Source organism: Oncorhynchus nerka, linkage group LG27 (assembly GCF_034236695.1).
Source record: "Oncorhynchus nerka isolate Pitt River linkage group LG27, Oner_Uvic_2.0, whole genome shotgun sequence".
In the NCBI taxonomy this organism is placed as follows: domain Eukaryota; kingdom Metazoa; phylum Chordata; class Actinopteri; order Salmoniformes; family Salmonidae; genus Oncorhynchus; species Oncorhynchus nerka.
The window spans coordinates 62,995,624-63,067,712 of record NC_088422.1 but is presented as its reverse complement, the minus strand read 5'-3'; positions in this window follow the sequence as shown (position 1 = coordinate 63,067,712).

Genomic DNA, 72,089 nt, shown 5'->3' with positions numbered 1-72,089 from the left:
CGGCAAAATTAAGGCAGTTATGCAATTTTAAAAACATTACAATACATTCATAACAGATTTCACAACACACTAAGTGCGTGCCATCAGGCCCCTACTCCACTACCACATATCTACAACACAAAATCCATGTCTATGTGTGTGTGTATAGTGTGTCTGTGCCTATGTTTGTGTTGCTTCACAGTCCAAGCTGTTCCATAAGGTGTATTTTTATCTGTTTTTTAAATCTGATTCTACTGCTTGCATCAGTGACCTGATGCGGAATAGAGTTCCATGTAGTCATGGTTCCATGTAGTACTGTGCGCCTCCCATAGTCTGTTCAGGACTTGGTGAGAGTGACGAGACCTCTGGTGGCATGTCTTGTGGGGTATGCATGGGTGTCTGTTCAGGAGTCTTATGGCTTGGTGGTAGAAGCTGTTTATAAGCCTCTTGGACCTAGACTTCGCGCTCCGGTACCACTTGCCGTGCGGTAGCAGAGAGAACAGTCTATGACAAGTCTTGCTGGAGTCTTTGACAATATTTAGGGCCTTCCTCAGACACCGCCTGGTATAGAGGTCCTGGATGGCAGGAAGCTTGACCCCGGTGATGTACTGGGCCATACGCACTACTCTCTGTAGTGCTTTGCGGTCGGAGGCCGAGCAGTTGCCATACCAGGCAGTTTTGCTTTCCATCAGGATGCTCTCGATGGTACAGCTGTATAACCTTTTGAGGATCTGAGGACCCATGCCAAATCTTTTCAGTCTCCTGAGGGAGAATAGGTTATGTCGTGCCCTCTTCACAACTGTCTTGGTGTGCTTGGACCATGTTAGTTTGTTGGTGATGTGGATGCCAAGGCACTTGAAGCTCTCAACCTGCTCCACTGCAGCCCCGTCAATGAGAATGGGGGTGTGCTTGGTCCTCCTTTTCCTGTAGTCCACAATCATCTCCTTTGACGTGATCACGTTGAGGGAGAGGTTGTTGTATTTGCACCACGCGGTCAGGACTCTGACTTCCTCCCTATTGGCTGTCTCATCGTTGTCGGTGATCAGGCCTGCCACTGTTGTGTCATCAGCAAACTTAATGATGGTGTTGGAGTTGTGCCTGGCCATGCAGTCATGAGTGAGGGGGCTGAGCACGCACCCCTGAGGGTCCCCCATGTTGAGGATCAGCGTGGCGGATGTGTTGTTACCTCCCCTTACCACCTGGAGTTGGCCTGTCAGGGAGTCTAGGATCCAGTGCACTCAATGCAGAGGGAGGTGTTTAGTCCCAGGGTCCTTAGCTTAGTGATGAGCTTTAAGGGCACTATGGTGTTGAACGCTGAGCTGTAGTCAATGAATAGGATTCTCACATAGATGTTCATTTTGTCCAGGTGGGAAAGGGCAGTGTGGTGTGCAATAGAGATTGCATCATCTGTGGATCTGTTGGGGTGGTATGCAAATTGGAGTGGGTCTAGGGTTTCTGTGATAATGGTGCTAATGAGCAGCCTTTCAAAGCATTTCATGGCTACAGACATTAGTGCTACGAGTCAGTAGTCATTTAGGCAGGTTACCTTAGTTTTCTTGGGCACAGGGACTATGGTGGTATGTTTGAAACATGTTGGTATTACAGACTCAGACAGGGAGAGGTTGAAAATGTCAGAGTACATGCTCAGAGTACATGTCCTGGTAATCCGTCTGGCCCAGTGGCCTTGTGAATGTTGACCTGTTTAAGGGTCTTACACACATCGGCTTCGGAGAGCGTGCTCACACAGTCATCCGGAACAGCTGATGTTCATGTTTCAGTGTTACTTGCCTCAAAGCGAGCAAAGAAGTTATTTAGCTCGTCTGGTAGGCTCGTGTTACTGGGCAGCACTCAGCTGTGCTTTCCTTTTCTAGTCTGTAATAGTTGCAAGCCCTGCCACATCCAACGAGCATCGGAGCCTCTGTAGTATGATTTGATCTTAGTCCTGTATTGAAGCTTTGCCTGTTTGATGGTTTGTCGGAGGGCATAGCGGGATTTCTTAGAATCTTAGACATGTAACTCTTTATCCACAATATAGCAGGGGAATTAAAGCCATAACACATGTGTTTTTCCAGCAGCAGACTATGATCGATAATGTCAAAGGCCGCACTGAAGTCTAAAAAAACAGCCCCCACAATCTTTTTATCATCAATTTCTCTCAGCAAATCATCAGTCATTTGTGTAAGTGCTGTGCCTGTTGAACGTTCTTCCCTATAAGAGTGCTGAAAGTCTGCTGTCAATTTGTATCTGGTCAAACACAACTTTTCAAACACTTTACCAAGGCTTGGTAAAAGGCTGATTGGTCAGCTATTTGAGCCAGGAAAGAGGGCTTTACTATTCTTAGGTAGCGAAATGACTTTTGCTTCCCTCCAGGCTTAAATTGAAGATATGGCAAATAGGAGTGGCATTATCGTACACTACAATCCTCAGTTATTTTCCATCCAAGTTGTCAGACCCCGGTGGCTTGTCATTGTTGATAGACAACAATACATTTTTCACCTCTTCCACACTCACTGTACAGAATTCAAAATTACAATCCTTGTCTTTCAAAATTGGATCAGATATACTAGGATGTGTAGTGTTAGTGTTGGTTGCTTGCATGTTATGCCTAAGTTTTGTAATCTTGTGAATGAAAAAATCATTAATGGTAATATCAGACGGTTTGTGATGAATGATCCATTCAATGAATAATGGAGCTGAGTTTGACCTTTTCCCCAAAATGTTATTGAAGGTGCTCCAAAGCCTTTAGCTATCAATCTTTGTCATTTATCTTTGTTTCATAGTGTAGTTTTTCCAACATTTTATTCAGTTTAGTCACATGATTTCTCAATTTGCAGTACGTTTGCCATTCCTTTTGTCTCATGCCTCTCAACCATACACTTTTTTCAATTCCTCATCATCCACAAGGTTTCAACAGTCTTTACAGTAATTTTCTTAATGGTGCATGGTGTTAGTAACTGGGCTAAGCAATTTCTTAAATGTGTCAAGTGCAACATCGGTTTGCTCCTCATTACACACCACGGACCAACAAATGTTCTTTACATCAACAACATAGGAATCACTACAAAACATATTGTATGACCTCTTATACACTATATTAGTCCCAGCCTTTGGAACGTGGCCTTTCTTAGATATGGCTACTGATCACTACATCCGATGGATCTGGATACTGCTTTCAAGCACATTTCTGCAGCATTAAAAAAGATGTGATCAATACATGTTGATGATTTCATTCCTGTGCTGTTTGTAACTACCCTGGTAGGTTGACTGATAACCTGAAACAGGTTTCAGGCACTGGTTACATTTTTGGACTCAGTGAAGGAGCAACCCTGAGCTCGGTGAAAGGAGGCAAGTTGTGTAGCAGATGTCGGTTCTGGGACACGATGGATTGCTTCCACATTTGACTGCAGCGGCAAGAGCCCTCAGGCTGACATGCGGAACCCAACAAAGTTGATCTCTAGCACTGAGAACAGGCACTTCTCAGTGTTGAGTGTGAGGTTGTGTTGACTGAGCGCTGCGAAGGCTGCTTGTAGATGTTCATCATGGACGGTAGTGTTGGACGATGTCTGCTTGGACGATGTTGTCCAAGAAGACAGTCCCTCCAGAGACCCCGGAAAAATGATGGCAAACATTATCTTCTGGAAACGGCTGGGGACCAAACTGATACCAAAAGGCATTATGGTGTAGCGGAACACCCAGATATGAGTGACGAAGGTTGTCAGGTTCCTACTCTCTGGGTGTAGGGGAACTTGGAGGGAGCTCTTGCGAATGTCCAGCTTTGTGAAGACCGTCAACCCGTAGAGGTGAGTGGACAGTTCCTCCATGGTCGGCAGTGGGTACCGGCCTTGTTGGCCGATCTTAGATCCAAGCAGACCCTTAGCTTTCCAGAGTTCTTTTTAGCGATGACCAAGTTAGATACCCATGTGGAGGCGTCCACTGGCTTGATGAATCCATCCTCCAGCTGCTTATATAGATCCTTAGTGACCTCCTAGCGTAAAGCCAGTGGAATACGGTGTAGCGGTTGAATGACTGGAGTCACCGTAGGGTCAAACAGAGGTTTATGTGTGAACACTGTCAGGGCACCTATGCCATTGAAGAGGCTGGACCATTGCTCTTGCCAAGGGGAGGAGACATGCAGGATAGTTTCGCCAACTGAGAGAACCCCATGCTGGTGAACACGTCTAGACCTAAGTTATTAGTGCCCTGCTGTGTGATGTGGAAGGGGAACTGAGTGAGGGCCTTGTTGAAATCCTGCACAGCTGAGTGTATAAAGCCAACAACGTTAATCACTGAGCGCCCATATCCGTACAGGCTAAGGTTGGGCGGCTGGAGAGGCAGGTGGGACTGGTCATAGAACTGGTCATAGATAGCCATGTTGAGGTGCGACACCTTTGTTCCTGTGTCTGGCACAAGAGGAATGCAGGCGTCACCCAGTTTTACAGCACAAGTGGAAAACCTTACCGGGTTTGAGCGAACAGTGACTGAGTGACTGACAGCGGAGGGTGTGTCCATGGGGCGTGAGCGTTGGTGCACGGGGGCCTCGGCTGGAGCTTACCTACACTACTTTGCAAAATGGTTTCGTTTCTGACATCGTCTACATGTCTGTCCACGAGCGGGGCAGTCAGGGGCACGTGAATTGTGTCTATTGGAACCACAGTTGGCACACCATTGACGCTCCTGGGTTCTCATCAACTGCACTGAGGCATTCACATCACTGTCTGAGTGACAGCTACAGTCTGGACATTGAGACTGCTGCACAGATTGAACAGCACTAGAAGCATGTGTCTGTGTGTCAGAGATCTTAGTTGCACAGTGAGCTGCTGATTCCACTTGGGAAGTTATGGCTACAGCTTTTGCTAAAGTCTGTGAGCTTGAGGTTCTTTCAATTAACTGGTCCCTGATAATTTAATCTCTAACCAAACCGACATGACTGCACTAGCCCTGTAACATCACTGACATACTGTGTCACTGACTCACCCAAGTGCTGTGCACGCTGCCCGGAAAAGCAGCTTCTTCAGAAGCACACTCTGCTTCTTTCTTAAATGTCTATCCAAAAGTTCAACAGCAGCATCATATCTGTACTCTTTTCCGAGCGTTTGGGAGATGTGCAGGCACTCTGTTTTGAGACAGTAGAGAAGTGTAGCCCTTTTCCTCTCAGGGCTAACCACATCCAGTCCGGTAGCTAGCATGTATGTACATCTCAAACGACAACTTTCATCTGTCCCATTGGATTGTCGGTTCGCCAGCGGGAGACAAGGACTGCTCCGGTGTAGAAATACTTACAGCCATCCTTGTTCACCAAATGTTATTAACCCCCCCCAAAAGACACTTGTTCTCAGTTGAAGCTAATGTTCATTTATTTAAAAAGAAACGTTTAACTCAACAAGTAGAATTTCAAAAATCGAACGGAAATAGAACCACCAAATCACCTAGTCATTTCCGATAAAATAAAACATATAAACAAAATAGACTGTCCAATCGATGATACGAATCATGGATGCTATACTAGACAATCAGTGATGAACACAAGACAACAATATCAGCCATGACCACCGATTTGACCTATAATCCCTAAGTCAAATAAATGACCAGATAAATTCAAATAGAAAAACAACAAGAAAGTTGGATAAACACATTTAGATTGGAGAGACTGCACAAAGTCAAATATCTGTTATGATTATAAAAATGATGTGTGATGAAGTAGTCCTTACCTTATAGTGAAGGCTTGAGGGTTACTAGATAATAGACAATTCTAAATAACTACGTAACTACAGAAAACCATTAGACACAATGTAGCTACAACTCTCAAACTGTTTCCATCAAACAGAAAAACAACAAAACATGTAGATAAACACATTTAGATTGTAGATTCTGCCCTTTTCCTTTGCATAACCCATGTAGTTGTTTAGGTAATACAAAGGCAGAGTGCCATATCTGCCATATATGTATCATAGGTCAAATCAGTGGTCATGGTTGATATGCACAAACATTACTTCATAATAAGATGATACATCAGTGCATTCGGAATGTATTCAGACCCCTAGACTTTTTCCACGTTACAGCCTTATTTTAAAATGGATTCAATAGTTTTCCCCCCTCATCAATCTAAACACAATACACCATAATGACAAAGCAAAAAACTGGTTTATAGACATTTTTGCAAATGTATTAAAATAAAAAACTGAAATATCACATTTACAAAAGTATTCAGACCCTTTACTCAGTACTTTGTTGAAGCAACTTTGGCAGCGGTTACAGCCTCGAGTCTTCTTGGGTATGACTCTACAAGCTTGGCACACTTGTATTTGGGGAGTTTCTCCCATTCTTCCCTGTAGATCCTCTCATGCTCTGTCAGGTTGGATGAGGAGTGTTGCTGCACAGCTATTTTCAGGTCTCTCGAACGTGTTCAAGTCCAGGCTCTGTCTGGGCCACTCAAGGACATTCAGAGACTTTTCCCATAGCCACTCCTGCGTTGTCTTGGCTGTGTGCTCAGGTTCGTTGTCCTGCTGGAAGGTGAACCTTCGCCCCAGTCTGAGGTCCTGAGAGCTCTGGAGCAGGTTTTCATCAAGGATCTCTCTGTACTTTGCTGCATTCATCTTTCCCGAGGGCTAGTCTCCCAGTCCTTGCTGCTGAAAAACATCCCCACAGCATGATGCTGCTTCACCTTAGGGATGATGCTCGGTTTCCTCCAGTCATGACGCTTGGCATTATGGCAAAGAGTTCAATCTTGGTTTCATCAGACCAGAAAATCATGTTTTTCATGGTCTGAGAGTCCTTTAGGTGCCTTTTGGGAAACTCCAAGAGGGCTGTCATGTGCTTTTTACTGTGGAGTGGCTTCCTTCTGGCAACTCTACCATAAAGGCCTGATTGGTGCAGTGCTGAAAATATGGTTGGTTGCCCTTCTGGAATGTTCTCCCATCTCCACTGAGGAACTATGGAGCTCTGTCAGTGACCTTCGGATTCTTGGTCACCTCCCTGACCAAGGCCCTTCTCCCCCGTTTACTCATTTTGGCCAGACGGGCAGCACTAGGAAGATTCTTGGTGGTTCCAAACTTCTTCCATTTAAGATTGATGGAGGCCACTGTATTCTTGGGGACCTTCAATGCTGCATACATTTTTTGATACCCTTCCCCAGATCTGTGCCTCGACACAATCCTGTCTCGGAGCTCTACGGACAATTTCTTTGACCTCATGGCTTGGTTTTTGCGCTGATATGCACTGTGAACTGTGGAACCTTATATAGACAGGTGTGTGCCTTTTCAAATCATGTCCAATCAATTGAAGTTACCACATGTGCACCCTAATCAAGTTGTAGAAACATCTCAAGGATGATCAATAGAAACAGGATGCACCTGAGCTCAATTTCGAGTCTCATAGCAAAGGGTCTGAATACTTATGTAAAGGTCTTTCATTTTTTGTTTTATACATTTGCTAACATTTCTAAAAACCTTTTTTTGCTTTGTCATTATGGGGTATTTATGAGGAAAAAAACATAATTTAATACATTTTAGAATAAGGCTGTAACCAGGGTTGTTGTGTACAGATTACATGTAATCCATTACATGTAAGGGATTACAAAAAACAGTAACTAATCTGTTATGATACCGGCAAAAATAATGTAATCAGATTTCAGATACTTTTGAAAAACTAAATGATTACTTTGAGGATTACTTTTAAATTCAGAAATGATGTTTGCCCCAAAAAATCTTTGACACTTCTCTGTTTTCTCAATGACATTCAAATCAGCATTGAAAAAAGGCGCAAGTTTAGGTTTGTTCTACCTGAGCGAGTCTGATGACAAGTCAGAGACCAGTATGATGACACACCAAATGTGTTTGATGGATCGCAGGAAAGGAGCAGGAATAGGCTTTTGTTGGCAGCAGTCCAGGCTATGTCTTCCAATGGTGTGACTGCTGTCGGTATCCAATTTGAATAAACGCTTGGAGGTAAGGATGACAGCAGTGGTGTAGTCTACTGCGATACGGATATCACTTATTATTGATATCTACATTGCGCATTGACGTGTATCACACTGCTGCTCTCATTGAGCTATTTACACCTTATGGATTGTGGTCGTTGTGGATGGCTGCTAATAAATCTAAATGTGTATTTGAACCCAATAATGGTTGAATTCAAGAAGTTTAAGCTGCCTATCAATCACTGGTTTTGAAACCAGTGGACACCAGTGAAAAAAGCGCTCTTGTAACAGCTGCATAGTGCAGATCCAAGCCTATGAAATATAAGTGGGACTTTTATTGCTCAATCTAATTCATGCTGATAAAAACAAAAATTCCATAGGCCTAATGAACACATGCTTAAACTTGCACACTTTTGATAGACTTAAAGGGGCAATCTGTAGTTACTACATCAATTTTTGGGCTTATATACACTGCTAAAAAAATAAAGGGAACACTAAAATAACACATCCTAGATCTGAATGAATGAAATATTCTTATTAAATACTTTTTTCTTTACATAGTTGAATGTGCTGACAACAAAATCACACAAAAATGATCAATGGAAATCAAATTTATCAACCCGTGGTCTGGATTTGGAGTCACACTTAAAATTAAAGTGGAAAACCACACTACAGGCTGATCCAACTTTGATGTAATGTCCTTAAAACAAGTCAAAATTAGGCTCAGTAGTGTGTGTGGCCTCCACGTGCCTGTATGACCTCCCTACAACGCCTGGGCATGCTCCTGATGAGGTGGCGGATGGTCTCCTGAGGGATCTCCTCCCAGACCTGGACTGGGGAACGGGCGGGCCAGTCCATAGCATCAATGCCTTCCTCTTGCAGGAACACTCCAGTCACATGAGGTCTAGCATTGTCTTGCATTAGGAGGAACCCAGGGCCAACCGCATCAGCATATGGTCTCAGAAGGGGTCTGAGGATCTCATCTCGGTACCTAATGGCAGTCAGGCTACCTCTGGTGAGCACATGGAGGGCTGTGCGGCCCCCCAAAGAAATGCCACCCCACACCATGACTGACCCACCGCCAAACCGGTCATGCTGGAGGATGTTGCAGGCAGCAGAACGTTCTCTACGGCGTCTCCAGACTCTGTCACGTCTGTCACATGGGCTCAGTGTGAACCTGCTTTCATCTTTGAAGAGCACAGGGCGCCAGTGCCGAATTTGCCAATCAAAACGTCCTGCACGGTGTTGGGCTGTAAGCACAACCCCCACCTGTGGACATCGGGCCCTCATACCACCCTCATGGAGTCTGTTTCTGACCGTTTGAGCAGACACATGCACATTTGTGGCCTGCTGGAGGTCATTTTGCAGGGCTCTGGCAGTGCTCCTCTTTGCACAAAGGCGGAGGTAGCGGTCCTGCTGCTGGGTCCATGCTCTGGACACTACGCTGACAGACACAGCAAACCTTCTTGCCACAGCTCGCATTGATGTGCCATCCTGGATGAGCTGCACTACCTGAGCCAGTTGTGTGGGTTGTAGACTCCGTCTCATGCTACCACTAGAGTGAAAGCACCGCCAACATTCAAAAGTGACCAAAACATCAGCCAGGAAGCATAGGAACTGAGAAGTGGTCTGTGGTCCCCACCTGCAGAACCACTCCTTTATTGGGGGTGTCTTGCTAATTGCCTATAATTTCCACCTGTTGTCTATTCCATTTGCACAAGAGCATGTGAAATTGATTGTCAATCAGTGTTGCTTCCTAAGTGGACAGTTTGATTTCACAGAAGTGTGATTGACTCGGAGTTACATTGTGTTGTTTAAGTGTTCCCTTTATTTTTTGGAGCAGTATATATACGTATATATACATTGATTCTTGAAGAATATAACTTATTAATGCCCCTTGAGCTTAGTTCAATTGTCACACTCCATGAGAACTCAAAATATAAGCTTGTTTTACTCCAACGTTTGTAAACATGGTAAATGTAAACAAACACTGTATGGGCTCATAAAATGGTTAAAACAATTTGTATGTCATGGATGGTTAGTCCTTGCATCCATAGCTGTCTATTAATCTGAGAGTGGTTGCATTTCTCCAGGCCCATCCCTTAGCTTTTTACCAAAACAGGCCGGGTGACCATTTTTGTTATTGTTTCATCTGTGGATTTTCCCATTAAACAGCTGCATACTATCAATATATCAAAGTATCACCAACAAAAAGGTCAACAATAGGCCTATTGCAAATGCACCATAATATGCTGTATTTGCTATAGGCCTATTGTTTACCTTTTTTTTAAACCATATTGTGGTATTAATTTCTCACATGAAAATAGCACTTTTCAGTAGAGCTCAAGCATGCCATTCCATGAGCGCAGCATTTATTTTTCAACTCGAATCAATGAACCCAAACCCAAGAGTAGGGCTGGCTAAAAGTCCTTAGTTTTGGGGTCATGCTCAGGGAAAACAATTTGTCTAATCTATACTTCGATATTTCCAAGTCCTATCTTTGAAGATCAAGGGGTATAACATTTATTGGAATGACTGGAATTCTGCTAGACTTTGGTTATTAATGTAAAGATATAATTGAATCATCTTATTATATGCAGTAGAAAGCGATGGGTTAAAAGAAGTCTACATAACCAACCCATAAGGTAAAATTTAACATCCATATATGGCCAGCTATGTAAACTTTAATATTGATTTATCCTGCAATAGATGTCGTTCAATTGGTAACATACATTTTTGTCTTCTTCTAATGCCTCTTTAGGGGAAAGTAATCTAAAAGTAACGGAATGTAATCAGATTACGTTGCTGAGTTTGTGTAATCCAAAAGTTAAGTTTCTGATTACAATTTTGCACTGGTAACTAGTAACTTTAAAGGATTACATTTAGAAAGTTACCTACCCAACCCTGGCTGTAACTTAACAAAATGTGTAAAAAGTCAAGGGGTCTGAATAACTTCCGAATGCATTGTATGTACAACATTTTTGGCTGGCTAGGAAAAAAACTTTGAAGCCATTTTTCTGTGGCCCACCTGGGTGCACGAATTCCAATACCACGGGAACCTGCGGAGACTCAACCAGCAGGGTTATGGTTATGGTTCGCTATGGTTCTCTGACACTCATAGGTTGACTGGGTGGTCTGGTGCGTGGCCCGGCCTATAGAGAACCCGCCCAGTGCTCTAAAACCAATGGGAATGAAGAGGGGTTGAGTGGGGATGTCCAGCTCGGATGACAAATGAGCTAGGTCTCTTAAAGGGGCAGGTAGACACATAATGACCGGCAGTACCGCAATACAGACAACTCTGGGTCTCAAGTCTGCGTACGTGTTCGGCTGGATACAGCCTTTCCTAGCTGCATCGTCTCGGGAAGAGGTGAATTAGAAGTCTCCTGAGGCCCTTGTAGTGACTTGTGTAAGCTTGGATCCTCGTAGGTCGTAGACACCAGGGACTTCCGGGGTGCAAGGTGGGATCCCTGAGTGAGCAAGTGGGACCGCAATCGGACCTCTTCTCCCTCCTACGTTCCCGTAGCCAACCATCGTTCCAGATGGTTAAAGCAATGAGTGAGCCGAGATCTGTCGGTAATTCTCGGGCTGCCAGCTCATACTTTACCTCCTCCGATAATCCATGCAGGAATGTGTCGAACAACGCTTCCGGGTTCCAGGTACCCTCCCCTCCGCTGCTCATGTGCAGAACTTCACCGCATAGTCTGCCACACTGATTGTGTCCCACCGAAGCTGTTGTAACTTCCGGGCAGCCTCTCTCTCGGACACCGGAGCCTCAGAAACTTCTCACCTCAGCCACGAATACCTCCAGACTGAGGCAGGCGATGATTGTTGCTCCCACACCGCCGTGGCCCAGGTGAGTGCCCTGCCCAGACATCAGCGTGATAATAATGTAGTGGGGCAAAGGTACCGGATGGCAGGCAGAATCACACTGTACCCAAACCAGCTGCGCGCCTGCAGAAATTGATTTTGCCCCCCCCACGCCAATGGCGATCACAACACGCAGGTTAAAATATCAAAACAAACTCTGAACGGCCTCCCATGGACCATGGCGCGACGCACAATTGGCCTAGCCTCGTCCGGGCTAGCGAGGGTTTGGCCGGTAGGGATATCCTTATCTCATCGCGCACTAGCGACTCCTGTGGTGGGCCGGGCGCAGTGCATGCTGACCAGCTCGCTAGGTGTACAGTGTTTCCTCTGACACATTGGCGCGGCTGGCTTCCAGGTTGGATGCAAGCTGTGTAAAGAAGCAGTGCGGCTTGGTTGGGTTGTGTTTCGGAGGACGCATGGCTCTTGACCTTCGTCTCTCCCGAGCCCGTACGGGAGTTGTAGCGATGAGACAAGATAGCAACTACTAACAATTGGATACCACGAAATCGGGGAGAAAAAGGGGGTAAAAAAACAAACAAAATCTGAACCAATTATATTAATTTGTGGACAGGTCAAAAAGCATTACACATTCATGGCAATTTATCTAATTTGTCCTATTTAGCTAGCTTGCTGTTGCTAACTGATTTGTCCTGGAATATAAACGTTGAATTGATATTTTACCTGAAATGCACAAGGTCCTCTACTCCACACATAAAACGGTCAACTGAATCATTTCTAGTCATCTGTCCTCCTTCCAGGCTTTTTCTTCTTTGGACTTTATATTGCAATTGGCAAATAACTTTCATAAGGTGTATTATCACCACTGACCTCTGTTTGTCTTTCAGTCACCCACGTGGGTATAACCAATGAGGAGATGGGAGAGGCAGAACTTGCAGCACCAGCAGCATCACAAATAGAACTGACTACTATTTTTAGAGCTTGGTAACGCATCCTCTCATTGGCGAGCGCGAGCAGTGTGGGATGTCTAAATAGGACAGGTGAAACAGATCAGGACTTGACAGTTACTAGGTGTAAATCCACTTTACTTACTGTAGTTCAATAACCAAAATAGATTTTTAATATAGACATCTTTTAATCTTAATTCTGAGCATATATTTAAAAGAGTTTTGGGAAATTGTGGTCATATAAGGAGAGATTCTACTGTAATTCCGTTACCAAGGTTTGCATCTGCAACTAAATTTGTTTTTCTAAATGTTTCAGTGGAAATAGTTCAAGGTTGCCCTTGTGCAAAGAGCTGTAAGGATGGTTAAACTTTGAAATCAACATTTTTTGTTTAGCACACATTTCAAAGTGAAAAAACTAAGTCAAAGTGTAATTCCATGTCTATTGACGACCCAGTGTAGCAGTGGGCATCTCCCCCCACAAACACATACATCATTTAAATCAAGGTGGCATTATCTGCACAGATAGTACTTCCTATACTTCCTAGTTAGGCAGTCTGCATGGTGCAGAGGTACTTTTAATTCGAGTAGGGTCGTCATGTCTGCGAGCTTGCCGTTTCACTGCTGTTTCACTGTATCTAATGTGCATATGAGGAGCGTGGCAGTCATCTTTGATTAATGTGTCTCTGAGGGGCCTGCTGCAGCGGGAAACAGACAGCCTGAGTCAGAAGCAATCCCAGCGTCCACTACTCACTGTGCCCTCGCCGATGAAAAATGAGAGTCTATTTTGTTGAATATAAGAGACTTGCACAATTACCGTTTTAATCATTCCCTCACATGGATTCCCCTCTCCTCCCACACTCCCTCCCCCTGCAGCTATGCTGAACGTTCAGCGGCGCACAACGCTAAATGTTTAACTGAGATGGGTGAGTTTAAACAACACTTTAGGGACTTACATTCTGCTCAACCCACACACAACATACTGTATATCCATAAATATGCCCATTGCTACCGGCACCAATGGAAAAAATAGCATCTGGAATTAACGGTTGCTCAGTGTGTCATACAGGAAATCATTATCTACTTATTGAGGTTCCTGTCTTTTTGTCAGCATAATCCTTGGTAATGTCTGACTAAAATCATGATTTCCCTAGAGCCTATAGTTTACACACACAACGCTTACATCCATGTATAGACAAAGGGCTCTATTCAATCCGTATCGCAGAAGTTCAGTCATACAGCGTGATTGAAAATCTAAAGGCAATGTTCGAGGACATTGCATTCACGGTAAACGCAGCATTTGTCCGCTCCATCGGAAATTACCTTTACATTTCTATTGCGCAATCTGTAACGCTTCAGCGATACAGATTGAATAGAGCCCACATTTCTGAACCGGGGAGGGCTGAAATTTGTCATGGTGAGATCAGATATTGAATGGGTAGTATCTCTTGGGCCTTCTATGTCTCTAGGGTTCTCTTAGCGTAAGCATTTCACATAGCTTAAAAATGTACATTTTCCACTTCATCCCAGATAATGGTAATTCCATAAATTATTGTATTGATTTGGCCTGCCTAAATAGATACATTCTTCACAAAAAGTCAATTCCCTATATCCACTGAAATAATCCATAACTGCAACATGTTTACTGCTCTAAAACATGTCTATTAGTATGGACTGACATGCAGCATTGCCATGGCAACAACTCACCCCGAAGGAGGAAGTCTGGAGAGCCATAACATAGAGTTGAAGTCGCCAAATACATTTAAACTCAGTTTTTCACAATTCTTGACATTTAATCAGAGTAAAAATTCCCTGTCTTGGGTCAGTTAGGATCACCACTTTATTTCAAGAATGTGAAATGTCAGAATAATAGTAGAGAGAATGATTTAATTCAGCTTTTATTTCTTTCATCACATTCCCAGTGGGTCAGACGTTTACATACACTCAATTAGTATTTGGTAGCATTGCCTTTAAATTGTTTAACTTGGATCAAACGTTTCGGGTAGCCTTCCACAAGCTTCCCACAATAAGTTGGGTGAATTTTGGCCCATTTCTCTTGACAGAGCTGTTGTAACCGAGTCAGGTTTGTAGGCCTCTTTGCTCGCACACACACAAATTCTCTAGAGGATTGAGGTCAGGGCTTTGTGATGGCCACTCCAATACCTTGACTTTGTTGCCCTTAAGCCATTTTGCCACAACTTTGGAAGTATTCGTGGGGTCATTGTTCATTTGGAAGACCCATTTGCGACCAAGCTTTAACTTCCTTACTGATGTCTTGAGATGTTTCTTCAATATATCCACATAATTTTCCTTTCTCATGATGCCTATGCCTATCTATTTTGTGAAGTGCACCTTCCTCCAGTATCTTCACAAGGTTCTTTGCTGTTGTTCTGGCATTGACTTGCACTTTTCGCACCAAAGTACGTTCATCTCTAGGAAACAGAATGTGTCTCCTTCCTGAGCGGAATGACGGCTGTGTGGTCCCATAGTGTTTATACTTGCGTACTATTGTTTGTACAGATGAACATGGTACCTTCAGGCATTTGGAAATTGCTCCCAAGGATTAACCAGACTTGTGGAGCTCTCCAATTTTTCTCTGAGGTCTTGGCTGATTTCTTTTGATTTTCCCATGATGTCAAGCAAAGAGGCACTGAGTTTGAAGGTAGGTCTTCAAATTATGTCAATTAGCCTATCAGAAGCTTCTAAAGCCATGCCATAATTTTCTGGAATTATCCAAGGCACAGTCAACTTAGTGTATGTAAACTTCTGACCCACTGGAATTGTGATACAGTGAATTATAAATGAAATAATCTGTCTGTAAACAATTGTTGGAAAAATGACTTGTGTCATGCACGAAGTAGATGTCCTAACCGACTTGGCAAAACTATAGTTTGTTAACAAGAAATTTGAGGAGTGGTTGAAAAACGAGTTTCAATGACTCCAACCTAAGAGTATGTAAACTTCCGACTTCATCTGTATAACCCCTATTTGTAATTTAAGCATGGATGACAAGCTGTTATCAATATGTAAATCTGGGGAAAAGTAGCATATACGAATATTTATCAACACACTTTTAATCAACTATGTAGTTCAATTCATACAGATTCCTCCTGGTTTACTTTGTACCAGTGTCCCTAAAATATACATAGACAATGCGATTGATTCAGGACAGATGCCAGAGCAAGATGCTTTACATTGTAAATTAATGGAAGAGTATGGAATGCATTATACTGTATCAGTGAGCCAGGACAGATGAACATGAACGCCACCAGCTCAAATGATCCCCCACTCACATGAACCTGGCTGTCACGTAAAGAGTCATCTAAAATAGATGTCCCTACATGCTATTTCACTCCGCTCAACCCTCGTCGATGTCCCCCGACCGTCTTCATGAGTGCACATGGCATGGCAGAGAAGCATTTTCAGACAGCCATTTTACCTTTCCCATTAGTTGTATCATTTTCGGACACATTATGCAGAGGGATGGACATTGGGATGTCGGTGTTCCAAAGGGCTATGTCTCTGTCATGTGCGTGCCAGTTGATTCTGAGAAACACAGAGCTAGCTATGCTCGTCCTGCCAGGAACTAAGATACATTACAAAGAGACACTTGTTTTAGGCTCTATTTTATGGAGTTCTGAGTTCTGAGAGGTATAAGTAGCTGTGAACACTGCTACTTTTTTTAGTGAGTTTGAACAGTACAAGTCTGAATGATATTAGATCTGAGATGTGATTGCATACACCTTTATTATTTTCAGTCTCTCTTCCCCAATCTCTTGGATACTTACCTAAGTGCGTTTTCTTCTCGTTCGTATCTCGACAAGTGATTTAACAAAAAAAGCAATTACCCTCATCATTGAGTATTTCCTTTCATCTCCTGCAGGGCTGAACTCAACACAATACAAGGTGCTTGAGGCCCTTAACCACTTCTATCGTACCAAAGCAGAGTTCATTAACACTGATACAAAACGAATTGTTATCATTTAAGTGGCAACCATTCTTTGCTGATAGCTATATATAGATCAATTGTGAATAATGTAAGCATAGCTTAATACACTAGGAGAGTTGGGTTTGGGGGGGTCACTGAAGAGAAATGCTGTTTTCAAAATGGCAAGAATTATATATCTAACCTTATCTCAAATGAAACCATACTATCTCCACCTTTCAAAAACTCAAGGGCAAATTGACAAAAAGAAATGTGGCTCTTTGTAACGTCTGCTTTTTAACCAACCAAATTAGAATTTGGTCACCAGTGTTTCAAAATGTTGGGAGGGGCAAAGTATGCTTTAGGCCTACTGTACTGTATGTTATATCTTTTTTAATTTTTTATATTTGTTAGTTGGAAATAGAGCTATCTGAACCATTCACTTTTTTTCTTCTTAAAAGTAGCTGTCCAGTTACATTGGTTCTGAAAATGACTTTTCAGCAATTACACATTTTCCTTGTGCTGATACCACAAGATAAACAGTGTGCAGGGCTATTGTTTGATAAGATCTATATTTCAAACATCACCTCTCAGACCCCTACCGTGTACTCATGATAGAGTTGAAATCAGACAGAGGAGTAAATGGTCTTACTGAAGTAGGATATTCACACAGAGAAAACACACAAGCGATATGAGCTTTGAAAATTGGAACATAACATGGTGTTTAGACATTTAGGAGACAGACAGGAGACCAAGTATTATGGTTTTGCATATGTGGATGTGACTTTTAGCTTTCAAACAGACAATTATTTGTGAAGACAGAACTGTTATTCAGATATATTGACATTTTGGTAACGCTACATTAAGTTGCCCCTATTACTATGTAACTACACATGAATAACTAGCAACAACATAGCAGTTACATAGGTGTTACTACGTAATTACATGATAATAAGGTTGTAGCGCTGTCAGGTATTACACAATCGGAACAATGAATGTGCAATTACACATCCACTTCCTGGGGCGGCAGGGTAGCCTAGTGGACTAGTAACCGGAAGGTTGCAAGTTCAACCCCCCGAGCTGACCAGGTACAAATCTGTCATTCTGCCCCTGAACAGGCAGTTAACCCACTGTTCCTAGGCCGTCATTGAAAATAAGAATTTGTTCTTAACTGACTTGCCTGGTTAAATAAAGGTAAAATAAATAAAAAATTCCACATGTGTAATTATTGATGTTATTGCACATTTTCTTGTTCCCAGAAGTAACACATTTTTGGTAATTTCATGTTTGAAAGTCAAATGTGAATTACCATGTTAATAACTCGAACCAAAATCTGACCTCGTTACAATGAAACTACAAGGTGCTACTACCATTAAACCCACATGTATTACCAGGGTTAATAAATAGGCTAGGACTTGATAACAACAATTGTAACAATGCACACCCTGTCATTAACTACCGGTCATTTTCTATTTGTTTATTTCTATGTTATTACCTGGCTCAAAGGCTGTACTGAATCAAGTGTAACATAAGAACAATGCAGTTCTAGAATTACTAAGTCTAGCAATATTTTCAGACAGTAGGCTAAGCAGGAGAAATTCAGAGACAGGAGAACATTAGGTATAACCCTTTTGGTTATATTGTACTTACAATGTAATACTCTCTAACCAATTCTGTAATTCCAATGTTGTGACAAGGGATATACATATGTTTACATTGTATTTACCCAGGAGCAAACAACTTCATGTAAAGTGAAGTGATATGTTTTTGAATTTACATAAAACATTAACATAACAGGCTCGATTTTTCATAGAAAAAGTCAATTCTATTGTTTCTCTTTTCATGGACAAATCGAGCAGATTCCAACAGAAGCGTGTTTTCAGTGTGATAATGTGCCGTTGATATTTGCCCTCATGTCGTTCTGCTGCTGCAGAATGCCTTCCTAAAGCTCTCCTCTGCTACAGAACACAACTGTGCTAAACTACCAAAGACATAAAAGTTGCTCAGTCATTGTAATCGAGGCTCCCCACAGAGAAAATATATACATATACCAACCTTTTGGAGAAGCAACATATTCACCATCACCCTGTAAAGTCAGCATCAATGCCTACTATATGAATCAAACAGATACAATCTCTTCTGGTTTTCTGTGTATGTCTGCAAGACTTGTAGATGCAGGCCTTTACGATGGGATGTATGTAACCTTAGATATGATTTATATATATATATATATACAGTTGAAGTCGGAAGTTTACATAAACCTTAGCCAAATACATTTAAACTCAGTTTTTCAGAAATCCTGACATTTAATCCGAGTAAAAATTCCCTGTCTTAGGTCAGTTAGGATCACCACTTTATTTTAAGAATGTGAAATGTCAGAACAATAGTAGAGAGAATTATTTATTTCAGCTTTTATTTCTTTCATCACATTCCCAGTGGGTCAGAAGTTTACATACACTCAATTAGTATTAGTATTTGCCTTTAAATTGTTTACCTTGGGTCAAATGTTTTGGGTAGCCTTCCACAACCTTCCCACAATAAGTTGGGTGAATTTTGTCCCATTCCTCCTGACAGAGCTGTTGTAACTGAGTCAGGTTTGTAGGTCTCCTTGCTCGCACAAGCTTTTTCAGTTCTGCCCACAAATTGTCTATGGAATTGAGGTCAGGGCTTTGTAATGGCCACTCCAACACCTTGACTTTGTTGTCCTTAAGCCATTTTGCCACAACTTTGGAAGTATGCTTGGGGTCATTGTCCATTTGGAATATCCATTTGCGACCAAGCTTTTACTTCCTGACTGATGTCTTGAGATGTTTCTTCAATATATCCACATCATTTTCTTTCCTCATGATGCCATCTATTTTGTGAAGTGCACCAGTCTCTCCTGCAGCAAAGCACCCCCACAACATGATGCTGCCACCCCTGTGCTTCACGGTTGGTATGGTGTTCTTCGGCTTGCAAGCCTCCCCTTAATGACGATGGTCATTATGGCCAAACAGTTTTAATTTTGTTTCATCAGACCAGAGGACATTTCTCCAAAAAGTACGATCTTTGTGCCCATGTGCAGTTGCAAACCATATTCTGGCTTTTTATGGCGGTTTTGTGGCTTCTTCCTTGCTGAGCGACCTTTCAGGTTATGTCAATATAGGACAAAAGTACGTTCATCTCTAGGAGACAGAATGCGTCAACTTCCTGAGCTGAATGACTGCTGTGTGCTCCCATGGTGTTTATACTTGCATAGTATTGTTTTTAAAGATGAACGTGGTACCTTTGAAAACTGCTCCCAAGGATGAACCATGCTTGTGGAGGTCTTGGCTGATTTCTTTAGATTTTCCCATGATGTTAAGCAAGAAGGCAATGAGCTTGAAGGTCGGCCTTGAAATACATCCACAGGTACACCTCCAATTGACTCAAATTATGTCAAATAGCATATCAGAAGCTTCTAAAGCCATGACCTCCTTTTCTGAAATTTTCCAAGCTGTTAAAGGCACAGTCAACTTAGTGTATGTAAACTTCTGACCCACTGGAATTGTGATACAGTGAATTATGAGTGAAATAATCTCTCTGTAAACAATTGTTGGAAAAATTACTTGTGTCATGCCCAAAGCTAACCGACTTGCCAAAACAATAGTTTGTTTACAAGAAATTTGTGGAGTGGTTGAAAAACGTGTTTTATTGACTCCAACCGAAGTGTATGTAAACTTCCAACTTCAACTGTATATACACTAGCGTTCAAAAGTTTGTGGTCAGTTTGGCAGCTTCATTAAATGTACCCACAAAACACCAGTCTCAACATCAACAGTGAAGAGGTGACTGGGATGCTGGCCTTCTATGCAGAGTACCTCTGTCCAGTGTCTGTGTTCTTTTGCCCACCTTAATCTTTTCTTCTTATTGGCCAGTCTGAGATAAGCCCAGCATCCCGGAGTCGCCTCTTCACTGTTGACGTTGAGACTGGTGTTTTGCAGGTACTATTTAATGAAGCTGCCAGTTGAGGACTTGTGAGGCGTCTGTTTCTCAAACTAGACACTCTAATGTAGTTGTCCTCTTGCTCAGTTGTGCACCAGGGCCTCCCACTCCTCTTTCTATTCTGGTTTTGGCCAGTTTTCGCTGTTCTGTGAAGGGAGTAGTACACAGCGTTGTACAAGATTTTCAGTTTCTTGGCAATATCTCGAATGGAGTAGTCTTAATTTCTCAGAAGAAGAATAGAATGAGGTGTTTCAGAAGAAAGTGTTTCTGGCCATTTTGAGTCTGTAATCAAACCCATAAATGCTGATACTCCAGATACTCAACTCGACTAATGAAGGCCAGTTTTTTTTGCTTCAGAACGTCAGTTTTCAGCTGTGCTAACATAATTGCAAAAAGGTTTTCTAATGATCAATTAGCCTTTTAAAATTATAAACTTGATTTAGCTTGGATTAACACAACGTGCCATTGGAACACAGGGGTGATGGTTGCTGATAATGGGCCTCTGTACACCTATGTAGATATTCCATTCAAATCAGCTGTTTCCATCTACAATAGTCATTTACAACATGAACAATGTCTCATTGTATTTCTGATCAATTTGATGTTATTTTAATGGAAAAAAAATGCTTTTCTATCAAAAACAAGGACACTTCTTAGTGAACCCAAACTTTTGAACTGTAGCGTATATACAGTGTGTATATGTATATATGTATATATATATATATATATATATATATATATATATATATAGAGAGAGAGAGAGAGAGAGAGAGAGAGAGAGAGAGAGAGAGAGAGATCCAGTAGATGTATGTATGTAACCTTAGATATGATATATATATAGAGGGAGAGGGAGAGAGTTATTCAGTAGCACTGGTTTTGCGTTGAATGGCTTTGTGTTTCTGTGTCGGTAATTGCTTTCATTGTTTGTGTGTTACAATTTCCGGCACTTAATTGTGCCAGGACCTCCACCATGCATCTGGCACATCAAGCCACATTAAGTACAACAAATGGCCAAATGAATAGAAACATTAGCAGGGTCTGGGCACAAGCAGGACGATGAGGGATGGAGGCAGATGGATAAATCTTGGGTGTGATTCCTTGCCAGGGTTGACCTTCTCCATTCTGCTCTAATAAAGCATTTTGTTCATTAGCGGAAGGCATACAAGAATAGTGATCATAGATTTTATTTTTGCTTCTGCAGTTAAAAAAGGGGGTTAATATCAATTTGGTGACTTCTCTTCCTCTTTTCCTTTTCTCTGTGGGTTTCTCTTTTTTATTGCTTTCCACAGAAACGCACAAACAACACAATAAAAACAAAACGCCCACTTTACAGCACATTCCCCAAGGTGATCAACATATGGTTTCCAAACACTTACGGTTTTTGTTTAATTTTATAATATACAAAATCCAACTGTATGTAGCTAGATAGTTCAGTCCTCAAGTTTGTTATTGGGGTTGAATATGAGGCTTTCCAATTGATGGCTATACATTTCTTTGGCAGAAATTGTGGCAGGAGTGTAGTAAGTCCAATTAATTCTCTTAAATTGCAGTAGTTTATGTCTTAGGTTGTAGGAGCAGGTGTCAACATTTTTGCATATCTGTGACCAAATGGTTCTCCATAATTTATTCCTTTAGGTCTGTTTCCCAAATACTAATGGAATTGAGAATCATTGGATTGACTGTTTCTTCTTCGATGCCTTGGATCCGAAGTAGCGAATATATTTTTTAGATCTTATGGTATTATGACATTTATGGCTTCGATTCTCCTCCACGTACAAGGATAATCTGCTGTCCATTGTTTAAGTGAACGCAGTTCTGCAACCCAGTAATACATCTTCATTTGAGGTAGTCCAACGCCTCCAGCTTTACAGGGTAAGTGTAAAACTGTCCATTTGACTCTTGATGTCTTTCCATTCCAAATAAAGTTGTAGAGCAGGCCATAAATGTTACTTCAGAGGTTGGATGGAATTGAAACGGGCAGGGCCTGGAATAAATACATCAGCCTGGATAATATATTCATTTTGATTATATTGACCCAACCTAACATAGAAATAGGGAGAGATCTGCATCTCTGAACATTTGATTCAATCGGATGTAAGATGGTGCCGACAGAGATGGTCGCCTCGCTTCAGGTCCTCAGAAAACGATGCAGTTATTTGTTTTTTTTATGTATTATTTCTTACATTGTTAGCCCAGAAAATCTCAAGTGTTATTACATACAGCCGGGAAGAACTATTGGATATAAAAGCGATGTCAACTTACCATCATTACCAGGAATGACCAGGAATACGTCTTTCCCGAAGCAGATTTTTTTGTTCAGACCTCCACCTTGGACATGCAATCTTATGCCAGAGGCCGACCCAAAACAACGTCGTCGCCGCAGAAGAGGCAGACAGAGCGGCCTACTGGTCAAACACAGAAGGCGAGCACACCATCCACCGCTTCCGAGCATATTACTCACCAAAGTCCAATCTCTAAATAACAAGGTGAATGAAATTAGGGCATGAGTTGCCTTCCAGAGAGACACCAGCGATTGTAACATTCTCTGTTGCACGGAGACATGGCTCACTCGGGATATGTTGTCAGAGTCGGTTCAGCCACCGGGTTTCTTCACACATCGCGCCCGACAGAAACAAACATCTCTCTGGTAAGACGTATATGCCTTATGATTAACGACTCATGGTGCAATCACAACAACATACAGGAACTCAAGTACTTTTGTTTGCCAGACCTAGGATTCCTTACAATCAAATGCCGACCACATTATCTTCCAAGATAATTCTCTTTGATTATAGTCACAGCCGCGTATACCCCCCCTCCAAGTAGATCCCTCGTTGGCCCTGAAAGAACTTCACTGGACTCTATGTAAACTGAAAACCATATATCCTGAGACTGCATTTATTGTATCTGGGGATTTTAACAAAACTAACCTAAGAACAATATTTCCTAAATTCTATCAGCATACTGAATGCGTGACAAGAGATGGTAGCTTTCCTGATCATTGCTACTCGAACTTCCGTGACGCATACAAAGCCCTTCCCTGCCCTGCCTCGGCAAATCTGACCATGACTCCATTTTGTTGCTCCCAGCCTATAGACAGAAACTAAAACAGGAAACGCCCGTTCTCAGGTCAATACAACGCTGGTCTGACCAATCGGATTCCACGCTTCAAGATTGCTTCGATCACGTGGACTGGGATATGTTCCAGATAGCCTCAGACAACAACATTGATGTATACGCTGACTCAGTTAGTGAGTTTATTAGAAAGTGCATCAGAGATGTTGTACGTTCCCTGTTGAGATGTTCCCTGTTGAGATGTTTCCTAACCAGAAACCGTGGATTGATGGCATCATTTGCGCAAAACTGAAAGCACGAACCATCACTTTTAATCATTGCTAGACGACTGGAAACATGACCCAATACAAACAGTGCAGCTATTCCCTCCGCAATGCAATCAAAGAAGCAAAGCGAAAGTATAGAGACAAAGTAGAGTCGCAATTCAATGGCTCAAACACGAGAAGTATGTGGCACGGTCTACAGTCAATCACAGATTACAAAAAGAAAAACCAGCCCAGTTACGGACACCGACGTCTTGCTCACAGACAAATTCAACAACTTCTTTGCTCGCTTTGAGGACAATACAGTGCCACTGACACACCCCGCTACCAAAGTATGTGGGCTCTCCTTTTCTGTGGCCAATGTGAGTAAAACATTTAAAAGTGTTAACCCTCGCAAGGCTGCCGGCCAAGACGGCATCCCCAGCCACGTCCTCAGAGCATGCGCAGACAAGCTGGCTGGTGTGTTTACGGACATATTCAACCAATTCCTATCCCAGTCTGTTGTCCCCACATGCTTCAAGATGGCCACCATGGCTGATGTTCCCAAGAAAGCTAAGGTCACTGAACTAAATGACTATCGCTCCATTGCACTCACTTCTGTCATCGTGAAGTGCTTTGAGATATTAGTCAAGGAACATATCACCTCCACCCTACCTGATACCCTAGACCCACTCCAATTTGCTTACCTCCCCAATATGTCCACTGACGATACAATCGCCATCACACCACACTGTCCTATCCCATCTGGACAAGAGGAATACCTATGTAAGAATGCTGTTCATTGACTACAGCTCAGCATTTATCACCATAGCATCCTCCAAATTCGTCATTAAGATCGAGACCCTGCCCTGTGCAACTGGGTCCTGGACTTTCTGACGGGCCAACCCAGGTGATGAAGGTAGGAAACAACATCTCCACCCAGCTGATCCTCAACACTGAGGCACCACAAGGGTGCATTCTCAGCCCTCTCCTGTACTCCCTGTTCATGCATGCTTCCAACTCAATCATCAACTTTGCAGACGATATTACAGTGGTAGGCCTGGTTACCAACAACGATGAGACCCTTTGAGTGTGGTGTCAGGAAAATAACCTCTCACTCAACATCAATAAAACATCAATGGGACAGTAGTGGAGAAGGTGTAACGTTTTAAGTTCCTTGGCGTACACATCACGGACAAACTGAAATAGTCCACCCACACAGACAGAGTGGTGAAGAAGGCGCAACGGCGCAACAGCGCCTTTTCAACCTCAGGAGACTGAAGAAATTTGGCTTGTCATCTAAAACGCACTTTTACAGATGCACAATCGAGAGCATCCTGTCGGGCTGTATCACCGCCTGGTACGGCAATTGCACCGCCTTCAACCGCAAGGTTCTCCAGAGGGTAGTACGGTCTGCACAACGCATCAAGCTACCTGCCCTCCAGGACACCTACACCACCCGATGTCACAGGAAGGCCAAAAAGATCATGAAGGACAACAACCACCCGAGCCACTGACTGTTCACCCCGCTATCATCCAGAAGGTGAGGTCAGTACAGGTGCTTCAAAGATGGGACCAAGAGGCTGAACAACAGCTTCTATCTCAACGCCATCAGACTGTTAAACAGCCATCACTAACATAGAGAGGCTGCTGCCAACATACAGACTCAAATCTCTGGCCACTTAAATAAACAGATATAATAAAGGTATCACTTGTCATTTTAAATAACGCTTTAATAATGTTTACATATCCTACATTACTCATCTCATATGTATATACTGTATTCTATACCATCTACTGCATCTTGCCTATGCCGCACACCATCGCTCATCCATATATTTATAATACATATTTTTATTCATCCCTTTACATTTGTGTGTATTTGTCTGTAATGTATTTGTTGTGAATTAGATTTTACTGTATAGTCGGAACTAGAAGCACAAGCATTCCGCTACACTCATATTAACATCTGCTAACCATGAGTATGTGACCAATACAGTGATTTGATTTGATCTGGACGAGAGAACACAAACAGAGACAATAACGCCTGACGGGAAATGACAACAGTGCTATATATATATAGGGGGAGTAATCAGGGTCCAGGTGTGCCTAATGATGAGGCGCAGGTGTGCGTAATGAAGGGTTGCTAGGGGTGTGTAGTGATGGGTTGCCAGGACCAGTGCTTAGTAGACAGGCGACATCGGAGAGGGGGAGCGAGAGTAGACATGACATAGTGCAGTCAAAAACAAGATTTTCCTGTGTTGTATACATATTTACACACTATGAGGTTGGAATAATACTGTGAAATTATGAAAATGATGATAATGCCCTTTCAGTGTAAGAGCTGTTTGAAAAGGCCAGCTGAAATTTCTGTCTGTTTTAGTGGGATAGAGTTTTGGCCTGCCTTGTAACATCACCAGACGGTAAATTAGTTAATAGACCAATAAGAAAGAGTTCCAAAACATTAATAGCTAGTTTTCAGTTTTCCCCTTCCAACTCAAACCACTCCCAGACAGACCTAGCAAAATTCTTGCTGTTTTTGTTATTTTTTTTACTATTTTAATTGAAAACAATAACAATCACAGTAAGGTACTTAATTGTCATCCGAAATAATTTGATATTGAGATAAAAATGGCTTCATTAGACCTTTACGAAACAAATTCATGCAGGCTATTATTGTACGAACTAGACACACAGCCTTTGCTACGGGATGGCTCACAGCCTTTGCTACGGGATGGCTCTAAGGTTTTATGGGACATATTGTTGAAAGAAAGTATATTTTCTCTATTCACAGGAGATGATGTGGTTCACCAGGACCACATCTCTACTATCCTCTCACTGTCACTGCTCAGGTTCCTCGGTGCCCTGTGTGTTTCCATTCTGTGACGTGGTCTCCCATAGAGATGGCCAACGTGTCATCCCTACCTGGAACCCATTTACTGATGCTCTGTCCCTCTGCAACAGAGACACATCAATATCTCTGCACGTCTCCAGCCTTGTGAGAGGTCAGAAGTCATCTCACACAACCAGAACTCAAGGAGTCATCTGGCACTGCAGTAGAGAGGATAGAGAAAAGCACGTAGGTGTGGGTGTCTGGAGGGGTCCGACATCTCAGAAACCAGCAGCAACAGCAGAGGTGACTGGTGGATTCAGTCGGTCTGATGTGTGTAATTCAGCTCTCAGCTTAGCTGTGTTTCTATTTGACACCCAGACAGGTGTATCTGCTGGGACCCCCCCCCCCCCCCCCCCCTGCCGGGGGCTAAATCCCTAAGGTCCTGTCAAAACCTTGACCACTGGAACAGCACGTCCCCTTCCAAATTGAGTTTGCACAGTCTGCTTGAAGAAAATATCCCAGAACATCTGATTATATCAAATATATCAGACAACAATGTAAAGAAGACTTCCTGTAAGTGACACATTCATGTAAAGGGATTAAGCATTTGTCTTCCCCGTTTCTACTCTGTCTGCACATTTCACATAGACAATATCAGGACTTTACGATAGGCGGACACGCAAAACTCAACCTGTTTGGTCTGTGTATTTACTATCATTATGTTCTTTTTATGCACATAAACAGGGGGGAAAAAAAGACAAATGTGCAGAAATGGAAAATGGTCATTAGCTAACGATGAAATACAGCCTCTACTACAGCACAGTGGTAACCATATGGCAAATATGTGAACATGTCTGTGTGGGTGTAACTATTCATATTTCAGCTCTACAGCTCTACAGCGCTACAGTAATGAGACAGCATTTTACGAGTTGTTATCAAATAACTCGATTCTATAACTCCAATTTCCTGAATCATACACCAACGCTCGGAGTAGAATACACACTTAAATACACTCCACACATCTCAAAGTTCTCCTGGCATCACTAGCTGGCCAACAGCATCTCCAACCAAATAATGGCCTGTGTGCTGCTACAATAAAACTCATTACTCTGGGCAAATAACTTCATATACAGCCTAATATATGGCTCTGGAGTCCACAGGGAGTCTAACCTGGGTTACATATTGACCATGAAATATTAAACAGTGTTACTTTGAAAATACAGGAACCAGAGCAGCCAGCCAGCAACAACAGTAGTATTAGGCTCCATGACTCAGTAGGGAGCAAATAAAAGCATTCACGATGATGACTTTCCTTTGCCACCGGTATATCACATGGTTATTAATTAGCTACAGTGATTTAAATCCGTGAAGCTCCACATGTTGCCTGAATTATTGCCAGCTATTGTAGAAGTGGATGGCCAACAAAAGCACTGGGAGCACATAGACTTTTTTACTTCAAGATGTAATGAAAGCTGTTTATGTTATTTTCCTCCTGTTCTAATCATCATTTTGTTAGGTAGTTACTGCACTTACACAGTAGGTAATTAGGGGGATTTAAGTGAGCCTAATAAATTCACTCTCCCTAATTAAAGTCTGGGTTCCAGAGCCTCCGTGTCTCTGTGAAAATGGTCCGGAGTGGTTAAGCTAGGTTAAAAAGCCACAACCAACACCTTACCAAAAGACCAAATGAATTTCACATGTCACCATGTGTTTCACATGCGATCATGTGACAACATGCAAAACTACACACGTGGAAACATTTGAGCATGTGAAAACATGACCTCGTAAAAAATAATGTGACAACATGGGGTTGCAAAATTTCAACATGTGATACCATGAAACGACACGTGAGAGCATTTGAATGTTTTTCAAAGAGTTCCACGAGAGTTAGATTTTCACATGTGAACGTTTTTCACGTGCAAATGAGAATTTCACATGAACATTTTTCCATATGTGAAAATGCAATTCTACATGTGAGAGTTATGTTTTCACACGTGAAAACTCTAAATAATCTGCAATTCACATGTGAGCTTAAAACATGTCTGTTAGTGTTCTGGAATGCATGTGAACATATGGTTCCACATGAACAACTGACCTCAACATGTGAAAATATGAATCTTTATTTTTATTTTTAAGGGAAGTTATAAAATGGTAAGTGGTACACTGTTCAGCTAAAATAGTGTAAAAATATTTCACCAAAGTCAATATGATTACATTTAACATGATCACTTAGTACTGCCTTTTTAATATGACCACACCTGGCATTTGAACTCAAAACCTCTGTATTTGGGGTATGCTGATCTTTCTGCTGAGCCACAAAGTCTGTAGAAAAACTGAGATTGAATTTAAAGTCCAAAGTGTAGGAATACAGGTGAATTCAGACATTGGCACCGACATTGTGGCTTAGCAGCAAGATCGGAATGCCGATGTGAGTTCAAATCCCGGTTGAGGACACGTTGAATGATAATTATTGTGTAAATAAACATACCCAATGTAATCATGTATGCCTAATATATAAGTTCAAAACACTGCAGTTACTTCATGATGTTCCTGGGACTACCTAACTACTCAATGTTGTTTGCAGGACGTCATGTGAAAATGTCAATCCACAGGGTTGTCTTCACATGTGAAGTCTTCCAAAATCACATGATTTCACACAATTTCACATACTGTATGAAAGGTTATGTGATCACATATTAAACTTCATGTGAATGATGTGCAAAACGTGGACATTTTCCGTAAAGTCATGATTTTCCAAATGTGGAATCATGTGGTTTTAATTGGATCACTCTTCTGTTGCTGAGAATTTTCATTTTAATGCAGATGAGCTTTGAGGTTTACGTAAATTCACAGAAAATCCACACTAACACACAGTTGAACAGTATTGCACTTTTCATGTAGCCTCCTTTTGACCAGCTAATTAGCATAACCACCAATCAAGCAACATTATGGACTAAACATTCAAATCCTGATGCTGCAGCATTATTTTGCTGTGACGTTATAGGTTAAATTAAGATCCTACACCTGTAAGAGTCATGCTGGGAAAGCTCATGCCCGGTGTAGAAGAAATGGTCCACCTGACATACAGTATTAGAAAACAAATGGTCACTTTGTCTCCCATTGCCATAGCTACTGTCAATTTGGGCTCAATGCAAGTCAGAATGTGTGTAAATAAGTATCTAAAAGTCTCGTCAAATGTTGTGAATAAGGTCAGGGTTAGAGCTAGGGTTAAGGTTAGTCGATTTTTAGCTGAAATGTTATTGATAGTCTTCAGAGCATCTACAGATGGACTATCCAAATAAAGTGTTTACCCTAATTGCTGTTTTATAGCTCATCTCATGCTTTCGTTCACATTTTGCCACGAGACTGAGAGAACACTGTTCAGTTTTAAAACAAATTTCATGTTATTCCCCTGGAGGTTGGGGGGTTCACATGCCCTGCATCCCTGTTATAATCTGGCCCTGAGTGGAGAGCTGTACTTTGAAGGCATCCAAACATAACATGTTTTTTGCTTTTCTGCAGTAAATGCAAGGAGCGAGGTCAACCCACTGTCACAGTTGTCATCATTGGGTGTAATCATACATTTTCTCTAGAATAGAAACACTGATTGATGCCTTATGTGTTCCCCAGTTGCGATTCATCTCATAATTTCCCTTTGATTGCACCATCGTCTGAACAGCATTGAGATGCACAGTATCACGGCCCTAAGAGTTGAAAATCATAGAGCTTGGGGATAGCAATTTCATGTGAACGAAAGGTCAGTCATGTGGAGATTCGATTCAAGAAGAACTCACCATCAAATTGGAGGTAGATAGGAGGAAGCTCTGTTGGCTCACCCGTTTGCTCCTACTCTCTGAGGCAAGCTAATATATACTAGCCACACACTTCATCACAATCTACTCTGAATAAATATTGAAGACATATTGTCAGACTTAGCCATCTATCAACATAAATACACTGTATCTGGGTAGTAATTCTTGTCAACTGCCTTTTTAAGTTGTGCTATTTGCATAATATAAGATTGATGTCTATTGTGGTTGTGTGGGACCTAACAAATGTAAAAGAAGAACCTAATGGAGCTTATGGAGGGTTCATGTTCGAGTACATTTGAACGAGTAGTTCTGGTATGTGCCTTGGAGTATAGCCTCTACTCCTCCAAAATATCAATCTCTCTTCACATTTTCCTCGTAGTCTCCCCAACAGCACCTTAGACTTCTCAACTTAAATACGATTGAAAGTAGAGCCCTGAATTGTCTGTCTTTTCATTTTTATGAAAATCTGACAATCAAATCTTCCTAGAGGTACGTACTTGGTGTTATGCATAACGTGCACAGAGCTCATGTTTTTCCTGGGCCCAATCGATAAGCTCATCAGTCAAAGCTACTTCGTCTGAGAGGATCTTTTGTCTGGTAAAATACACCTTCTTTACAGCCTCTCCCCTAAAACACAAATGAAGTATGACCAGGATACAGACCCCAAAACAGAGCCCACTGTCACTCCAGGTCCATTTATATTCTCACATAAAATGACCATAAAAAAGAAAAAATCCGGCGAATAAATTGCCCATCTGCCTCCATAAATCAAAGTCCCGAAACCCTTGTTAATCTAGCAAAATAGGCAAACATATTGGCTGGGATATCTTTGGCCACGAAAATAATGATGACAAATATAAGTGCTGTCTCTGCAAACCCATAGGCAAAATGTTATAGTCTGCTGAATTAAGTCACAGGTTTTGTCACAGAGTAGTGCAGCTTGACGCGTGTGTCTTTTTAAGAATGATATTACATTAAAAGGACATTGGTGTCCGAAGATAGTGTCTTGTATTTTTGAAAATGCTTCACGTGTCTTCCAACATGTTGCCTCCCACTCTCTAAAGAAATACATGCTGCTCTAAAAGAAAACATCTTGACAAATTCACGGCTTTCTCTCTTTGGTTGAAGGTGTTATCTCAATTGACAAATGTTTCTGTGTCACCATATAATGACTCAACACGGCTGGCCATCCTACATGTTTTTGCAGTCAATCAGTATCTTTTTGTTGTTGTTGTGTGTGTCTGGATATCACTTTTTCAGGAACTGGGACAAAGTATGACATGAAATACAACTCAAATACAGAATGTCCGGTGTGAGTATTATCAAGTGTACTCAGTTGGGATATAACTTGGGAACCGATGTACTCCTATTGAATTTGATTCACTGCTCGTACAGTAAATAATTAATTTCAGCACGGGGAACAGGAGTCATTAATACATGTGACATGTAGAGCCTGCATGATTTATTGTGGCTGTGCCTTAATTGCACATGATAAAATGTTGTTCACACTTTTACCACCTTTCCCGTTGGCCTAGAAGACATCTTTTGCAGGATGATATTTTTCATCCTGTTTTGCTGCCAATACATACCAACGCTTACATGTTCAATTAGTTAGAGAGGACACTGTCCATGACCTTGGCAAAACAGACAAAAAACACAATGGTTTTATATTCAAATGACCTTTATAATCATAGCCGGGCTACAGGCATAAGTGATCGCTTTTCATTTTTAAATTGAACCTTTATTTAACTAGGCAAGTCAGTTAATAACAAATTCTTACTCACAATGACAACCTACCAGGGAACAGTGGGTTTACTGCCTTGTTCAGGGGCAGAATGGTTCATTTTTACCTTGCCAGCTTAGGGATTCGATCCAGCAACCTTCCGGTTACTGACCCGATGCTCTAACCACTAGGCTACCTGCTGGCGGGGGGCCCCGACCCAAAAAAGAAACTGAGTCGGGGTCTCAACTTACTGTTGAGAGTTAGAATAGTAGAATAAACAAGCTGCTATTTTGAAATTTGGTTGTGGATCAGCAGCTATCCTCTTGTTATGTCAGTCACCTAGTCACTCAATTAGCCCTGCCTGGAATGTGTATTTGAACAAGTTCAGTTCAGGACACCTCAAATGAGTTACTCATCAAATCAGCATTACTTACAACGGGGGTATTGTGTTGTGTCCATGATGGTTTCAAATCAGCATAATAGCCCAAACTGCAGGTTTAGGAATGACACTTAAGTTTGGAGAAGAGTAAAGTTATGCCCAAAGGACAATGTGCACTCAGTCAACAAATTACTTTCACTTGTTTCAAAATTAGATTGCCAAGTATAGTTCTCGTTTTACTAGCTTATTATTGCTCCTGCAAAAAGGGCATCCTTCAACTCTTAAACATGTATATACTGTGTTTTGAATGTGGTATTTTAGAAAATGCGAGCACAACTGCTTTAGCACCTTGTTAAGTGCGCATGTGATCCCTAGTCCAGTTGTCATCCAACAAAGCAACGGAGCACTTACAATGTGATTACCCTTACAAATGAATTCGATTCTAGAGTAGTGATGAGATAGCAAACACAATTAATTGGCTTATTGTCTTCAACCGGTAGCTTGGGTAGGGCTATCAGTTTACAGACACATTGAGGCAGTACACTACAGCATGCACTGCTTCAAGCTGCTAGATGAAGAGGGGAAGATGAACTTATTGACTTCACTTTGTAATTATGATGGCACAAGCATCAACTCTCCCTTAAATATCTCCATAACTCTTTATTCTTGCCATGAGATGATTCAAATGTACACATTCAAGTTCAAAGTCCATCGGTTTCTATTATAAATATTATGAGCTGCCAAAAGGAAACTAACTGATACCATCTAAGACCCGAGTGAATGATTAATTAAGCCGTTTCCCATCCCTCACGAAAATACAATGACTCTCATAACGCAGAAATGTGTATGTGGCTCTCTCCTTTGTGTAAGTAAAGACAGGAAGATGAGTTGATAACTGGTACCCACTAATAGTCTAGCTTTAAAGAAGTGCATACTCTCAAAGGCTGTCTGTAAGTGTAACATCCCACAGCCTAATTATATACACTGAGTGCACAAAACATTAGGAACACCTTCCTAATATTGAGTTGCACCCCCTTTTGCCCTCAGAACAGCCTTAATTCGCCAGGGCATGGACTCTGCAAGATGTCTAAAGCATTCCACAGGGATGCTGACTCCAATGCTTCCCACAGTTGTGTCAAGTTGTCTGAATGTCCTTTGGATGTTGGACCATTCTTTATATACACAGGAAAATGTTGAGTGTGAAATACCCAGCAGCGTTACAGTTCTTGACACACTCAAACCACTGCACCCGGGCATCTACTACCACACCCTGTTCAAAGGCACCGAAATCTTTTGTCTTGCCCATTCACCCTCTGAATGGCACACATACACAATCCATGTCTCAATTGTCTCAAGGCTTAAAAATCCTTGTTTAACCTGTCTTCTCCCCTTCATCTACACTGATTGAAGTGGATTTAACAGGTGACATCAATAAGGGCTCACAGCTTTCACCTGGTCAGTCTATGTCACGGAAAGAGAAGATGTTCCTAATGTTTTGTACACTCAGTGTGGATGGTACATTGGAACAAAGTATAATTTACCTCAGGACAATACTGTTTTATTTCACTCTCCGTTGTTAAGGAATGTATCTATGGAATATGTTGGCTATTTAGGGCTTAATCTGATAATCTAATTGACCAATTAGAGATTTACGTTGTTTTTCCATTTCTCCCGGGCCAATGGAATTCAAAATGGCCATCATGCAGTGCTCACTATGATTGAGATACATTTTTCTATCCTTAATGAATTCAGCGTTTCTTTTATTTTTCATTAGAGAAGGGAAAGGTTAGCCCACAGACTGTAAGGAAGAATGATGTGGCTCCAAACAAAATTGAGGATCCTTGAAGATTACATGAACCTCAGTAGATTGTTAGCATGGCATGGTTATTTCTTTCAAAAGCACACATTTATCATGACGTTTGACATTTGCAGGAGATTCATTTTTTGCATTACACCCCTGGATTGATGTGCCATAATTTTGTTTCATTAATTGGTAGTAGCATGAAGCACATTATTGTATAGCAATAAACAGTGTTGGCTGTTATACGATATATATATATAGTACATTTTGGTACATATATAGTACATTTCGGAGTATTGTATGACCTACTCTATATGTATGTTCAGTCTATCAGTCAAAAGAGATGAAATTCTGTTTCTTTCTTTTTGTTAACCGACAAATTCAAACCGTCCTCTTATCATGGCTACCAGCATGGTCATCAAAAGCAACAAGGGAAGATAATAAGACTATTTGAAGCCATTGTCTCATTACAAACACGGATGCCAATAAGGGTCTGGGGATATGCGAGTTACATGGTACAGGACCATATGTTTTTTCCTGACCATGCAACCTATCTCTTCTGATAATACTATATATAAGATCTGTAGAGGAAGTGGTGGAGGTTAGTTAAAACCCCTGAAGAGAAACATCTGTGGTTTCAAATGTGGTCTGAACTGGAGCCAAAAGGAAGATGATGAACACTTGAATAAGACACCCCTAATTTAAAGTCCAGAAACTCTTGATCTTGACTGAAACGATGAGGGGAAAGGGCACAGTTCCCATTAAATCCACTGGGGTGCTCATGTGTTGATGGGGTGCTTGTGTTGATCACCAGCTGCTGGTTTCTATTGCAAACAACTTGAAGAATAATGACAGTTTTAAGATGCACAAGCAGTACAACATGGGGAGTAACTAAATAAATATTGAAAAGAGAAGAGAAATTCTGGCTTCTTGGAATGGATTTACTGTAGCAGGGGAGAGAAAGCGAGTTGGACCTTTTCCACAGATACCGCTTAACAAATGGGCAGAGAGAAAAAACAACAACATGCCAAGCCTATGCGTAGCCCCATTCTATGAAGAAAATGTATCACTTAAACACCTATTCATTCACAGATGCATTGTTTGTTGGTTGCCATAGGGCTGTGGAGCTTATCCTGTGAGTGCAGTGAAATATTTATTTCTCTCTCTCGCTATTTAAAAAAAAAAAAAAAAAAAAGCGGGATGAGTCTTGCAAGCATCATTTCCACCGGCCCCTCAACAATCCCTCCCGTCGCCCCGACACCTGGCCCGAGAGACGCAAGTCATCCTATCCCACCTTTTTTGTAGCTTACACAAAGGTGATAGATTGGAATGTGTGGCAGCGCATTCCTATGTCAGGAACGCATTTTCTTTCAAGTTGGGAAAGTTTGGAGAGGAGCTAAAGTGAAAATTGAAAATATGGAAATCTTGAGAAAGCAATAGAAATCTTTACAAAATTATACCCAGCGTAGACATATCCATTTGATAGGAGATATGGATTGAAGCGTATGCCTCAAAATGTATATGACCCTGAGAATTGAGAGCTTCAGCAAAGACTATAAATGCATGAACATAAGAAGGCACATCTCTGCACAACAAATATGTATGAATTTGAATAATTTAAGACAGATATGTACAGTATGTACTAACATTAGATACAGAGAAACAGAGACAGTGATGGTGACAGAGAGAGAGAGAGAGAGAGAGAGAGAGACAGAGAGACAGAGAGAGAAGGAGAGAGACAGAGAGATAGAGACAGATGGTGACAGAGAGAGACAGAGAGAGAAAGAGACAGACAGAGACTGCAATGAGAGTAGCCCTATGTGTATACCACAGGCGGCCATTCCAGTAATTATTATGCCTCCTGTGGTGTATACTGTATGTATGTGTATGTTTGTGTGACTGAGTGTGGCTTTCTGCGTGTGGCAAAAGCTTGTGACAGAGACTGGGCTGCTGAAAGCGATAACGATATTGAACTCTGCACGTTTCTCTCCAGTTGACAAATCTGTCTTTTGTCTCACCCCGCAGGCATGTCTCTCCCCTCCCGCGCTGTTAGTTTGAGATTGTGAATCCCATTCAAGGGGGACCATATGCAAACACATCGAGGGGGCTGTATGTGAACACTGCATGGTCCCTTTGAGCTGAGGGAAGTGCTGTTCTGCGTCGTTTTGGGGAAAACAACAACAATGAGAAGTTGTACAGTGAGACAAGGGAGGGTATCTAAACGGTTGCCTGAAACTTCTATCCATGAAAGATGATGAGCAGGCTGCCTTCATCTCACCCTGCACTTCTCAGCACGCATATACAGTGCAAACATTTAAAGCACACACTATACTGAAATCCCAGCATCGCCATATTGACACTTGGCAGAGTGGAGTGATGCTCATCTCCTTGGCTTAGGAGGATCGCAGACCTTATCACATGTTGACCCTCATATATTATTGCACACTCACCAGGACATGATGTGTCACTATTGATTCAGTCAATGGGCTGCTAGATGGTCATTTCAGGGAGACTGGTCTTACATCCAGTATATCCTACACACGGGCCTATAAAACATGTGGGCCTATGCAGTACACTATTCAGGCATTACATTGCATTCAGAGATAGTAGGTATATCCAAAAATGAATGTTTAAATGATCAATTAATATATTGTTATTGTTATTGTTGACTGCATGTGTGTGTGGGTGTCTGTGTGCATATCTTGAGTTGAGGCAGAGCAACATAATGTTCCCTCCCGTACTGTACCCTGCATTTGAATTGATTAGGCCCATACAGAGTTTTATTGTCACCAAAAAATGGCAGCTGATTGAAAATGTCATGTAGACATTCCATGTCTATCTCCTTTATCTCGTGTTCTCAAGATCCTTTTCACCCTCTAGATGGCAGTGTATGGGCTTTACTATAGTGTAGTCTATGCTTATTCAATGTGTAATACATGTAAAAAACCCATAGATGAGGATGTATAAACCGATCCAAGGAATTTTAACTTCCTAAGATTACTCTTTTATGTGCTTTTGTTATTGACAGATTTCCTCTTCTTTTCATCCGTCGTGTTACTATTGCAGTACTGTATATGAAGCATGACTCCTGACTCTCTCCCCTTCATTGGAGTTCAGTCAGTCTCACAGAGGGAAAAGGGATGAAAAGGAAAAGCATCAAGTGGATTCTTCCTGCTGATGAATGTGATTTATGTGATTCTCCTTTCCACGCTGCCGAAGATGGAGTATGCAGATAACACTGCATGCTATCGCTTCAAATAGAATCTAGTGGAATTATGGTTGTATTTTACATTTATGTGATGTGCCTGAGATAATGAAATGAAAAGTGAAGCTGCATTGTTACTTGTAAAACAGTGTAACAGCTCTCGTTGGTGGTAGAAAGAGTAGACCAAGGCACAGCGTGGAAAGTGTTCATGATTTAAATTTTTAAAAACACTCAAACAAAATAACAAAATCGAAAACGAAAATGCACAGTTCTGCTTGGCAACAGTAACTAAACAGAAAACAAGATCCCACAACCTAATGGTGGGAAAAAGGGCTGCCTAAGTATGATCCCCAATCAGAGACAACGATAGACAGCTGCCTCTGATTGGGAACCACACTCGGCCAAAAACAAAGAAACAGAAAACATAGAATTTCCCACCCGGGTCACACCCTGACCTAACCAAAGGGCGTGACAGTACCCCCCCAAAGGTGCGGACTCCAGCCGCAAATCTGAACCTATAGGGGAGGGTCCGGGTGGGCATCTATTCTCAGTTGGGGCTCCAGTGCGGGACGCAGACCCCGCTCCGCTTGAGGCTCCCCCCACTTCGGTGGCGCCTCTGGTGCAGGGATCGCCGCCGGGGCCTCCGGACCGTATATCGTTGTCGGGGACTCCAGGCTAGGAACCCCCCCTGTAAGCTCAGGCCTGGGGACCGTCGGCACAGGATCCGGCCTGGGGACCGTCGGCACAGGATCCGGCCTGGGGACCGTCGCTGCAGGCTCCGGCCTGGGGACCGTCGCTGCAGGCTCCGGACTGGGGACTGTCGCTGGAGGCTCCGGACTGGGGACCATTGCTGGAGGCTCCAGACTGGGGACCGTCGCTGCAGGCTCCGGACTGGGGACCGTCGCTGGAGGCTCCTTTCCCTGGATCATCACTGCAGGCTCCGGGCCATGGATCATCACTGGAGGCTTCATGCCATGGATCATCACTACAGGCTCTGGGCCATGGATCATCACTGGAGGCTTTGTGCCATGGATTATCACTGGAGGCTCTGTGCCATGGATTATCACTGGAGGTTTAGTACGTGGAGCCGGAACAGGTCTCACCGGACTGAGGAGACATACTGGAAGCCTGGTGCGTGGAGCTGCCACAGGGCTTACCAGGCTGGGGAGACACACTGGAGGCCTGGTACTTGGAACTGGAACAGGTCTCCCCGGCCTGGGGAGATGCACTGGAAGCCTGGTGCGTGGAGCAGGCACCGGATACACTGGGCCGTGGAGGCGCACTGGAGGTCTCGAGCGTAGAGCTGGTACAACCCATCCTGGCTGGATGCTTACTTTCACCCGGCAAATGCGGGACACTAGCACAGGACGCACTGGGCTGTGAAGACAGCGCAGAGGCCAGAACAGATGCAACGGAGGCCAGGAACGCTGAGACGGCACAATCCGTCCTGGCTGGATGCCCACTCTAGCACAGCAAATGTGGGGAGCTGGCACAGAGCGCACCAGGCAGTGAATGCGCACTGGAGACACAGTGCGCATCGCCGCAAAACATGGTGCCTGACCGGTCACACGCTCCCCACGGTAAGCACGGGGAGTTGGCTCAGGTCTAAACTCTGACTCCACCAATCTACCCGTGTGTCCCCCCCAAAAACATTTTGAGAGCTGCCTCTCGGGCTTTCGTCGTTGACATAACTCCTCGTATCGTCGCCATTCCTCTCTCGCTACCTCAATCTGCTCCCTTGGACGGCGATACTCTCCGGCCTGCGTCCAGGGTCCTTCTCCATCCAGGATGTCCTCCCATGTCCACTCCTCCTGGTCCCGCTGCTGGGTCCGTTTTTGGTGGGATCTTCTGTAACGGCTCTCGTTGGTGGTAGAAAGAGTAGACCAAGGCGCAGCGTGGAAAGTGCTCATGATTTTAATTTTAAAAAACACTCAAACAAAATAACAAAATCGAAAACGCACAGTTCTGTCAGGCAACAGTAACTAAACAGAAAACAAGATCCCACAACCTAATGGTGGGAAAAAGGGCTGCCTAAGTATGATCCCCAATCAGAGACAACGATAGACAGCTGCCTCTGATTGGGAACCACACTCGGCCAAAAACAAAGAAACAGAAAACATAGAATTTCCCACCCGAGTCACACCCTGACCTAACCAAACATAGAGAATAATACGGATCTCTAAGGTTAGGGCGTGACAAACAGGCAAGGGATTGTCTATCTTTGAAAATTTGATATAATTTTATTTTTGTGGCATTTTAGATTTTATATTGTGATAACTGATTTAAATTTGACCCAATGTGAACTGCATAATCAGTCAGTTAATTAGTTTTCTCTGGATGGGTAAACTATTTGAATACTATGACAATATCATGGCTTAAAATGCTATAAATGTCTCTCTTGTACAGATCAAACATGGGTTTATCTCCTTGTGTGCTTTAATGATACAACAGGATTCAATATAACGTGATATCTAAATTAACAGTTCAAAAATGATGTTGCTGAATATGCGTCACTGAGAACAAACTTGGTTGTGACAGGAAATAAAATAAAAAATACTTCCAGAGTTCTGGGTAAAAAAAGGAAAGAAAGAAAAGCGGGGATAGTCATTAACCTTTCTGGACCTACGCTAAGTGCTCCTCATGACTTCAGTCAAGCAAAACTTCTGAGAAGCGGTGAAGTGCCCACAGCCTCAGCTCCATAATGAGCAATCCTAGATTTTCCCCTCCCCGTCAGGGGCCCAGCTTCGAGGAGCCACCGCTCAAATGGAAATGTCTCTCTCCTCTGCTCTGGGCATGTTTAACATTCATTGGAAAAATCTCATGTGGCAGTGTATTGATAATAACAAAAGAGAAAAGAGGAGGAGAGGTAATAGACATTTTTGAAGGATGCTAACAGGTTGTTTACATACCATCAGAACTTAAATAGCTAAAGAGGGTTTGAGTTCCAGGTCCCTTTATAACACAAACACTGATTATAAAATGATAGAATGGTCACTGACATTAGATTGTCTCATTTGTTGATTGTTGAATGAAATATTGCCTGTCACATTGGTTGGTTTGTTGCTCACTCAGATGTTTCAATGCTGACAGATTTCAAAATACAATGGGGTCTATAGTCTATGAATATTTTAAACTTAACTATGAATGCACACACACACACACACACACACACACACACACACACACACACACACACACACACACACACACACACACACACACACACACACACACACACACACACACACACACACACACACACACACAGGCACAGACCACAATACTTCGAAACAGCTTCCTCTTAGAGCATTCTGGCCAATCACCTTGCCTTTGCATCTTTCTGGTATCAGACCAAATGAAGTTAGAGTGTCACCTGAGTGGGGAAAAAATCGATTTCAAAAAGCTTTTAGGGCAGGTGTGGGAGTCGCTGCAATCCATACTGTTGCTTGGGGGTACAAGGTGCTCTTTTCACTGCCATCCAACTGGAAAATGTCTCAGCCAACCTTCTGTATAATTTCTGCAGACACAGGCTGTCGTTTCAACGGGGCTCTTTAATAAAAGAACCCTCCATCTATTCTGCTGCTCCTGCTGCCCTTACATAAATGTTAACGCAACAGATCGTTTGCAGGAGCCGTCAACTGTTGTTCTATAATAAGCACTACTCAGGACAAACATTTCTTGTTCTTTCTCAAATGGAAATGTGTTTAAATATGAATGACTAAATGTCCACACCATATTCTTGGAATGCTTTTGAGAGGAGAGCTTTTTCATGGAGCTCACAACTAATTTATTGACTGGGTAAGACCTCCTACAGATGACATATTTGCATACATATTCCTGTTGCTGTGTATGTTGTATCTATGATAAACGTATTTGAAGGTTTCTGTGGGAAAAACACCAGTATTCTCAACCTTAGGTTGTCTACATGTATATCCTGTTACATTACAACCAACTGACACAGATTCGGAGAGAAAATGTATCTCAAATGTCAGATAATAAATGCACGGAATTATGCCTGTGGAATGTCATGGAAATGCATGTATAGCTCGAGGCAGATCAAATAATTGCACAGGCACCACATACTCTAGGCCCCAAGGGAATTAGCTTAGGTAGAAAACAATCATTTCACACAAGCGTGTATTTGATGAGAATAAATGCTTTTCGTCTATTAAAAAAAAAAATCTCACAACCTTCCCAGAATCTGGATGTACTACATATGCCTCTCTTTGACGTCTCCTGGGGTCCACATAGTGTGGCATCCAGACATGAATATGGCATCAGTGCATTTGCACAGTATATCAGATAGTCATATGTTATCAACAGAGGCACCCACAACAAGATGACAGATAAAAATGTTCACCACGTTTGTCTCCTGGTTTTACGTGTATAATAACATTTGCAGGCATTTGATTTAATTTGTCTAAACACTAATGACTTAAATAGCTTGGTTTGATTGATTAGGGACGTGGGATGTGTAGAAAGATCATTGAGTGACACTTCAGAGTTTCTGACGGTGTCGAGCGTCAACACTACTTTTCAAAAGATTCGGGTCTCTTAGAAATCTCCTTGTTTTTGAAAGAAAAGCTCATTTTATTGTCCATTCAAATAACATCAAATTGATCAGAAATACAGTGTAGACATTGTTAATGTTGTAAATGACTATTGTAGATGCAAACAGCTGATTTTTAATGGAATACCTACATAGATGTACAGAGGCCCATTATCAGCAACCATTACTCCTGCGTTCCATTGGCATGTTGTGTTAGCTAATCCAAGTGTATAATTTTAAAAGCTAATTGATCATTAGAAAACCCTTTTGCAATTATGTTAGCACAGTTGTAAACTGATTAAAGAAGCAATAAAACTGGTATCTTTAGACTAGTTGAGTATATGGAGCATCAGCATTTGTGGGTTCGATTACAGGCTCAAAATGTCCAGAAACAAAGCACTTTCTTCTGAAACTCATCAGTCCATTCTTGTTCTGAGAAATGAATACTATTCCATGCGAGAAATTGCCAAGAAACTGAAAATCTTGTACAACTCTGTGTTCTACTCCCTTCACAGAACAGCGCAAACTTGCTCTAACCAGAATAGAAAGAGGAGTGGGAAGCCCCGGTGCACAAATGAGAAAGAGGACAAGTACATTAGAATGTCTAGTTTGAGAAACAGACTCCTCACAAGTCCTCACCTGGCAGCTTCATTAAATAGTACGGGCAAAACACCAGTCTCAACGTCAAGAGCGTCTGCTAAATGACTTAAATGTAAATGTAAATGTAAACAGTGAAGAGGCGACTCCGGGATGCTGGCCTTCTAGGCAGAGTTCCTCTGTCCAGTGTTTGTGTTATTTTGCCCTTTTAATCTTTTCTTTTTATTGGCCAGTCTGAGATATGGCTTTTTCTTTGCAACTCTGCCCAGAAGGCCAAGCAACCCAGAGTCGCCTCTTCACTGTTGACATTGAGACTAGTGTTTTGCAGGTACTATATTTCTGATCAATTTGATGTTTTTTGAATGGACAATTTTTTTTTAATTTTTTTTTTAAACAACGACATTTCTAAGTGACCCCAAACTTTTGAACAGTAGTGTACATATGCAGGAGGAAGTTGGAATAGGCTCACAAGATACCTTACCTATTTGTAATGACTATAGTTAAAAGATACACATTTGCTGTAGCTTCAAATAATTATTTTTTCAAAATTATATTGCTCCCATACTCTATCTGTATTCATTACGTGTAGATGTCATAGGCTTGAATAGCACATGTTATGGTTTGCACCTTTCACCACTCTTCAGACCCTAAACACACTACTCGACGAACTGGCTGACAATAACAGGATTTCCTTAATCGTGCCTTCACATCATGCCAATGCTGTGTTAATATGTTATTTCAGGGGAACTCTAAGTTACTAGTGCTTCACATGGACTTCTTTAGAAGTTCAGACTGGGCTGTTCTTCAGTTTATTGGATAGCTGGAGCAGATGAAAACAGTAACAGCGTAACACTTCCATCCATGCCAATTGAGACCAAACGTCTACTGTCAGTAATGCAATTCCCGAGAAAAGCTGGGTGTTTTCACTGAATTTGCTTGGTCCTGGAACAGCTTGTAGGTACGGTTTCGCTGCGATAAAGCTGACCTTTAATCACATTATGCTCGTGCATGCTTGGCAACCAGGTACTCTGTGGGAGAACTGAACTTCAAGTACTACACTACTGGCCATTCCTGCCATCCACTGAGGGCTGACCTTGAAAAGTAGAGCAGAGTTGTCTTGAAGCAAATGAGCAGCTGATATAATTTGAAAGACAGTTGGGAGGATGGTCATTACCTGAATTAATAGTGACAGTTTCCTCTGGGAGAGGGGTGACTGACTGGTGTCACCCGTCTATGATCTACAGGCATGATATCTCTAACTTGTCACCTCTAATATCAGTCCATTTTCAGTCAAATTTGGTGTCTGACCTAAGGATAAGATGTGTCCGGTCTGTCTTAGGTCTAGATGATTCGTTTTGGTTTTCATTTGTGAACAATTTGCATTTCAAGGTGATTTAATCTGGGATAGGTGTTTACACTCCAACACGTTATGTACCTATACACAATGTGCATGTACCAGGTGACTGTTAATGAGTACAGATGTTATGCATTATTGGACACTTGACATAACAGTGAATGATATCAGTAAATATTAATGGAGCCATTGCAGGTGTTTAATTGAATTGCATATTTATTCCGACACAAGGCTAATTACTCACACAATTAAATCCTGGAATTAAATGGAATTAAATCTTCAAAATGTTCCTGAAAGTAGCTTACAGTGATAGAGATGTGCCTGAAAGGGACAGAATGAGTGGCTGCTTAGCCTCAGGTGAGAGGGAACCTGCCTTCAGTCTTTGGCAGGAGCTCTTCATGCCTTCCTCTTGCAGACACCTTGCGAGTAAGCTCACCGACATATTCAGCTCAACAATCACACGTCACAGAAATCACGCTCAACTCACTTGCAGGAACATTATGTTTGCAGTCACATTCTGAGAAACGATACTTGAGTGTAACTTTACATCCATCAGATATTAAATGTTTAATTCAAATACCTAAAACATAAAGCATATTTCAACTTGGGCCAATACTCAGCTTGATATTCAACATTTGTGAAAAATGTTGTGGGTCATGAATTTGAGCGGTGACTCTTTCACTGGTGCCCACATTGGTCATGAATATCTGTTTGGATCATTTGTCCCCGTCTGACCACTAATGTTCGTACATTAGCCAAAGGCCAAGCCCCATAACTGTCTGGACTCATCCTAATGATATGTGCAGATCCTATCCCACAGAGGGCTGGCCCCAGCGCGGCAGGGCCTGGCAGATCTGGACAGAGTTTACCCATCCAAGTCCTAACCGCCGTCCAGATGGCTCAGTCCCAGCTGAACCCAGTGACAGTTGCTATTATTTCCACCCTTCATGCTTGGGGGCGTCTGCAATTCATAACGCAAAAGGGGGTAAGAATAATTGCTGTTTTTGCCCAAGGTTTATAATCGAAGAAGAAGAAAAAGAGGCGGAACATAATAGAAATAGTGGTATGATTCAGGTAGTGGCAGAATGCAATTTGTATAAACTGATGTATAATTTTGAGTGATGGGAAACATGAATTATTGCAGTAATGGTGGCATGTTGAAAAGGGAACAGTAGCAGTTGTCAGGTCACATGCATTCATACAGTAACGGAAGTAATTGGATTCTCTGGGGAATTTGTACACCGTCTGTTTCAGCTAACAGGTTCATAATGGTTACTGTCATAATGGTTCATGGCAAGCCATTGCTTTCATGTAATAAACAACTTGCCTCTCTGTGTTACGTTACATAACTTATTTTTGTACCTGTGCTTTCTCCGTTTTTAAATGTGCTTAGGCCAATTGCGTCATTCCATATACTTGCTACTACACATTCTCATGACAAATCCTCTCCCATTCTATATCTGTTTATACTTCGCTGGTTCTCTCTACACTCTCCTCATGTAAATGTGCAAATAAGCATCCTGCTGAATCTATATTCTTTGTTTCTTACATCCAGTACATCATTTGTAATCATTCTACAGATGGCGAGACAAAATTGCTTCCTGGCAGGTGAAAAGGCGTCATATACATTTAAATAAACATGGCTTCAGAGATAGTTGGAGGCTCTGGATTTCCTGGCAGAGGGTAATGAATGACCCGACTTAAAGCGTAGCGTCTCCTTTGAGATGCACAATATGCTTTAAACAAAAGACTCCCACGCCAAAGCACTCGCAGAGTCCCATTTCTCCGCGGTTCGCTTACATTGTCTTAATGCTAAAGCCCATAGCCATGCATCTTGAAGTTATTGCCAAGCACAGATTGGACAACATTATCAAGCAATATCAAACAGGCTACATACAGTGTATTCAGAAAGTATTCATACCACTTGACTTATTCCACATTTTGTTGTGTTACAGCCTGAATTCAACATTTATTAAATATTTTTGAACAAATTCTCACCCATTATTACTTTAGTGCCTTGTTGCAAACAGGATACATGTTTTGGAATATTTTTTTATTCTGTTCAGGCTACCTTTTCACTCTGTCAATTAGGTTAATATTGTGGAGTAACTACAATGTTGTTGATCCATCCTCAGTTTTCTCCTATCACAGCCATGTAACTGTTTTAAAGTAACCATTGGCCTCATGGTGAAATCCCTGTGTGGTTTCCATCCTCTCCGGCAACTGAGTTTGGAAGGATGCCTGTATCTTTGTAGAGACTGGGTGCATTGATCCACCATCCAAAGTGTAATGAATATATTCACCATGCTCAAAGGGATATTCAATGTCTGCTTTTGTCTTTTTTACCTATCTACCAATAGGTGCCCTTCTTAGCAAGGCATTTGAAAACTCCCCCGGTCTTTGTGATTGAATCTGTGTTGGAAATTCACTGCTCGATTGAGGGACTTTACAGCTGTATTGTGGGGTACAGAAATGAGGTAGTCATTCAAAATCATGACGAGCACTATTATTGCACACAGAGTGAGTCCATGCAAATTTATAAGCACATTTTTACTCCTGAACTTATTTAGGCCTGTCATAACCAAGGCTTGGCAAGCAGCATACCACCCTGTATCCCACTGCTGGCTTTCCTCAGAAGCTACTGTAAGCAGGGTTGGTCCTGGTCAGTCCCTGGATGGGAGACCAGATGCTGCTGGAGGGCCAGTAGGAGGCACACTTTCCTCTGGTCTAAAAAAATATATCCCAATGCCCTAGAGCAGTGATCGAGGACATTGCCCTGTGTAGGGTGGACTGTTAAAGAGGTGTCCTGACTCTCTGTGGTCACTAAAGATCCCATGGCATTTATTGTAAGAGTAGGGATGTTAACCCCGGTGTCCTGACTAAATTCCCAACCTGGCCATCATGGCAACTTAATCATCCCTAGCTTTCAATTGGCTCATTCATCTCCCCTGTAACTATTCCCCAGGTTGTTGCTGTAAATGAGAATGTGTTCTCGGTCAATTTACCTGGTTTATAAATAAGAAAGGGGTTAAATAGTTACTGACTCAAGACATTTCAGCTTTTAATTAACATTATTCCACTTTGTAATTACTTTGGTATATTGTGTAGGCTAGTGAACAAAAAAATCTAAATATAATCCATTTTTAATTCACGCTCTAACACAACAAAATGTGGAAAAAGTCAAGGGGTGTGATGAATACTTTCTGAAGGAACTGTATCTGGAAAAAAAAGTTTTGTCAGTGAAAATAAAAGTTGCGGTGATATGTATTGAATAACATAAGTATATTGTCACAGAATTGATGCCCACAAGTGAAAGAAGAAAATCTATTTGTCAAGCAATGTGCTCTGAAGGACAAATTCTAAAAAGTGGCCTGCCTTGACTTGTCTGTGTGAAGTTCTGAATTTGTTTCCTTGAAAGAAGGAATGCTAATCTTCATTCCAAATTCTGAGCTGCACCAAATGACACCATTGCATGTCACCGCAGAAATATTCCAGTAGATAAGCTTGAAAATTGTTCAATTTGGTATAGAAGCGTGACAATTGTCACACTAAATATTTAATTCTGAACATAACCTGATGTAGTGGCATTTCAAGCAAAGCCCTGGGTCGACCTGTAGTTTATAGGTCAATGTTGAAAATGTATGTACCTGTATTGACACTTCCCCTGTGTCCCCAAAATAGCTTCATATGTTTGGATTGTTTTGGGGAACCCATTCAATCAACAAACAAAACCATATGGCCTTTCTTTTGTCCTTTATGATCCTAACAATGATGAAAAAACAGAATTTGCCGATAGAATTGTATTATTTTCACTTTCAAAGTGGTGTGTTAAATAAAAAAGTAGTTACAATGATGTATGATATGACATTATATACTGTGTCACTTTTAAGAAATATTACAAGAAACCTGCCCTGTACATGCCACTCAATGTAAAATCCCATAGGAATGCATCATGTCCAGCAGGAACAGAAGTAACCCATTTGAACAAAATCCCTGTATGATGAGACCCCAAAACTTTTGACAAAAGCCAGGATATATCTAATTACAGATGTCTAGCTATAGTGCCAAATGTGACTGGTTACCAACGTAATTAGAGCAGTAAAAATAAATGTTTTGTCATACCCGTGGTATACAGTCTGATGTACCATGGCTGTCAACCATTCAGCATTCAGGGCTCGAACCACCCAGTTTATAATATATTATATACCATTGTAACTAGTAGACTTCAGGGAACACTTACAGTGCAAAAGGTAAATCAAGTATTTAATACACCACTTTGCAAGTGACAATGTAATTTTTTTTTTACAGTGATTTCTGAAGATTTGTAAAAAAAAAAAAAAAAATGCAATAATCAAGGTAATAACAAAGACCATATGGTTTTGGTATTTGACTAAATGTATTCCCCAAACCAATACAAACATTTTAAGCTATTTTGGGGCCATATAGAACCAACATAGGGGAAGCCATGACCCAAAATGAAAAGCTGGTAAATGCTGTGGTTAGTGACACATTTGGATGGTCCTTTGCATGATTCCCTTACTTGTGTGACATTGCTCTGTATCCTTGTATAACCCTCAGATCTCAACTGTGACATCTCTGCTCATCCTTCAATGCAATGATTGCGGCAACCTGGCCTCTTGCTGCATTTAATCAAGAAATCAATTACCAAGTTTAGTGTTTGCTAAGCACTATATTCCATCAGTACAGCACTTCATCTCTTTAGGAAATACTTTCATTTCTTTATGACAATGAAGTAAAGATGAAATGTAGTGTAATGTACTTATTACATTTTCTTTTCCTCTATACATCCAAATAACAGTGATACATTAATATAATAGAAGATCCTGCTCTAAGGCCCAAAATGGAAAAGAAAAATGGTCTCAAACATCCTTATTGTTCAAGATTACAATTCCCTTTTGGTGTAAATAATCAAATGGTCCCATTGCCATGGTACATCAATGCAGCAAAATATTTTTGAGATCAATTATTTGAAGTGAGTACCTGATCACAGTCCAGCAAAAATGACATACAGTATAAATTAGATACACAATAAGGATAGTATGTATCAGGATTTGCAAGGTAAATTCCTAACACTATGAACACTTATGAACCCCTCCCGAGTGGCGCAGCGGTCTACGGCACTCCATCTCAGTGTAAGAGGCAGCACTACAGTCCCTGGTTTGAATCCAGGCTGTATCACATCCGGCTGTGATTGGGAGTATCATAGGGCAGGGCACAATTGGCCCAGCGTCTTACGGGTTTGGCCTGACTTGGCCATCATTGTAAATAAGAATTTGTTCTTAACTGACTTTTCTAGTTAAATAAAGGTTCAAATAAAGCGTTTCTATTTTACTCTTCAAAGGGATCTTACTCAACCAACTGCCAACACATTGACGAGTGTCAGTTTCCATAATATAACCTTAATGCCTCACATACTGTGAAACCAGAACACCTCAATAACATTGATTGACTGCTCATAGAGTAGAGAGAAAGAATGTCATAGACAATTGGCTTTAACCAGTGGTGTAAAAATAATTTAAAGTACTACTTAAGTCATTTTTTGGGGTATCTGTACTTTACTTCACTACATTCCTAAAGAAAATAATGTACTTTTTACTCCATAGATTTTCCCTGACACCCAAACGTGCTCATTACGTTTGTAAATTATGTCTGAGTGTTGGAGAGTGCCCCTGGCAATCCTTGAATAAAAAACAACATTGTGTCAGCTGGTTTGCTTAATACAGGGAATTTGTGTCACGTTCTGACCTTAGTTCCTTTGTTTTGTCTTTGTTTTAGTATGGTCAGGGCGTGATTATGTTCTTTTTTCTATAATTTGGGATTTCTGTGTTTGGCCTGGTATGGTTCTCAATCAGAGGCAGCTGTCAATCGTTGTCCCTGATTGAGAACCATACTTTGGTTTCACATTTGAGTTGTGGGTGATTCTTTTCTGTTCAGTGTTTTTTTTGTATTCACCGTTCAGGACTGTTTCGTTTTGTCTCATTCTCGTTATTTTGTTTTCTGGTGTTCATGTAAATAAAGTACCATTATGGACAATTACCACGCTGTGCATTGGTCCGATCTCTCCTACTCCTCCTCAGAGGAAGAAGATGAGCGTTACAAGTTGAAATGTTTCTAGTTTTACTTTGACATATTTTAGCAATTACATTTACATTTGATACTTAATTTAAAACCAAATCCTTTTTCTTTTTTTCAAATAGTATTTTACTGGGTGGTGTATGTCGGGGTGACTTTTAGAATTACTCTCTTGTAAAATGTAGAGGTCCTGTATGGATTTTCTTAGTGTCAGCTACCCTCGTCAATCCCCAATCATCACCACTTCATTTCATCAAAAACTTTGGTGCGGTTGAGGCCAAGATTCCATCGAACTTGCTTTGATTAAGATGTTATTTTCTTTGCAGTAGGCTACCATGGCAACTTGCCTCTGCTGAGGAATTGGAGCGTGTGCCCACGGACAGGCTGTGGTAATCAGACCTATGTCTTTTGGAAATAGATTGCTATTGATCTGTTTCCTGTAAAATAACATTAGAGAGCAGATGTGCAATGATCTGTCAGAAATGCAGCATGAAATAGCCATAGCTGATAACATCTTGTTCCAGTAGTAACACCATTGGTGGCACCCCCAGTTTTCCTCTGTGATTGTAGTACACGTGGTATTAATGTGGTTGCAACATCAAGGATCTCATGAATATGTACCTATTAGTAATGGTTGGAGCCAAAAGTCACAACATATTTTGTCCCACTTCTACTTCTTATCTTTCAGCAAGACGTATCAATTTACTGAATAACAACCCATTCGATATAGACATCAGTTCAACGTCTAGTTTTGATTTACATTTGGTTGAGTTGTCAACTAATGTGAATTCAACAAACAAATGTCACCCTGTGACGTCATTGGATTTAGGTTAAAAGTTGGGTGAAAAAAGAATGCAATTCTCTTACGACTTTTTGCAATTTCAATCAGTTTTCCATTTTGATTCAACATCATCACATTGGATTTTCTTGTTGACATTACATAGAAACAACGTTGATTCAACCAGTTTTTGCCCAGTGGGAAACAACAATGTGTGATGCATTGTGTCAATACCATAAGTTATGTATGTAATGTTTACTTTATTGGCACACAATCCTTGCCTTTTCTTATGTCTCCTGTTTTGTTGAGCAAAAAATAAGGAGAAATGTCAACCATAGTATGGAGAAAATGCTTCATGATTCAAACCAGATGGTTATATGCTAAAACGACTGTATATGCATTCCTTTAATTATAGCCTACTCATGGTCATGTAAAAGATGAAAAGAAAAGTAAGGAGTACAAGAGTTTGTCATGAATCTTGTTCTACAGGTAGCTCTGCAGAGTGGTCACTAGCTGACACAGCCACAAAGTCTGATCAAATCTGATTTTAAACCTAAACCAAACCCTAACTTTAACCACACTGTCACGGTCGTTATAATGAGGAGACCAAGGCCCAGCGTTGTAAGCGTACATTCTACTTTAATTAATGAAAGAACACTGAACAAACTATCAAAATGAACCGTGACGCTAATATGCGTAGTGCAGACAGGCAACTAAACATAGACCAAGAACCCACAAAATACTCAAGGAATATGGCTACCTAAATATGGTCCCAAATCAGAGACAACTGATTGAGAACCAATCTAGGCAACCATAGACATGTAAACACCTAGACTTACAAAAACCCCTAGACAATACAAAAACTAAACAAACCACCCTCGTCACACCCTGACCTAACCAAAATAATAAAGAAAACAAAGATAACTAAGGTCAGGGGGTGACACACACTGCTAACCCTAATGCCTTACCCTAACCGTAAATTAAGACCAAAAAGACCATTTTTGTTTTCATGAATTACAAAAAAATAGCCAATTTTTACTTTGCAGCTGTGTATATATATATATATATATATATATATATATATATATATATATATATATATATATATATATATAAACACAGTACCAGTCAAAAGTTAGTAATCCAGAAAGGTGGGGCAAAGGTACAGGACGGAAGACAGGCTCGGGTTCAGGGCCGGCAGAATGGTCAACACTGGGATAACTAGGCTTGACGAAAACAAAACGAACTGGCAACAGACAAACATTTTCTTGAATAAAGAGAACACAAGTATAAATACACGGGATAATGGGGAAGATGGGTGACACCTGGAGGGGGGTGGAAACAATCCCAATGACAGGTGGAACAGATCAGGGCCTGGCCTGGGTCCAGGATCTCCCTGGCGAGGACCCAGCACCTCTCCTTCGGGCCGTAACCCTCCCAGTCAACCAGGTACTGGAAACCCCTGCCCCAAAATTGAACCTTACATTTACATTTTTACATTTAAGTCATTTAGCAGACGCTCTTATCCAGAGCGACTTACAAATTGGTGCGTTCACCTTAAGACATCCAGTGGAACAGCCACTTTACAATAGTGCATCTAAATCTTTTAAGGGGGTGAGAAGGATTACTTTATCCTATCCTAGGTATTCCTGAAAGAGGTGGGGTTTCAGGTGTCTCCGGAAGGTGGTGATTGACTCCGCTGTCCTGGCGTCGTGAGGGAGTTTGTTCCACCATTGGGGGGCCAGAGCAGCGAACAGTTTTGACTGGGCTGCGCGGGAACTGTACTTCCTCAGTGGTAGGGAGGCGAGCAGGCCAGAGGTGGATGAACGCAGTGCCCTTGTTTGGGTGTAGGGCCTGATCAGAGCCTGGAGGTACTGAGGTACCGTTCCCCTCACAGCTCCGTAGGCAAGCACCATGGTCTTGTAGTGGATGCGAGCTTCAACTGGAAGCCAGTGGAGAGAGCGGAGGAACGGAGTGACGTGAGAGAACTTGGGAAGGTTGAACACCAGACGGGCTGCAGCGTTCTGGATGAGTTGTAGGGGTTTAATGGCACAGGCAGGGAGCCCAGCCAACAGCGAGTTGCAGTAATCCAGACGGGAGATGACAAGTGCCTGGATTAGGACCTGCGCTGCTTCCTGTGTGAGGCAGGGTCGTACTCTGCGGATGTTGTAGAGCATGAACCTACAAGAACGGGCCACCGCCTTGATGTTAGTTGAGAACGACAGGGTGTTGTCCAGGATCACGCCAAGGTTCTTAGCGCTCTGGGAGGAGGACACAATGGAGTTGTCAACCGTGATGGCGAGATCATGGAACGGGCAGTCCTTCCCCGGGAGGAAGAGCAGCTCCGTCTTGCCGAGGTTCAGCTTGAGGTGATGATCCGTCATCCACACTGATATGTCTGCCAGACATGCAGAGATGCGATTCGCCACCTGGTCATCAGAAGGGGGAAAGGAGAAGATTAATTGTGTGTCGTCTGCATAGCAATGATAGGAGAGACCATGTGAGGTTATGACAGAGCCAAGTGACTTGGTGTATAAGTGAACCTTAAGGAGACACCTCACCGTGTATGCCGGTTGGCTGTCGATGAGACAGGGGAGAGGGGCAGGCTGGAAACAGGAGACAAAGGGCTGTGAGATATGGGTTTAACTCTGGACACATGAAAGGTAGGACCTATATGAAGGGTACGGGGCAACAGAAGACGAACAGCAAAGGGGCTAATGATTTTGGAGATGGGAAACGGGCCGATAAACCGGGGGAGAGTTTGCGGGATTCCACCCGGAAGGGCAGATCCCGGGTGGATAGCCATACCTTCTGCCCGAGACAATAACGGGAAGCCGGGGTCCGGTGGCGATCTGCTTGTCGTCAATACCTGGAGGTGGTCTTGAGCTCCAGAGCTCCGACCAGGCTCTCCTCCAGGTACGACGACAGCGGCGGACAAACATCTGGGCAGAAGGTATGCCGACCTCTTCCTCCTGCTCAGGAAAGAGCGGGGGCTGATACCCCAGAGAACACTCAAAGGGTGATAAGCTTGTGGCAGAGCAGGGAAGGGTGTTGCGGGCGTATTCGACCCACACAAGCTGCTGGCTCCAGGTGGTGGGGTTGGCGGAGACCAGGCAGCGCTGAGTAGTCTCTAGGTCCTAGCTGGCTCGCTCTGACTGGCCGTTGGATTGGGGTTGGAACCCGGAGGACAGGCTGGCCGACGACCCAATGAGGGTGCATAACGCCTTCCAGAACCGGGACGAGAACTTAGGATCCTGGTCAGAAACCATGTCAACTGGTAGTCCATGGATCCGGAAGACGTGCTGCAGCATGAGCTGGGCCGTCACTTTGGCAGAGGGTAGTTTGGGGAGAGGAATGAAGTGGGTGGCTTTGGAAAACCGATCCACCACAGTCAGGATGGCGGTGTTGCCATCAGATGGGGGAAGACCCGTGACAAAGTCCAGGGAGATGTGAGACCAGCGACGGTGAGGGACAGTCAAAGGTTGGAGGAGACCAGCCGGAGCTTGCTGAGGAGTCTTGTTCTGTACACAAACCGTTCAAGCGGCGATGAATGCAGAGATGTCAGGGACCATGGTAGGCCACCAAAAGCGTAGTTGCACAAAAGCCAGGGTCCGACGGGAGCCCAGGTGGCAGGCAAGTCTGGAGGAGTGGGCCCACTCCAGGACCGCGGAGCGGACTATATATATATATATATATACACTTAATTCGGAAAGTATTCAGACACCTTGACGGTTTCCATTTTTTTTACGTCACAGCCCTACTTTCAAATGGAAAGTACACACAACATAATACCCAATAACGACAAAGTGAAAACAGGTTTTCAGAAAAGTTTGCAAATGCATTCAAACAGAAATACCTTATTTACATAAGTATTCAGACCATTTTCTACAGTCTGAAACTCAGGTCAAAATAATTATTCATAGAGCTCCAAGACAGGATTGTGTTGAGGCACAGATCTGGGGAAAGGTACCAAAAAATGTCTGTAGCTTTGATGTTTCCCAACAAAACAATGGCCTCCATCATCCTTGGAACCTCCAAGAATCTTCCTTGAGTTGGCCGCTTGGCAAAACTGAGCAATCGGTGGAGAAGGGCCTTGGTCCTGGAGGTGACCAAGAACTTGATGATCACTCTGACAGAGCTCCAGAGTTCCTCTGTGGAGATGGGAGAACCTTTCAGAAGGACAACCATCTCTGCAGCACTCCACCAATCAGGCCTTTATGGTAGAGTGGCCAGATGGAAATGTCAGTCTCTCGATGTGCAAAACTGATAGAGACATACCCCAAGCGACTTACAGCTGTAATCGCAGCAAAAGGTGGCGCTACAAAGTATTAACTTAATGGGGCTGAATAATTTTGCATGCCCATTTTTTCAGTTTTTGATTTGTTAAAAAAGTTTGAAATATCCAATAAATGTCGTTCATCTTCATGATTGTGTCCCACAAATACAGTTTTATATCTTTATGTTTGAAGCCTGAAATGTGGCAAAAGGTTGCAAAGTTCAAGGGAGCCGAATACTTTCACAAGGCACTGTATATACTGTCAAAGTTAATACATTTACACATCTGTGAAACTATTTCTAGGGAATTTAATTGAGATGGGGAATAACACAGTCCAAACATAAAATAGCAAACCACCAAACAGCTTTTGGAAACAGAAAGGTCAAGCACCAACTGTTTTGTCAACTTTATTTTTCATCAAAGTGAGTCAAGTTTGTTGTAACTGTTAAACATCTGATGAGAATGTAATAGTCAGCTTTGGCAGCACACCATTTACAGAAATTATAAATCATGGCACGACAATTAGTACTATTACAGATGCCGTATCTTAATTTACGCCAGTTTCACACAGCAGGAAAAAACTCCTACAGCAACAGGAAATGTTAATTGTTATGTAGATTATAATTAATGGACATTTTTTGGGGGGGGGTTAATATTTTCGTTAGGGCATATCAAGTCTGACATATTAAAGTAGAAATTACAAACATTAGAAGCGTTTTTAAACCTTAAATACACTACGAGTTTGCATTTCCTTCTATGCGGGAAAATTCCTGCAACAACAGGATGATCAAATTAAGATACAGCATCTGTATATGTTGGTGTCATATATATCAGGGGTATTCAAATATTACCCTACGAGGTCCACAGCCTGCTGGTTTTCTGTTCTACCTAATAATGAATTGCACCCACATGGTGTCCCAGGTCGAAATCAGTTGCTGATTAGAGGGGGAAAATGAAAGGAAACAAAGCAGCTGAACTGGCTTCGAGGACCAGATTTGAATTTGAGGGTTTTAGATACTGATTCTCTGAGTATTGGAACTTCATAAAGGTAGAAACAATCCCTTGGATACTCACATATAGCTCGCACATAATTCATGATCCAATTTTTGATGGACTCTACAAGTTACTGAGGGAGATGGAAGAGAGGGTAGAAGCCAACCATAGCTCGGAAACTATAATCTTACAGAAATATTTCCCTGACTCTCAGCTGCTAGCATTGATAACAGGCATGTCTTGTTTGTCACGGGTGGCTGATATCACAGTGTGGGTTTTATGGCAAAAAAAGCAACATAGCCTTGACATCAGCTTCAGTTATATCTCTGTTTTGCTTGTCACTCTGGGCTAAACTAAAATAGAAGCCTCTCTGCCAGAGCAGCCTGCAGTCTCATGAGCAACCAACATCATAAAACACAGGTAACAGAGTGAGGGCTAAGGTAAGTGTAACGGCAAATCTCCTCTTTGTCTGAAGAGGAGTAAGGATCGGACCAAGATGCAGCGTGGTAAGTGTCCATAATGTTTTTAATAAAGACAAATGAACATTCGAACAAAAAACAATAAACGATAACGTGAAATCTACAAAAAACGAAACAGTACCGTTAGGCGACAAACACTCACACGGACACAAACACCCACCTACCAACAGTGAAACCCAGGCTACCTAAGTATGATTCTCAATCAGAGACAACTAACGTCACCTGCCTCTGATTGAGAACCATACTAGGCCGAAACAGAAACCAAACATAGAAAAACAAACATAGACTGCCCACCCCAACTCATGCCCTGACCATACTAAATAAAGACAAAACAAAGGAAATAAAGGTCAGAACGTGACAGTACCCCCCAAAGGTGCGGACTCCGGCCGCAAAATCTGAACCTATAGGGGAGGGTCTGGGTGGGAGTCTGTCCGCGGTGTCGGCTCTGGCGCGGGACGTGGACCCCACTTCACCATAGTTTTGGTGCGCCTCTTAGCCCGCCTCCATGGCCTCTTTAGGGAAGCGAACCTCACCGCCGATCTTGGACTGGGGACCCACGCCAAGGGTCCCGAATGGAGACTGGCGGGAGACTCCGGCAGCTCCGGACAGGCGGGAGACTCCGGCAGCTCCGGAGCGAAGGGCGGCTCCGGCAGCTCCTGGCTGGCTGACGGCACCGGCAGCTCCTGGCTGGCTGACGGCTCCGGCAGCTCCTGGCTGGCTGACGGCTCCGGCAGCTCCTGGCTGGCTGATGCCTCCGGAAGCTCATGGCTGGGTGCCGGCTCAGGCAGCTCCTGGCTGACTGACGGCTCCGGCAGAATCTGGCTGGCTGACGGCTCTGGCGCTGACTGGCGGCTCTGGCAGCTCCTGGCTGACTGACAGCTCTGGCAGCTCCTGGCGGCTCTGACGGCTCAGGACAGACGGGAGACTCTGGCGGCTCAGGACAGACGGGAGACTCTGGCGGCTCAGGACAGACGGGAGACTCTGGCGGCTCAGGACAGACGGGAGACTCTGGCGGCTCAGGACAGACGGGAGACTCTGGCGGCTCAGGACAGACGGGAGAATCTGGCGGCGCTGGAGAGGAGGAAGGCTCTAGCAGCGCTGGACAGGCGGGAACACCTGTAGGCAGAAGACGAAGAGACAGCCTGGTGCGGGGGGCTGCCACCGGAGGGCTGGTGAGTGGAGGTGGCACTAGATAGACCGGACCGTGCAGGCACACTGGAGCTCTTGAGCACCGAGCCTGCCCAACCTTACCTGCTTGAATGCTCCCGGTAGCCAGGCCAATGCGGCGAGGTGGAATAGCCCGCACTGGGCTGTGCTGGCGAACCGGGGACACCATGCGTAAGGCCTGAGGAGACGCACTGGAGACCAGATGCGTAGAGCCGGCTTCATGGCACCTGGCTCGATGCCCACTCTGGCCCGGCCGATACGAGGAGCTGGAATGTACCGCACCGGGCTATGCACCCGCACCGGGGACACCGTGCGCTCCACCGCATAACATGGTGCCTGGCCGGTCCCTCTCACTCTCCGGTAAGCACGGGAAGTTGGTGCAGGTCTCCTGCCTGGCTTCGCCACACTCCCTGTGTTCCCCCTCCCAAGAAATTATTGGGGCTGCCTCTCGGGCTTCCAGCCGCTCTGCCGTGCCAGCTCCTCATGATGCCGCCTCTCTGCTTTTGCTGCCTCCAGCTCTGCTTTGGGGCGGTGATATTCCCCTTTGCCATCCAAAATCTCCTCCCAAGTCCATTTCTCCAAATATCGCTACCTCTCCTGCTGCTGCTGCCTGTTACCACGCTGCTAGGTCCTCGGTCGGTGGGTGTTTCTGTAACGGCAGATCTCCTCTTCGTCTGAAGAGGAGTAAGGATCGAACCAAGATGCAGCGTGGTAAGTGTCCATAATGTTTTTAATAAAGACAAATGAACACTTGAACCAAAAACAATAAATACGATAACGTGAAATCTACAAAAAACGAAACAGTACCGTGTGACGACAAACACCCATCTACCAACAGTGAAACCCAGGCTACCTAAGTATGATTCTCAATCAGAGACAACTAACGACACCTGCCTCTGATTGAGAACCATACTAGGCCCGAAACAGAAACCAAACATAGAAAAACAAACATAGACTGCCCAACCCAACTCACGACCTGGGGTATCTGTACTTTACTATACTTTTGACAACTTGTAGTTTTACTTCACTATATCCCCCCAAAAAGTATGTACTTTTTACTACATGCATTTTCCCTGACATCCAAAACTACTCTTAACATTTTGAATGATTAGCAGGTCAGGAAAACTGTCCAATTCAATCACTTATCAAGAGAACATCCCTGGTCATCCCTACTGCCTCTGATCTGGCGGACTCATTAGTCCATTGTTGACATAGTTCCAAAATGTTTTGTTTGTCACCAATCAAGATTTCAAGATATACTGTATGACTTTCAAAATACATAAATCATCCACGTATGTATGAGTTCAGATTTCAGTCATACATTTACTTTACAACATATTTTTTTACATAACGTTGGCCATCTCTACATCCTTCCATATTCATTGAGGGCCATTATCATTGTACATCTAAACATCCAGTATGGATCTTTAAAAAATAAGGCAAAAAAATTAAAAATAAGGCAAAAAAAATAAAAATAAGGCACAAACTCAATTGGACTAATTGAAGAGGGACAATATCTGCCTCCATGAAAAAAAAATAAGGCAAAAAAATAAAAAATAAGGCAAAAAAAAAAAAAATAAGGCACAAACTCAATTGGACTAATTGAAGAGGGACAATATCTGCCTCCATGAAAAAAAATATAATAAAAAAGAAAATTCCCACAGTATTCAATTTACTCAATTCCCATCAGTATGATAGAAGTGGATAAAGTTTTTGATTTAAATGTATTTCTGGAGGATGACAGTATTTGAACGGCTAGGTTTGGTGCCAGAGGTTTCTACTGCCACCCTAATGTAAATTCCAACTCTAAATGACAGTATCTGTGAAGCAGGGGTGTTGCCTTGGCTACCCACCTGAGAGCTGCCTGTGAACTGACACACACAGCCAAATAAAATTCATCCATTAGCTTTATTCCAACAAACTTTGTTTGACAACAACTTTGCCCTAACTGACTAAAATGATTCTCCTCACAGCCTAATCCTATTAATAGGTCTCTCCTGACATTATAACGTACGTCATCTGCACATTTCAATGGTCATTAGGATAAAAAAAAAAGAATGTTTTATTAGAATATTGAAAAATCGATATTTTATTGCTCTGCCTGTCCATTTCCCATGGTGACAGGCTATTTGCGAACGTCCATTCAAACCGCTCATATCCTTCGGGAGCACAAGGAAGCGGAATGCTCAAATTAAATTAGCAGATGCAAGTATGAAATGCAGCCAGAGATTAGTCTCGACAGCTGTCATTTTACCCTATACCTGCAACCTAGCCTGACAGGCTCCAGAACAAGAGCTTCTTTACAACTGACAGCCTCACGATTACATTTGAAATGAGATCGTGGATAAAGATACACCCCAAAGTTCACCCCATGTTTTAGCATGGTTTATCGTTGTCTTGTATTGCGCTCATTAGCATATAACAGTAACTAAGAATGTTTCAATATGTGGGTCATTGTAACTGATTGCTTTGTGAATTGGTTCAAAAGACAAACCTAAATTCCGCTCCGTACTAAGCTTGGCTTATTAATAGGAAAGTCGAATGAATGGGCTGCTGCACACCCACTGTGCACAAACGTCAATTCAATATCTATTTTACATTGGTTCGGCATAATTTCATTGTAATGATGTGGAAACAACGTTGATTCAACCAGTGTGTGCCCGATCTCAATATGGTTAAACTAGTGAGAAATATATGTGATTATTGTAAAAATGTGTGAGTTTGCTTCATTTACTAGCATCCTAAATTAAGATGTTGAATTATTTTGCTATCTCTAATTCATTTATATTACGCCGCTTTCCTTGACGTGTACAGTATGTGTTACTACATTAGCACAAGCGGATGTTTTGACCAAGTTTAAACAGAGCGTACAACCCAAACGTTCAGCCTCCGTTCTATTGATTTCAACGTGTAATTATATGAGTGATTAGCAAAACAGTGTTGTGCTACACTTACCTCATTGGCAAACCACTTCAATCAAAATGCAACACTTCAAAACGTGGCTGGCTGCGTTCTACAATTTGTCCTCTTCCAGATTCCGTGTGTTTTTTCAGCTGTGCTAGTGGTATTGCACTTAATCAGGTAAAAACTGCTGAATGAGTCTTAAGATGTGCTTCGTTGTATTTATCTTGATGATATACCAGAAATCACCAAATCGTGTTTGCCCGGTCTATTATTAATGCATCAGTGATTAATCTTGAGTTTCACATCAATGCAACTTTCTGTGCTCGAACAATACAAAGCAAGACTCACCAATGCATGAGAAAAACAGCATATGTGATCAATGAGAGTGTCATGCACTGACAATAAAGAACATCACAGTGTGCTTCATCTGGGCCAAACATGAACAGTGGGGGGTTACTACAGCTTGATCTGCTATCTCAACTTTGTGGTCGTAACACATCGAGGTCATAATGAACGATTATGTGCCAGTAGAGATACTGAGAGAGTGAGGAGAGGGTTCCTAACTTTCTCCTTCAGCAGTGTCCCTGCATTATTTTACAGAACTCAGAAGGTCTCGCTAAGTATGTGGCATCGATTGTTATTCTGTCTTTGACTTCTCCAGAATCTGTCTACATTCAGCTGGGCCTTCTGCCGAGAGCGGTGAGACGGGCGGTGTGAATTCTGGAGTTGCCATGTACCCATCTGTCATTATGTTTACTTTCCTCGTGTTTTTCATCCCGTTGTTTTGTTGTTGATTCTGAGTTGTTTTGGCCTGCGGTAGGCATATGGATGGTCAGTGGGGGCTTGGGAAATGCATATGGCCTTAAAGATATAATTTACATGAACTAATGAAATCAATCTTAGCTCGCTGTCAGCTCCTGGTAAATATCAGGCTGCAGATATGAGCCCCTGTTGTTCAAAGCTGGCCCTGCAGAGTAAAAGCTGGGGGATATTGAGGCTCGGAAGAGATCTGTGTGGCGCCCGAGGCTTCTGTTTAGCCCAGTGGCATCAAAATCACCCACCCAATTCCCCTATGTTCTAACTGCACAGTGTAGAGCCAGGTCAGGCACAATGGAGGGACTTCATACATTTTTATATCACAGTAAGAATCCTCTGTGGCTCTGTGTACTATGCATGAACTGCTACTCCCTGATTTGTTGCATGGTAACTGGTCACTCAGTGTTTTGTTGGAATTTCTTCCTCAAAATGACCTTTTTATGTGTAGACTAGACAGGGTGAAATTATTTTCAGTCATTTAGCAGACGCTGTTATCCAGTAGTGAGTGCATATATTTTCATGCTTTATTCATACTGGCCCCCTGTGGGAATCAAACCCACAACCCTGGGGTTGCAAGCGCCATGCTCTACCAACTGAACTACACAGGACTCTTTTCTGCGAGTCCACAGAGGCCTGGCTATTTTACATATGTCACACAGAAATCAAACGTCACAGCAAAACCATGACTGGACCACAATAACAAACAAAACAGCTACAGATAACATTGAATTAAACATTGTATTAAAAGTCTACAAAGGCCAGAGATGTGTGGTTAACTCTTAGTCGGTGGAGTGCACAAAACAGCATTCTCAGTGCACAAAACCATCTTCACAGTGGACACCTGACTAAGCTGATTGCCGGCGTTGTTTCCTTTGAATGGCATTAATCAAAGACCCACCTAGCCACTCTTAACGGGGAATTGACAAGGCCTCATGGGAGAAGTGACGTGGTAGTTTGACCTTTTACAGAAATGCTCAAGTCTTTATTCAAAAGGCCTCTTGCTATTTGAAGGATGTGGGCCATCATGTGGCTTCATTCCGTTCTTTTCTAAGTTCTTTGATTTATGGCACACAGGATAATGATGTTTAACCATTCCATGTTATCTACATGTGGAGGAATGTCCAGTTCTATACAAAGCAGTCATACCATCATGCATGGATTTCTGTCAGCAAAGGTCTTAGAAGTTGTTATACAGTCCCCATTAAATGGTCATATGTTCACAGTGGTGTGATGCTGATTCAAAAAAGATATGGCATGCTGGTAGTATGGCATGCTGGTAGTATGGCATGCTGGTAGTATGGCATGCTGGTAGTATGGCATGCTGGTAGTGTGGCATGCTGGTAGTGTGGCATGCTGGTAGTGTGGCATGCTGGTAGTATGGCATGCTGGTAGTATGGCATGCTGATAGTATGGCATGCTGGTAGTATGGCATGCTGGTAGTATGGCATGCTGATAGTATGGCATGCTGATAGTATGGCATGCTGATAGTATGGCATGCTGGTAGTATGGCATGCTGGTAGTATGGCATGCTGGTAGTATGGCATGCTGATAGTATGGCATGCTGGTAGTATGGCATGCTGGTAGTATGGCATGCTGGTAGTATGGCATGCTGATAGTATGGCATGCTGGTAGTATGGCATGCTGATAGTATGGCATGCTGGTAGTATGGCATGCTGGTAGTATGGCATGCTGATAGTATAGCATGCTGGTAGTATGGCATGCTGGTAGTATGGAATGCTGATAGTATGGCATGCTGATAGTATGGCATGCTGATAGTATGGCATGCTGGTAGTATGGCATGCTGGTAGTATGGCATGCTGGTAGTATGGCATGCTGATAGTATGGCATGCTGGTAGTATGGCATGCTGGTAGTATGGCATGCTGATAGTATGGCATGCTGGTAGTATGGCATGCTGGTAGTATGGCATGCTGGTAGTATGGCATGCTGATCGTATGGCATGCTGATAGTATGGAATGCTGATAGTATGGCATGCTGGTAGTATGGCATGCTGATAGTATGGCATGCTGGTAGTATGGCATGCTGGTAGTATGGCATGCTGATAGTATGGCATGCTGGTAGTATGGCATGCTGGTAGTATGGCATGCTGATAGTATGGCATGCTGGTAGTATGGCATGCTGGTAGTATGGTATGCTGGTAGTATGGCATGCTGATAGTGTGGCATGCTGGTAGTGTGGCATGCTGGTAGTATGGCATGCTGGTAGTATGGCATACTGGTAGTATGGCATGCTGGTAGTATGGCATGCTGATAGTATGGCATGCTGGTAGTATGGCATGCTGGTAGTATGGCATGCTGGTAGTATGGCATGCTGATAGTATGGCATGCTGGTAGTATGGCATGCTGATAGTATGGCATGCTGGTAGTATGGCATGCTGGTAGTATGGCATGCTGATAGTATGGCATGCTGGTAGTATGGCATGCTGATAGTATGGCATGCTGGTAGTATGGCATGCTGGTAGTATGGCATGCTGGTAGTATGGCATGCTGATAGTATGGCATGCTGGTAGTATGGCATGCTGATAGTATGGCATGCTGATAGTATGGCATGCTGGTAGTATGGCATGCTGATAGTATGGCATGCTAGTAGTATGGCATGCTGATAGTTTGGCATGCTGGTAGTGTGGCATGCTGGTAGTATGGCATGCTGGTAGTATGGCATGCTGATAGTATGGCATGCTGGTAGTATGGCATGCTGGTAGTGTGGCATGCTGGTAGTATGGCATGCTGGTAGTATGGCATGCTGGTAGTATGGCATGCTGGTAGTGTGGCATGCTGGTAGTATGGCATGCTGGTAGTATGGCATGCTGGTAGTATGGCATGCTGGTAGTATGGCATGCTGGTAGTATGGCATGCTGATAGTATGGCATGCTGGTAGTATGGCATGCTGGTAGTATGGCATGCTGATAGTATGGCATGCTGGTAGTATGGCATGCTGATAGTTTGGCATGCTGGTAGTGTGGCATGCTGGTAGTATGGCATGCTGGTAGTATGGCATGCTGGTAGTATGGCATGCTGATAGTATGGCATGCTGGTAGTGTGGCATGCTGGTAGTATGGCATGCTGGTAGTATGGCATGCTGGTAGTATGGCATGCTGGTAGTTTGGCATGCTGGTAGTGTGGCATGCTGGTAGTATGGCATGCTGGTAGTATGGCATGCTGGTAGTATGGCATGCTGGTAGTGTGGCATGCTGGTAGTGTGGCATGCTGGTAGTGTGGCATGCTGGTAGTATGGCATGCTGATAGTATGGCATGCTGGTAGTATGGCATGCTGGTAGTATGGCATGCTGGTAGTATGGCATGCTGATAGTATGGCATGCTGGTAGTATGGCATGCTGGTAGTATGGCATGCTGATAGTATGGCATGCTGGTAGTATGGCATGCTGGTAGTATGGCATGCTGGTAGTATGGCATGCTGATAGTATGGCATGCTGGTAGTATGGCATGCTGGTAGTATGGCATGCTGATAATGAACAGGTTGATATTGATTAAGCAGTGTGGAATAGGCGTCGTGCTTGGAAATGTCGGCATATTGTTTCTCTTTATATAAATGCAGTTTTTCCTGACCTCTGGCCTGTTGAGCAGTTACACTCATGGGGTGTGACCTCAGTGTGGCCCAGGGTCATGGGAAGACACAGTGTATTACCACAGTATAGATGAGCTCACACTGTGATTTACTGCAACTTCACTGGGGATGGTTAGACGCCTCAAATGGTCCTGCTGCAAACCACCCTCTGGGGTAATGGTATTGCACTGCAAAGTGATCACTACATCACCTCAGCCATCTTAGCCACTGCACGACATACCAAGACCATGTGTTTATTCATGTGTGAGTCATCTAGCTTGCATTTGTCTTTTTGGGAAACAGTCTGTAGTTGATTTAATGAGTGACAAAGAAAAAAAAACGCAAGCAGAATGTGAAAGGAAGATAGGGATAGACTGGTGCTATCCAAAGTCTACTAAATCAGGCATGGTGAACCATCTTTCTAAACGGGCCTAAACAAGTGTCCATCTATTGATTTTCCCCCCCTGAAAAGATTTTATCAGATATCTGCCCAGATTCTGAAAGAACACATCTCTCTACTTAACCCTATTGTCACACATTTCAGTGGTCAGAGATTACATAATGAGTAACAGATACCACAGTAAGGGCCCTATTCAATCCGTAGCACTGGAGATCCCATTTATAGTGGGATTTATAATTAAATGCAATGTTTTCACAGTTGCGGAGACTGCATTCACGGTAAACGCTGCATAATGTCAGCTCAATCAGAAATTACCTTTACATTTGAACACGGATCGTCCACAATACTTTGGCGATACGGATTGAGTCCAGCCCTAAGAGTAGAGATTGGCATAAATGCTCTAAATAGACACATTCTATTGCAATAATTATATCTGCTGGTATCACATATTATCACGCTATTGTAAAACCGAAAATAACTCAACCGTAATTACATTCCATTCTAGTAGTATCCGTGCTTCTCATTACCATATTGCTGTAGGGAGGTAGAATGGTCAATTAGATTGATGATTAAATGAAGCCAACCAAGGTGAACAGGGTCAAGGTTGTGTGTCATTGGTTCAACAACATCGAAGGTCTATCTCTACCTAAGCTGCTTATCAATCAAGGATCTACAATGAACATTATAATGCATTTTCTGAGAGTTTTTGCATTGGAGGTGTGTAGAATATACAACTGTACAAGCTTAAATAGAACGAGCACAACGTTATGATGAGGTATCGGTCATTGGAAACGAATTCCTTTGAAAATCACCTTGTATTGTTAATTTGAAGTACTATTAGGGTCGTTATGTTCCTGGACACCTTTTTACCTCACTAGGCATAGCCAAGGAGAGTTAGAGACGTTATGTAAATCTCTGAATTGTTCATATTTTATGCATTCTGTGACTCAGGACACCCCGCTAAGAGTGTGTGTGTCTGTGTGCGTGCATGTGCGTGCATGTGTGTGTGTGTGTGTGTGTGTGTGTGTGTGTGTGTGTGTGTGTGTGTGTGTGTGTGTGTGTGTGTGTGTGTGTGTGTGTGTGTCAGCAGTACAGTGTAGCAAGGTTTTCATTGAACCTCTTTACTATGCTAAGGGGACAATCTGATTGAAAACAGCCTCTCCTTTCCTGCATGTGCCTTGTGCTTCAGACATAACTCACCAAACGTTAATTACACCCCCATCCACCAAAGGCACAGTGAGAGAGGCCACCTGCTGTGGAAACCTCTCCCTGACCTACCTTGGAGAAAGCCCCTCCGCACAACCCTCCATTCATCAATGGAATAATGAAATATAATACAAAGAATGGAACAAATGAGGGAGTTCTGAGAATAGAAAAATACCCTCACATTTCATACCATTACACCCACATAACCTTAATTGGACTTTGATGTTGCTGGCCACTCACAGGAAATGGTACCCTTGCCAGTGCTACTGGGAATAAGTTTAAATGTATCACAGGTGAATGGGTGACCACCTGCGTAATGCTCTCAGGCAATTGAAATGGAGGATACGTGCTCACTGGTGCATTTATCCCCCCAAAAAAGAAAGACATCCAAGTTAACTTTCTGAAATAACTTTTGCAAAGCAAGTACTTTCAAATATGTCCTGCTGAGAAGTGGATTACCTTATTGATTGGTTCTTCATTACTCATGCAGTATCAAAGTGGAAATACATTTATGGAGTGAACTCAAAGCACTTTGTCCCCCCCATCTTTAAGTTTATAATAATATATAAATAATATTTCCTGAATTAGAAACGCTTATTGAAAAATGACAGCATTACTAGAATAGCTGTGGGGCATGCTCCTTCATCACAAGGTAATTACATTTTACACCTTACATAGCATTTACATCAGCATATATTCTTTTGGCCGTGTGATTCATCCAACTAAAGATAACGCACACATACATACAGTATATACCTTCACATACCTGGAACATTCAAATCCCATCCTCCATACAGGCATACACACTGTATGAGGCTGCTGAGGGGAGGACAGCTCATAATAATGGCTGGAAAGGAGCGAATGGAATGGCATCAAACACATGGAACCCATGTCTTTGATGTATTTGGTACCATTCTACTCCAGCTGTTACCACGAACCTGTCCTCCCCAATTAAGGTGCCATTAACCTCCTGTGATACACACACCATACTCTGTATGTACGGCACCTGGCAACATGTGTTGTTTGTATACACTATTTGCCTGTATATTTGGGCTAGAGTCTACAGTCTTTGTCTGTATATTTGGATTGAGCTAGAGTCTATGCATCTCAAATGATCCTCTGTAACTCGTGTTGGCACTGTCAGAGGCATGTCAGTACCACATTTGTACAGGTGACAAATCTATCTGCAAGGAAAACATCTTCATACATTTCATTGGATGCAGCTGTATTAGCTGGAGGGTGATTGAGCAAAATATTGATATTGTCTTTCTTTGCACATTATACACGTGTAATGATATTAGTAGAAAAATGTATCTAACCTAAATGTCAGTATACCGTATGCCCCCACACGCAGCAGAGGCAAATGTTGCTGTATACTTTACAGAAAGTGGGATTTGAAAATGTGATTAACAAAATAAAATGTCATGGAGAGAGTACTATCTGATACTGGTGAAGTTAGTCTCTTGTTTTTTTATATATTTTTATTTTATAGAATACGAAAACATACAACCTACTTGCAGTGAAGCTGCTCAACATCTACATCACATTAGTCATCTGACAGACTCCCATCCAAAGTGACCCACAATGCAACCAGGGTCAACGCCCTGCTCAAGGGCACGTCGACAGATCTTTCACAAGGTCAAAAACGGGGACCTGAACCAGCGACCTATCAGCCACCGGCCCAAGCTACCAACCGCCAGGCCACCAGCCCTACAAGATACACCCCCCCCCACAGTTCTCCAAGAGCTGCCCCTCAACCATCCAAGACCCCCCACAGTCCCCCCCCCAGAAAAATGTAATTAAATAATTCCATTCCCCCAGTGCACCAACAATCAACAAAATTAACAAAAGAGAAAAAAGACAAAGACAAAGAAAACAGAAGACAACAAATAAAAAAATAAAAAACCCAGCAAGGCCAACTGAATATGTTTGAGTGCATGTATGGCACTATTTACATGTCTCTGTGTGTGTGTGTGTGTGTGTGCACGTGTGTGCACGTGTGTGCATTTGAATGAGAGTGTGTGTATATGCATGTGTACAAACACCTGCACGGCATCAATCTCACGCAAACAGGCATTAACCTCTTTGATATCCTTGACTAGGTTAAATGGGATGGTTTTGATAGAACATCCCTTCCTGTATAATCAAACACATTGTGACTGTGAGACCCAACAATTTGAAAGCAACTGTATCCGACCACCCTTTCTTTTTAATCTTTCTCTCTCGCTCTCTCCGCTTTTTTGCTTTCGCTTGAACCCAGCATACCGGTATGACACATTTAACACAGTCCATGCCACAGTCTTGCTGTGTGAGAAGTGAATAAAAAAATACATTCTTCTAGCTAGAATAATAAGCATTTTCTGACTCCGTTTATCTTGAAAGCGCAGAGGGTTTACTAATTAGTGTCTTTTGGATGCTGAGAGTGCTGAAACGGAGGTCTCTGACACGGCCCTTGACGAATGGCTTAGCACGCATTTTGATTATTGCCCCTATGCCTATTGGTCCTTTGGCAGTCACTGTGGGAAATCAAAATGACATTTAATTTGCAGTTACATGACTAATATTTAAATGATCCGCACACATCTGTCACAGCTTTCCATCATGTTAATGTCCTCATGATGAAACAATAATGCACCCTCCATGTGAGGAATGATTGTTATGAAACAGCAACATGCACACACCTATTGCATAACACGCACACAATTTGGGAGTACACACACAATCCCACCCACAGCGTTGCTGATGACTGCAATACCAGCATTTGCAATGTGTCGTCTCTTCATGACACGACTGAGAAAATTAAATGATTGGAAAACATAATTAGACAAAGACTTGTATTCGGTTTTTTGGTCATTTTTAGAAAGGCTTTATCAAAATGTGCCCATTGTACATACTGTAACTCAATCCCGCTCAAAAGGTATGATGAGCTCTCTGTAAATGTCAGCTAAAAGAGTGAGTGTAAGTCAGTGATATAGAATCTTGGAATGCTGCTTTGGTAAAACTATGAAGCCTCTTAAAAGCCTTAGATTATAAAAAATTCATATCAGAACTAAAGCGGGGTGATGGAATATTGATGTATACAGCTCCCTTTGGAAGTTTATTAACAGATTTTTTTTGAATAGTCTCCAAATGTTTTGCATACAGGTTTCTGTAAATGGTTTCAGAGAGCCCTGTGAAGGAGAATTGTTTCCTTGTGGAGATGGAAGTGCCACAGTGTTGAAAGGCCATGGTAGCAGACCCTGTGCCACAGCACTCCTGACTGAGATCACTAGGCCTCATCACCTCCATGTGTTATACACCCTAGTCAAAAAGGATAATTGGGCTTAAATTATTTATTTACTTATTGGGCTCTGGTAGGTATTTATTGATTTTCAGTATCCATATTTTTACTCCTGCGGCGCTTTTCAATAATTACAAATAAACCTGTATACTCATTTGAAGTAAAAAACAACACAAATGGAAACAAAAACACATCCACTCAAAACCTCACAGCAGGTATTCAATAGATAATGTTTCTATTACAGCAGGTATCGATTAGAGAAGGTTTCCATTACAGCTGGCATCCATTACAGCAAGTAACCATTATAGTAGGTATCCATTGCAGTATAGCGGCAGGGTAGCCTAGTGGTTAGAGCATTGGACTAGTAACCGAAAGGTTGCAAGTTCAAATCCCTGAGCTGACAAGATACAAAATCTGTCGTTCTGCCCTTGAACAGGCAGATAACCCACTGTTCCTAGGCCGTCATTGAAAATAAGAATTTGTTCTTAACTGACTTGCCTAGTAAAATAAAGGTAAAAATATATATCTAAAATAAAAATAAATAGCAAGTATCCATTGAAGCGGGTATCCATTGAAGCGCGGGTATCCATTACAGTAGGTATCCATTGAAGCGGGTATCCATTGCAGCAGGTTTCCATTATAGTAAGTATCCATTACAGTAGGTATCCATTACAGCAGCAAGTATCCATTGCAGCAGGTTTCCATTACAGGTATCCATTGGCAGGTTTCCAGGTATCAGGCATTTAGGTATCTGTTGCCTTTAATACAGATGCGTCATTGCTCTAGAAGATCCCCCCCCCCCCTGTTCTTTGCAGCAGCAGAGTTCCCAGGTGGGTGGGTTATTGATTGTTGGAGGAGATGTTGCCTGAAGTGACAGCATCTGAATAACAGACCCACAGGATCTCCACATCAATACAGCTTCTACTTAGCACTTCCACTTGAGCACATACATTTTCTTATGCATAAATATTGGTAATTGTGCACACCAAATTACTGTACGGGATGCATAGTATGGAGATCTACAATCATTTTTGGCATGGTTTTATTTACCTCAAGTCTACATGAATGATCATGCTATGCACAACAACCTGGACGGCAGTGCTAATTTTGTCAGCTATTTTAGATTTATTCTCTAGTCTTTATGACTAAAATACCTTTTAGTCTTAGTTCCATTTTAGTCACTCTATCCTTCTTAGTTTTAGTTATCAGTCGACTATAACTGTATGTTTTACTTCTAACTTCCATCATGTGCATATTAACTTGCCCAACTAGGACTACTATCCCCTCATATAGCTGGCACATTGCTGTTGTGGCAGAATGTAACCAAAGCCAGCCATGGTTTACTATAGTCTATGCTACAAAGCCTTGGTTACTTAATACACAATTTAGACATACATCTCTTTCTTCCCATCATTACCTTAGGATTAGTGACGACCCGTCATTCACCTGTTTTGAGCCCCACATTTTTTGGGGGGGGCCTTACCGGTTTTGCATGTTATTTTGGCATTAACACGTCGCATATCAGCTTGCAAACAAAGTAAAAATAAAAATCATTGAGTTAATACAAACATGGTCTCTTTTTTGCTTTCTTAAGTACCCTAGCTCCAAAATGCAGACGTTTCAGCCTAGCTCAGTGCTTTCTGGGATGGTGGGGCAGCCAGCAGAAAATATGAAGCGTAGGTATTGGTAATGTTCTCTAGTTGTGCCATGATTAGCTCAGTGTTCTGTCACTCGCGGGGGCAGTATGTCACCGCCAAGTTTAAGTGTAGACCACAAAGATTCAAGCCCCTTGGGTGATGCCAGAGTTACAGTGAGGGAAAAAAGTATTTGATCCCCTGCTGATTTTGTACGTTTGCCAACTGACAAAGAAATGATCCGCCTATAATTTGAGTGGTAGGTTTAGTTAATTTGAACAGTGAGAGACAGAATAACAACAAAAAGGAAGTGCTCCTAATCTCAGTTTGTTACCTGTATAAAAGACACCTGTTCACAG